Source organism: Amborella trichopoda, chromosome 8 (genome assembly GCF_054954075.1).
Source record: "Amborella trichopoda isolate Santa Cruz 75 chromosome 8, AtrichopodaSantaCruz75HAP2 v2.0, whole genome shotgun sequence".
Lineage (NCBI taxonomy): Eukaryota > Viridiplantae > Streptophyta > Magnoliopsida > Amborellales > Amborellaceae > Amborella > Amborella trichopoda.
The window spans coordinates 40294761-40366849 of NC_142343.1; the positions used below are offsets into that span (position 1 = coordinate 40294761).

The window sequence follows — 72089 nt, forward strand, 5'->3', positions numbered from 1 at the left end:
ATTGACATTCTAAAAAACACTCCTATATTGGGTTTAGCCCGAAGGAGTGAATTTACGAAGTTCTCCTAGGGGAGCATAGAATTTTCTCACACACGCATGCACATGTGCGAGCGAGCACGCTCACACACCTATGAATCATGACCAATAAAAAAAATTCTCCATTGCCTCTTGAAACCAAAATCACAACCATAGAAGAGCAAAGTGAACAATATTTGAATATAAACACACTATAACCAACAAGTTGTGGATCCTAAAACTATGATTCATATGCCAAAGAAACCCTGTTACACTAGTAACCTGAAGTCCCAAAATTATGATCACTACATGAAGCAAATTTTTTATATAACCAACATTAAAAGGAATTCATTTGGAAAGGACAGAAAGGATAGGAATTAAGACTGCAGTCTCAAGGGTAGATTGCAGTCACAAACTTTTGTATAATTTTTTATGTAACCATACACCAGAGGTGTACAATTACTTCCCCCTTACAACTACCATTAGTAGCCAAAATACATTTACCAGTTACCAAAAAATGATTCTTAGATAAATGAAAAAGGCAAGCATGTTCATTGAGCAAAACCCAAAAATTATTTAAGAAGTTTTTGGTGATCCTTAGTATCATGTGTATGCCTTAATTTTCAATTTTATAACCCATAACACATCTCAAGTCACTGCAAACCCATTTTCGCCTCAGATCAATGAATTTGGAGCTCCAAAAACAGTATAGATCTGATGATCTTTGAAGAATTGGAATGAACAGCCCAGGAAAAAACACAATGTACCATCTAACACAATGTACCATCTTAAAGCTCACAGTTATTTTTCATATTCATGATCGTGGTAATCAAAATGATAAACGAGCAGAGTTTTGGATCTAAAACCCATCTCTAAGTTCAATTTTAGAACGGGCACATCCACTTAAACCCCTACCATAATTTTAAATCACAATTATGTTGTATGAATTTTTTTATTATGATTGTGTTGTGTAATTTATTATTGATTATTGATTTTTATTTTTATATGACATTGATGTTTTCATATGAGAGGACGAGTTTAAAAAGAGAGATCACATTATGTTGTGTAAATTTTTTTATTATGACAGCTAATGCCTTCAGATGACAGCTAATGCCTTCAGGTAAGGGATGAGCTTAAAAAAAGAGGGATCACCTAGTTATTGCGAAGAGAGGACTTAGAAGATTTTTTTAATCATGATAGAGTAGACAAAAACGGATGCAAAAGATTTTCCAAAATTACCCGTAACTCTCCTAATAGATTTTTCACATAGCACTGTGACGTAATAGTTTTTAGAGAAATCTCTCGTAATCTCTTTCTATTTTTTTACCAGAAAAAATGTCATTTTTCCTTATAATCAATTATCATGTAATAGATTTCTAAATACCCAACCCCTAAATGTATTTCCAGGTACCCAAACAGCCCCTAAATAAAAATAAAATTTAGGTTGAATAGATAATTTTGTAAAAAACAAAGATAAATCACTCTTCTTTTTATTTAAGAAGATATGGTCGTCTTGTAAAACTTAGACATTATGAAGAATTATTAGTACGATGTGAAGGGTTTCTTCTATAAGCTTGGATCTATGGTATAAATACGTTTTCCGTTTTTGTTGGGTGGTGTTAGTTTGCTAATGGGTGGCTTGCATATGCACAACGCGATCGAACAAGTACCATGGGGATAAAAGAAGGTAAGGATGTTGTAAAGGAAAATTGATTCATGCGGGCAGTACCACATTTCTACAATATGCATCCAAAGATATAAAGAATCCATTTTAATACTTATCCAAAAAAAGAAGAAAAAAGTTTATACAAGGATGGTACTAGAATTATGGATGCTCTTCAAAAATCCATCGAAAAAGGTAGTTTTAATATTTAAAAACCCTTTGATTGATCATCTCGACATCGAGATGTATGACTGTGAAAAATAAAAAGATTTTAAGCCTCATAAATAGTGCATTTGACAACATATTATCTACACCGTTCATTTTCAAGATTTACATATGTTTATAGATCTACTTTATTTTAACTATTTTTTAAATTTAAAATTTTATAATTAGATATAAAAATAGATTTTGAGATAATCCTAAGAACATTTTACATCAATTATATACCATGATAAACTTTGAAGGTGCACCTTATCTCTACACCTAGAGATGCATCCATATGCCAACTTCACCCAAAAAAGAATCCATTTTAAAGATGGATGCAAATAGGTGGTTCATCTTAAAACAATTGTAACTAACGGTCTAAATGTTTTTAAAATATAAATATTATTTCTAGTTTTCAATTATTATTATTATTTCATATTCGTGATCTTCATGTTAAAGATTATATATTTTCTAGAAATTAAAATCAAATTATATTGCAAAAGTATATTTATTGCCAAGCCCGCATTTCTACAATATGCGGGTTGGCCGCATAGAAACCGTGTCCTATTGTTTAAAGATTAGAGTTCTTTCTCAATTTTTATTTCTCTCTCTAAAACGAGGTTATTTTTATCGATGTTGTCTGCCTGTAATTTTATACTGCGTTAGTTATCAGCTCAATATTTAACTTATTCAATACTTTTCTTGTTATCATTTAACAAAAACAATATTTTGAGTTGAACAAATTATTTGCCTGAGGGGTAGAATAGATGCTTTTAGAAGAGAGTAATAGTACTTGTAATCAATGTCAGCTGGTTCAACTGGGAACCAATTGGTTAGATTGGATTCGGGCAATGGCCAGGTTTTGGTGATCCGACGGGGTATTTCAAAAAATTTATATAAAATTTTAAAAAATAAAGGATTTGTTTGTAATGTATTTTTTATTATTATTATTTTATCATTTTGGCAAAGATTGGAAAGTATTTAGCCATGAATAATTATTTTTTATATTTTTTCCATATGTTTCAAAAAAATTCAAAAATACCCCTGGGCAAATATTGAATAGTTTTTTTTTATGACAATAAAAAAAGACAATCTTTTTTTTTTTTTTTAGTGTAGAGAGAGAGGGAGAAAGAGGCCCCCTAGAAGATTTTTTTTATTTTCCTCTTATGCTTGTGGGTACATAGCGGAATACTTATATCAACGTGTTTGTTCTTTATTCTTGTGAGTTCATTCTCAATTTTTATTTCTCTCACTAAAACGTGGTTATTTGTATTAGTTACCTGTTCAATATTTAACCTCTCCAATTTTTTTTGTTGTTGTCATTTAACAAAAAAATATTTTGAGCTCAACAAATTATTTGCATAAGGGGTAAAATAGATGCCTTTAGAATAGAGTAATAGTACTCTAGTTGCAATCAATGTTGGCAATATCAGTTGGTTCAACTTGGAACTAGCCTGTTAGATTGGAACCGAGCAATGGCGAGTTTTCGTTTTGATGATCCGACAAGGTATTTTTAAAATTTTAAAATAAAATTATATAAAATCTAAAAAATAAGGGACTTTTTGTAATGCGTTTTTTAATGTTTTTTCTCATTTTGGCAAAGATTTGAAAGTATTCGGCCATGAATACTTATTTTTATATTTTTCTCATATTTTTAAAAAAAAATTTAAAAAGCCCCTGACACAAATTGATGTTTTAAAATTAATTTTTTTCACTAATTTCAATTGCATTTGGATGCGCTTTGTTTAATCATGTTGTAAATACTTTTCATATTTTTGTATTTTTAATGTTTTTAACATTTTTTTGATGCACCTGGACTTGCTCGGTTAGGCCAGTTAACCTGGCCGGATTACCGGTTACTCAGAATCGGCCCTCGCCGGTTAACCAGAATGGTCTATAAGAAGAGCTAAATTGAAGTGTAGAAGTTTAAAATGCAATAGAAGAATTTGATCAAATTCTTCAACCATTGGATTTAGAAAGGTCAATTGAAAAATCATTCAATCTTTGACTAGAGACCTGTTTTACTTGTTTAATAATTTTGCTTTTCAAGTACCATATTGGTGCAAAGGTGTACGGTGGTTCATTGTTTCATGCACTTGGAATGAAGTGATGGACATTTGACTTATTCCCTTTATCACAACTCTTTGTGACCCCATTCGTATGCATTTTGCATGTAAGGGAGTGATTTAAAAAGCTGGTAAAATTATAAAAATTTCTTTAAAATCAACTTTCTACATATTTTACTTTTAATATTTTTTGTATTATATCATAAACTTTAACATTATTTTTCTTTATATTTATCTCCAATCAAAAAATAAATAAATTTTAGGACAAATTATCCTACTGATAAAGATAAAAATTATAAAGTCTAAAACCTGATATCTTCCTATGAACCTGACAAGGTACAGTGCACCATTAGAAACCAACAAAAACCAAGGAACCTCTATTGCTAGAATAGTACATATAGAACATCATACAAGTTTAATAGAATAGTAAATATAGAACATCATATAAGTTTACTAGAATGGTACATATAGAACATCATACAAGTTTACTAGAATAGTAAATATAGAACATCATATAAGTTTACTAGAATAGTACATATAGAACATCATACAAGTTGGTGTATTTGGATGGTAAAGAGGGAAAAAGACATTAAAGTTGACTTCTTTTCCAACATAGAATTTTTTTATTTTTTTTCATTTAATGATTATGGATTCCTAGATGCAGTTGTGAATAAATATGAAGTGCTTAAGTGAAATTTTTTGTTTTTTTTCATTTAATGGTTATGGATTCCTAGATCCAATTGTGAATAAATATGATGTGCTTATGTGAGGTAGTACCTAAAATGTGATGGTAACATCTCATTAGCTGAATTCAATGATTCAAAAAGCTGACCACCCAATGCCTAGGCTGATGGCAGTCCAGAAGGCCTGGGCGGCCGCCTAGATGATATGGAACCCGCCTAATGACGAGGTGGGAAAGATAAGCCAAAAACAAGAGCTCTGAGTCAAAAGAACGACCATGGGCAAGAGACGAAGTCAGGGATATTGGTGAATATGAGCGGCTACCGGGGAAATTAATTAACATAAGGAAGATGGGGATGCAAGCTATAACGCTTGGAAGCAAGGGGATTCCGGTATGCCAGTACCACTATGTGCGACTGAATCAATGTTGAATTAATGTGATGAGGAGGAATAGAAGTCTAATTAGAGGGTTAGAATGAGGTGGGCACCTGCCCAAGTCGTGCGCGTCACCTAGGTGGGTAGAGAAGCCCTGGAATAAAAAATTTGTATTGATTTTTTTTTAAATAAAAGGTTGTAAGTTCATTTGAAACCTACCTTATTGGAGGCCATTTTTTTGTATTGATTTTTTAAAAAAAATATAAAGGATGTTAAGTTCATTTGAAACCCAACTTATTGGAGCCCATTCTAGAGAGAGAAAACCCCCCAAAAAAAACTAGCTTTTGTTGATTTCTATAGGATTCAAAGGGTTTCTCAAAGTTAAAAAATGATCAAAACATCACCTATTTATATTAGATTTAATTTTTGATGTTTTATAAATCTATTGGGTTTTTTTAGAAGATTTAGAGTGCATGTTTGATGTGAAAGTTTGAAGATTGAACAATCAAACTCAAACTCCCTAAGTACCTAATTTTTATTTTTATATTTTATATATCGTTTTCTTATTCAAATGGCATTTTTTTTTATTCAACTGGGCCGCACACGTTTTGGGCGCCTTGGTAAAGAGGGCTGGGAGGGCTGGAGCCCAAGCCGCCTAGAATCTGGACCCCACGTTCTGGGTGCCCTAGGCGCCCGCTAGACCCCAAGCCAGCTAGAATCCTCTCGGCTCTTGCTTAAAGAGGGCTAGGCGGGCTGGACCACGTTCTGGGTGCCCTGGGCACCCGCTAAACCCGAAGCCACCTAGAATCCTTGACCCCAAGCCACCTAGTATATGCCTAGCGCTTCTTGAAACACTGATTTTCGATGAGTTATGAAATGAGGGTTTACTTATTTTGATAGGGCTAACTATTGTTCATGTATATTAAGATAGTAAAATTTGGGAGGTTAACTCTTCAATCCATATAGAATAACTTTAAATTAAAAAAATCTTAATTACAATCTCTATTCACTTGAAAATAATAACATCTTGTTGAGACAAAACTCAAATTTCAAATTTTTTTCATTTAAGAATAATAATTATCTGGTGATTCTTAGGTTGTTCTCAAAATTTTAGATTAAAAAAAATCCTCTAAAATATGTATTTTGCTAGAGGTGGTAGAAGTAAACCACACTACATAATATATTTATATTTTATGAAGAAGTTATAAAACACGCATATAGCATGTGCCTACAAGTATAGCTTCTGTAGGTTTTAATACATAAGTTTGTAAACAATGGGTTGGGTCTTTATTTCGAAGTCTTTGACTCCATTCTCACCAAAGGTTATGTACAAAATTATAAAGTCTTTGACTCCATTCTCACCAAAGGTTATGTATGAAACTCCAACGCATTATGCCTAGCATGCTCTCATGGGATTATGCCTAGTTAAGCGTCGTCCATGTGCCTAGTTAAGCATGCTCTCATGGACCACGTTATATATTTACTCCATCAAGTTAAGAGATGTTGTTTAAGCATGTTCTCATGGGACTATGCCTTTTCAGTTAAGCATGCTCTCATGGGACCACGTTATATATTTACTCCATAAGAGATGTTGGAATATGATGACATGATCCTGACTTTTTTTTCCATGGTTATATGTATTTTTTATGTTATGTGGCTCCAAAATCTTTTACAAGTGAATAAGTTAAACATGCTTTTATAGGACTGTGTTATATACTTTTTCAATATAATTTATAACCTCAATGAGTGCATGACTCTTAATAGAGCGGAATGACAAATTAGGATTCGTGTAATTGACCCAATTAGTTGGAAAGAGGTTCAAACGATAATTTCATCTTGACAATCCATATGTGAGAAAAAAAAGACAATCCTAGTATGGAATAATATATTTAGACTTCAAACTTAAACAAATCAAATATGTTATTTGGTTTTAAGTAACATGTTTCGTTTTGGAGTCTATTATTTTGAAATATTTGATATGTCAAGTTTACCAATTCCTCGATGATGCGTTGCACTTCAAAACTCCTCTTTCAATCTAGAATTATTTTGGACATGGTGTTAAATAGGTTTTGGAATCTTGCCATATAGAGGTAGAAGGAATGTAAATGCAAGTATCAAATATACATTATTTTTGCAATAAACTTTGCAGTAAATATACCTTTTATCGAAGTTACAAAGGTCTTATGTTGTGTTCCCAATAGCAATTTTGTTTCTTTAAGGAAAATTACTACATTCAATTGCACAATTTCACCAAGTGAGAATATCTATATAAATTAATAATATATGGGTCTTAATTATATACAACCCCCATTTTTTTTTTTTCTTTTTGGGATAATTAAGTGGGGAAGACAAACTCCTACCCATTTTTTTAAAATAGTTTAGGAGTCAGTTTTTTAAAAATATTATGTCTTTTAAAAATATTAGTGAGGCGGTGTCAATGGGAATAAAAACTATAGCAAGGTGGCTAGGGTGTGGAGGTGCTATCACCATGACCCCAGCCCCTACTTCGTTTGATTGAATTTGAAGATGTTCCAAACTCAAAACTTAAACCGAAGTAACTTTTCCTAGTTATCTGAGACCAATTTTGGTCTAATACCCTGGTGAGATTACCAAAGTACCACCAATACATGCAATAAACCGCGAAAATTATTATTTTTTCACTTGTCCAAAACTTATCTAATTAGGCTAATTTTCCTACTAAATTATAGTAGACGTGACATGCTTTCAAATGAGCTAAAAATGTTATATAATCCACGTGGTTATGATAATATTATTGATATGTTAATTATAATGTCCAAAGAAGGAGTGGGCTGTGATGGCAGAAATTGGACGTACGTGGTTACAGCCAAATCCAGGAAAATTTGGGAAGAAATCTTTTGTGATTTATTTTCAATCTTAATAACTAAAATATCGATAGAGAATAGTAGGATTCATCAAATTGCCGCATATGAGAAGATAGATATACAAAAGCAAATATGTTCCTCGAAATCGCACAAAAACCACAAAAGAAACTGGGAGAAAATATAAGACAATAATGTAAGAAAATAAACCAGGAATTATCTAAAAGAAAGAAAGATAACTTACCTGGACTAGGTTGGTTGGCTCAAGACACCCGAAGAATAGAGTTGGGATGCTATTCAGACAATGAGTTGATTTACTCATTTGCTCTCTCTTTCTTGAAGAATTTGTGCCTAGGGTATGTTCTTCCTAAGACTTTGATGCTTTGCATGTTCATCATAAGAGGCTTTTGATTTTGAAATTAGGTATTGACGTTGGTCTTTAGCTTGAAGAGAACTAGGGTTGAATTTTCTAAAGGTTTATAGGTTTCCTAGCTCTAGTGTTTCTCTATGATTCAGGGCTTTTAATTTAAGGGGTATTTTTTTTTTTTAATTTTTAAGGAATTTCTCTAGTTTTTTTATGAAATTATTGAGCCTTCAAAAACCTTAGAAAAATAAGGAAAAAACACTATCAAAATTTTATTAGCTTTTTCCCTCCCACCTTTTGAACTTTTAGATCTAGGTAAAAATACTTTAGATTTGTTGATTCCAGTAAACATAGGCGTCTAAAAGGAAATGGTGGTGCACATCAGAAGAACGGTATGATTCAAGTGCGAATATTCAAGTTCCAAGTTCTCAAAAGTAGTTTCATTTCCTTTTTCAATTTTAATTAATTTTCCTATCTAATTTTTTTTTTTTCTGTATTTGCTGTTATTTTTTTGTTTATAAAGTTTTTAAAGAGTTTTTAATACAAAATACACAGATATGAAAGCTAGTACTGTAAGTAGATTTGTATCATTATTGGGCTTATAAATTGAATGATTATCTCTATCTTTCACAAATTTAACTCAAGTTTTATTAATATTTGAGCATATCTCATCAAGAAATTGGCGGATAAGAGCATAAACACAACCTTACACTTAGATCACATTTGGTGGTAGTCTCATTCAAATACGAGGTAACCTAAGTACATTAACTGTCATTTTCAGATATTTCTATGTTGTACTTCATAAACTTGGGCAGATATTTCTATGTTGTACTTCATAAACTTGGGCAGAACTCTTGATTCGGTGTTTTTTTTTTTTTTTTTTGTATGTTTAGGGGTTTTCTTAGGGATTATGAGTTCACTAGGCAAGTATGATTACATGTTTTGACGAATTCCCACATCCCGGAAGTGTTTATAGTACAAAGTAGTCAACCTTCATGCGTGATCTACACTGTCCATCACCGTCCAACCCATTAATGGGATGGTGATGATCTCATGTAAATGAGCAATGATTATATTGTACGCCCCCCTTGGCAATCGTACTCGAATCTGGACCGTGGAAAGGATTTCCCGCGCCATTAAACTCGATAGTCCACACCACAAGCTCATCTCCTTGGCCAATTAAGAAGGCATGCTTAGTAGTTCAGACATTCCTTTCCCCATTGCAGTGGAGCTCCATGCCTCGCCTGAAAACCCTAAATGTCGCATTGGAACTCCCATTAAAAACCCTAATTTCTTGCACCTCAAGCTCGAGTTTGCTCTGTAATGGTCAGGTGAAGGTTTGAAAGATTTTCGTGGAGTCAAATGCGTGAGTTTTGATCCTAAAGGGACGAATTGACATGGATCACTGAGTAGAATGCAGAAATGTTGTCCTCCACAAGGTTTGGCGCTGTGTTCTTGCCAAGACGGGCCACTGTTCTTTCGAGTGTTCAGTTTAGTTTTGGGAACTCTGCTGAGGTTTGTGAGCTCGTGTTGTTTCATACTCTCTTATCTGTGGAGAAAATATGGAGCTTCATCTTAGTCTGGATCCATATTTTTCTTGTTTTTTATTTTTTCTAGACGTTTGTGTTGCGTGTGGTATTAAGCAATTTATAACTATACGAACACATTTCAGGCTCATCTTTGAGTCTAAGAGGATTTGCATCCATTCATTCTATATCTCCACTTGCCTGAATATATTTTCTTAATTCTTCAACGTGAAGTTAAGTCATATTTACATGTTTAAGTTCTATTGAGATCGTTATGCTTGTGAAATTGGAATAGGTTTTGCCTTGCTCAACAAATGAATGTGATGAATTCTTGCCATGGTTGGAGAGGAAGGCAGGCATTGAAGTTGCCTTGGTGCTTTCTATAGGAAGTTCAGCTCATGGAAGGTTTCAGCTTGTGATTGAATTCTATGTTTGTATAGTGAAATTCAGATAATTGTATGTTTGTATAGTGAAATTCAGATAATTTGATGGATCAGAATCTCGGGTTGTCGTTAAAGTTACAGTTTTTTAGTTGTCATTTGTGAGTGAGTTTTATCTACAATGTGCAAGTTTTCTCTGCACATTGTTTGTCTAATTGTTCTTTCATACATGTATGAAGATTGTATTAATTTCGAGGGCTTTAAACTGGTAGACACTAGATAGAGAGGCAACTGTTTCGTGGATGGTCTTAGAGGTGCTTGTGATTTCGCAATTTGCTTAGGTCATTGATATGCTCTTTGTAGTGTTTTTCGCTACTTAATTTGTGATGTTCATTGAAACATCTGCATGGTTGGGTAATATTCAATGGCCGAGCGATGCTATTTCTTGATATTTTTATGTTTTTCTTACAAAGGAATGACAATGCATTGCACTTTGGTGGTTTAAAACAATGATTGAAAACTCACCAGAGTCCGAGTTACTTGGACTTGGCTTAGCTTGGATTTGGCTCCTTGCTGAACCGACTACTTGTCCAACTCAAGTTATTTCATGAAATTTAAAATCATAAAAATATGGAATGAATGTATAAGAGTTATGTATGTTATTTGAAATTTTTTTACAAGGAGTTGAGAGTTTTTCTTGTCAAATTTCTGATTATTGTATTTTCCTATATTTTTGGATTTTTCTAACATATATCCCACGGTCCAACCATAGATCAATTTTTTCCAAATCCATGTTATATCTATATCTATATATATATATATATATATATATATTGAGAGAGAGAGAGAGAGAGGGTCCAACCTTTCCAAATCCATGTTATATATATATATAGAGGGAGATTTTAGAATTTTTATATTGACTTTAGTTTTGTTTTAGTTTTAGGGAGGGAGGGGGATTTTAGACTTTTTATATTGACTTTGGTTTTGTTTTAGTTTTACAATTTTTATATTATTTTTAAACAAATTTTTTGAATATTTTTAAAAATGTTTAGGGCCTTTTGGCCATGTACACGACTCGGTTGAGTCCATTTGGACTCGGCTGAGTTACTTGCTTTGGGCTAGGGCCAAGTCTGAGGCCCAAGGCAAGTAAAAAAACATTAGTTTAAAATAGCCTTACAGAAGCAAGGAGATGACACGTGGTGTTTCTAGAAAACATGGACATACAACAGAATCTCCTAGACGCATAGTTAACTCTTAACTAGCTTCGCAGCTTACCCATGCTTCTCTATAAAGCAATGATTTCAAGTGTTTGGAGAACATTTGTCTGTTGCTATAGTTGTCTAGATTCCAAAATTTGTTCTCTATATAGCCCGTCTATTTAGCAGCCCATTTCAGTTGAGTTATGTCTCTAAATGAGTTGTTTGATAATTCTGTGCAAGTGTCTCTCTCTCTCTCTCACACGCACACACAAACACACACACAAACACATGCACACATACACACATACACACACCCTGTCTAAATAAATATATGACTAAGCTGCATTCATTATGCATAATGTTGGAAGTGCATGTGATCTAGCGTGAAAGAAAATGGCCAATCATCCATTTGATTTCTATTATCATTGCAATAATCCCAAGTTCAGCTCATTATGGTCATCCATGTGTATTTTGATATATAGATGGATGTGCTGTGAGGCTTTTGATGCATGTGCATGAGGGTGTCTCAAGGCCATGGAGCAAGACTGTGACTTGACTGTCATTGCATGTACTATTGACTAGACGTTAATACAAGTAAAGTGAACCAACAACTATCATATATGATTTGATGATAGGTTGGCATTGGAAGCTGGGTATCCTAGTTGACTTATGCACCCACGACTATGAGATGGTTAATTTATAAATGTATGATAAATGTGACGTGGTTTTCCACATCAACAAGCACTGGCTGCTAGTTGTTGGCAAATGGATGCTTGTTAATGCTACAACAGTTTGGGATTTGGTGATGAACCCTGTGTGCTATTGGCACATGTAGTCTATGATGGCTAGAGAACAAAAGACTAATAATAAGAATTGAATGATTTCCAGCATTATTGTTTTTTAAGATACCTAAGTCCCCACAAGATGTCAGTAATGAGTTGGATCTAAGAAATTATCTCGATTCATTACCTATCAAGAGAGAAAAGTCATCTCCAGGCATAGTAGAAAGTTTAATTTTGATGTCAATGGGTATTAACTCTTTGGTGATAATGAATGAGTGGTCTTGTGGCTTTGTGTAGCTTTGAACCAATTCCGAGCCCCTTTTTACTGACCGATTACATATCCTCTATGACATTTCATTGTTTCAAGTCCCAAAAATATCTTACATGTTTCAAATTCTTCTTCTGAAATGATGACTGGAGAAAAGTTTTCAATGCGATATAATTCATGTCTATCGTCATTGTAGAAGTAATTCATCAACATAACCAAGTAACACTGCACTGCTTCTATGTGTGTGGTAAACGAACATGGACATATCAGGTTCATGGAGCCTATTTAAACCATCTAAAACTTTTTATATTCTAAGAATCTAAATAATGGAGTGGGATTGCCTGAACTATATCTAGAAGATGATTCCATATACATGTGAAGAAAGGCATTCTTCACTTTGATCTGATACGACTCTTAATTCCAAGCTTTTGGAGGGTGATTCTCATTTGGATTATACTCACTCCTATGACAGACGTTGCTCGTCTCTAGAGTGCTTTGACTTAGGTTGCTTTGCCAGCGTGTTATAGATTGACAAAGGCGGAGGGGTTGACTTTGTTTGTCAACAATACAAGGAGTTGACAAGTTATTTCACAATAGGAGCATATGTTTCTTGTTATGAATGACATATTCTTGCTTCTAGCCTTCTGTAGTGACACTTGCAATATTCATTTCCAAAGAAGTACCAAATCAAAGTTCAGCTGTACATATATCCACTTGCTTCCAGGAGTCCTCTTCCCAAGGGATAGTTGAACTAGGTCCCTAGTATTCCTTTTTATTGCTGTAAATATCCTGGTGCACCACATCTTGCCAATATTTTCTAGGTGCAACTTGTGGATGATCCAACTCATAATCATACATAATAGAAGGAATAATCCTTTCACCACATATGCTAAATTAGCCAGTCAATGAAAAATGTTATTGACACCCGAGTCTCCAAGACAACCACCATGTCGACAGACCTTAAAAGGATATACTAAATATTGTCTTATTATATACATCATATCTTCTTCAGTTGCATTCACCACAATCGTTTGTCCTAATCCAATAAAACCGTCAAAGGCCTATTCATGACAAAACTTGGAAACTAACAGAGAATTTCATCAAGAAAAGGCATCCCTACAAAGAAATGTCTCATTTAGGTCTGCATGTGTTCGATTTGAACAAGTATGGGCTAAGAAGATCCTCTAGCAAAACAGCTTCTCCTGAAAGAACGTTACATATTCTGGCTAATTCCTGACCAAACCTCATGCACACGTTAGATGTAACGTGAGTGTATGCATGTCTGCGTGCTTGGGTCTGTTTTGATCTCTGTCTGTCCGAATTCAGGGGCGCATGTGAGGACATCCATGTGTTTGTCTTTAACATTTTTAAAACTTGTTTAGTAGCATTTCATCTATCAAATTCTTATGCAGGTCACTATTTGCTTCAAGGCTTATACGTTCTGGAGATTACATCTTGAAGATTCCTTACAGCTCTGTATGTTCAGCTCTATAATTGTGCCTCTTATAGTTATCAATTTGTCATCATCAAAATATTGCTCTAAATCCTTTGTTTTCGTGATTGTGGTTCATATCGGCATTGGAGTATTGCTCCTAAATTATTTGTTCTCATGATTCTGGATTGCAGCAATTAAGATCAGATAAGATCCTGCCAGAAATTCAGCGTTTCTTGGGTTATGATACAAGCAGCCATACTCGACTTGCTTTGCGTATTTTGTTTGAAGAAAATCTGGGCCAGGTATTGTCCAAATTGATTGCTTACTTCACGAGTAATCAAGTGGATAAGATCATTGGCAATTTATTTATAGAAAGTTGTACCATTTGGACGTTTTGATTATTGGAGTTTGAAACAGTATAAAAATGTTTGGGGAAATCTATACAGTAGAGCAAATTTTCATCAATTTTCATTTGTGCAGGCATCTGAATGGGAGCCATATATAAGTTGTCTCCCTCAAATGGGTATGCTTCATAGCACGGTATGCTTGTTGATATGATCAAGTGAGATGGTTACGTATACTATGATTACAATGATAGTTTGGAAATATTAGAACTAAAATGGCCTCCTATTACGGTGATTAAAATAGAAGGTCAGCAAAACTTGGTCCTTATGGAGGTGAATTATGGATGCAAAGTAGACAAGTGGGGCTTTATGGTCTTGGAAATTAAAAATTATACAGAGTGCAGGAGTTGGAAAAATATGCTTTGCATATGATATTGTTTAATCAGTAAAATGATTCGTATTTTTTATATTCTATCATTAAATATACAAGAATCAAGCATGTAGAGCCATCTAATACTGCGTTAGTTTCCCCATTCTTTAATAATAATCACAAGCATAATTAATTCAATGTTGAGATGACCAATAGAGGATTATCCCAAAACTCCAAGGCCCCAGAAAGGAGAATATCCTTTGCTGGCCACAATTTCCTACGAGAAGAGTGAAACGAAGTTTATATGGTTTCTCATGCAATTCCTGTTTCACCTGTTTCTCAGTTGATTCTAAAATGAAGAGGTGATGCAGACAGAAGCAAGTTCCTTGTGCGAGTCTTTAAAGTGTTCCAGTTTCTTCTTGTTGTGCAGACTGCCCACGCAACTCTAAAGGAAGAATTAGTGTCTTCCTAAGCATGTTTATATATGTATATTATCTTTGCACTATTTTTTAGCATGCCAAATTTGCTAGATCAAATGATAGTAGATCGAGAACTCTAACTATGGGGGATTTTGTTATTTTCTTTTCTCATTTTCGTACTTTTCATTTCTACCCATGGAAAATGGATTTTTGTCCCCTTTGCCTCATTCTTGATTATTTAAACACTAGATCCTTTTCCTTATGTTCACTAGATTGCTTTCTGTTTCACCGCAATTATTCTGCAAATTTTAGTTTTGCACTGGATTGTCAAAATGAAATGTTGTTCTGAACCCGTCCACTAGCCCTCTAAAATTAGAATGGTTTGTAATACTTGTTAGAATGCAGCACTCATCTGAACCATCTATCTATCCTTGTACATTAGTTACAGTCTACTAGGATCTCACAAGAACCTTTCAGGTATTCTGGAGTAAAGATGAACTTGATATGGTTCGGTGTAGTCCAGAGTATCAAGAGACTATCCATCACAAGGCTTGCATAGAGAAGGATTTCATAGCTGTCCAACAGGTTGATATCATCTTCTGGGTGGTATTGCACCTCTATTTCCTTTTCAAATAGCTTGTCTTTATCTTGTTCTTTCATTAATGCGTTTAATGTTTCATCTCCAATATTACGTGAAAGAATCTTCCTTAAAATAGCAAGGATTTCATATGCTGCTTTGCATATATATTTTTCTTTTTGTTTATTGTCTGTAGAAGGGGTGGAAAGGTTGTCACTGACTTAACCATCTTGTTAGTCATTCTAGAATCTGGATTTAGTTGTTCTTAATTTTGCATGCATATTTATTAAATTAGCTAGTGGGCCTTCTATATCTTAATTATCTTCTTGTTGGGTTCTAAAAGCTCTAATTGAGTAACTAGTGACTGACATCCATGTCTCACTGGAATAAGTTCCTAAAGTTTATCTAAACCTTGGCTGCTTCTCAAATCTTCAGTATATCATGAATTTTTGTTTTAAAGTGGGTACACTTGTCATTTGTGGTCTTTTGGGCTCCAATTGACAACCTTATCTCATTTATGCTCTTAAATTGGTAAGATATGCTTATAGGGTGTTTTGAAGGCTCAGGGGTTTGTGCTGTTCAAAATTTTTCACTTTGAGACTCTATGTGTATGTGTGTTTGTTTGTCTGAGTGTGTGTTCTTGTGTCAGTGTGCGTGGGTGGGTGGCTGTGTGTGGGCGCGTGTGTGTAGAAAAACATATGGTCTCCTCCTAAAGTGTTCACCATATATCATTTGCAAACGAGATTGTGAAAATTTTGAAAAAAAAAAACAACTAGGAAATACTTTTTCTTTAATAGAAAATACAGTGATTTCCAACGGCGGTCCGGGGTCCTGGGCGCCTAGCCGTGGCCTAGGCGGTAAAAATAGGTGGCCTGCCCCTAGGTGGCCGCCTAGGCGACTGGACACCAGTTGGGTGCCCAACGCCTAGCCTTGGGCAGCTGCCTAGGGCCTGCGCCTCGCATAGGGACGAAAATGCCCGTTGTTGAGGGGCATTTTTGGGTTATTTGATAAAATTAAGATTGTAAAAAGTGGGGTTTAGGTTCATTTCAAACCTAAACCCCATTAGAGCCCATTTTAGAGAGATAGAAACCTCAAAAAACTAGATTTTTGTGATTTCTATAGGGTCGAAGGGTTTTTCAAAGTTATGAGAAATCAATCTAAACATCACCGATTGATATTAGATTTAGTTTTGGAGATTTTATAGGTCTATTAGAGGGTTTTTTGTGTATGGACTATGGAGTTTGGATTATGGTATGGACTATGAAGTGCATGGAGTTTGGATTATGGTATAAACTATGGATATGGTCTAATACTCTAATGGCTAATGGTTTGAAGTTTAAACTTGACAATTTGATTTTTGAATTTGAAATGCATGGTATTATGGACTAAAATATGTCTCAATATGTATTTCTTAATTTTTTACACAAAATATGACCTTAAAGCGACTTTTTTTCTACTGGGCCGCCTAGGTTCTAGGCGCCCAGGGCGGCCTGGACCCCCTTGGCCACCTAGGTGCCACCCGGCATTTTTTGGAACACTGCTAGTGATAATTTTGAGCTAGGGAAAACATTGTAACAATCTAATGGACCAAATCCTTTTCCTTATACGTGTGTGCATGCATGTGTGTGTGTGTGTGTCTGACCTAATATCTTTCACCCAATTTGATTTTGGTTCTGTGCTATCATCGGTTCCAAAGAAATTGAATTAGTTTATGAATGCACCTGTTTAATTCATGCCATTTCCCCCAAGTAGAGTGAATATCTTAGTCGTCTTTTGCTGCACTTTCTCATCTTTCTTTAATCTACTGCATGTTTGTCCAAGTTTCCTTCTTGACTTACCAAAAAGCTCCAACATAAAGTAAGGTTCACCACATTGAATTATATTAAAAATAGTAATGAACACCAAACAATAAAAAGGGACATGAAAAACCGTAATTCACAGAGAACAGTCCATCATAAAGTAAGATAAGGAACTCAATGTACTAACAGTGTTATTAGAAACAAAATAATAGAGAAAGCATACTTGATAAACTCATTTATCTTGTTTTTGGATTTTATGTTTGTGTTATCATCTTTCTCTTTCTCCATTTTCTTCATAAATCTGCTACTTTCCTCTTCCATTTGCCTGTTCTTCACTTCCATGTTTTTATTATTTTTCTTTTTCATCAGGAAGGAGCTTGTCCAAATATTCTTTTTCTTTTTCATTAGGAAGGAGCTTGTCCCAAGATTGAATCCCACTGCCAATCAATTCACACAAGGACCTTGCTGCCTCCCCTCTTATTTTCCCTTTTTCTTTGTGATAAAAGAGGAAGGAGATTTGTTAAAATAATTACAATTGTCATTGAATGGGACGACAGTCCTTTATTACAAAAATTAAAACTGATGCAAATAATGGAAGTATAATTTTTCAATGGGTCAGGGCTGTATGTTATAATTGCCCTCCTACATTTATTGTGTGGTAAGCGAGGGATGACAAACCTAGTAAGATGGTCTGATGCCCCATTGAATCAGGCTATGTGCTATTTATAAAAAGGGGGTCACTTGTCACAGGCAAACAGAGATGCATACATCAATATGGAAATAGAGTTACACGAAAAGGGAAACTCTAAATCAGAGAATTGGTTGCTACAAAACGAGCTGCCTCGAAAGAGTCAACCAACTTTCACTCTTCTTAGCTATACATTCAGCTCCCTCTTAGCTTATCCAAGGAAATGGTTGGAAGACGTTTTGTCAACCTGTTATTGATCCCGCTGCTTTAGAGAACACCTTATTTGGGTCGACTCTAATGGCGAACCAGCGATGATCATGATATGTCATGAGCTTGCCTGATTCCAGCCATCTATATGCTACTTTCCCAATAGCCTAGACCAATTCAAAGTAGACTCCATGTTATGAAAATTGTTCATCGAAATCATTAGTAGGTTTTGTTGTAGCATATTCTTCTTTACTCAACATATGCATGTCATGCATGCTAAGGTTAATTGACATTCTCAGGTTTTGTGTTGATTTTTTCAATGATTGTTGTATATAAACTCTTTGGATATCATTATCTTTTGAATTTCTTACCTTAGCATTTTATTTTTAATATAAGCAATTACTTCCAGCCTATGCTCTCTATCACACAAAAGGTATTAGTCCACGTTTTGTTACTAAATATGAGTTGGGGTAGGCAAGTGTGGTACTTTATTCCCATAATTCTTCTTTCCCTGGAATAATTTGTCCAAATTTCCTTGCTCATCTATAATTTAAGTTTCGCAATCAATTCATTTAAATGTTACAATTAGTGGGTTTGGTGTTTGCAAATGCTAAGTCATCCGTTTCTGCTTACCTAATATTAAAATCCTGGAGTTTTCTAATTCATGTTTTTAGGTTTGATATCCACCTAAAAGTAAAAACATGATAACTCAATTTGTAGGAGTTCCGATGTTAGACTAATAATAATTTTATATGAACAACATATATGATTCTCACACATGCCTAAACGTCAAAACCGATCTTTACTTCTACTTTTTTTTTTAAAAAAAAGTAAATTGGGGTATATCAGTGCCAACTATTGACGAAAGAATGGGAGATCACTTTACATTTAGAAACTTTCATAATAAGCAATAATAATTGATTTAGGTACAAATGGTTGTTGGTAATTTTGTTTGGATAAAAATAATTGAGTTAATCATATGATAATCGATTTGTTGTAACTCTCTCCCCCCTCCTATCTTATATTAGAATTTTTATTCCTAAAGGATAGTCAATGAGGTTAAGTTTTTACAGACATTTTAACTATTTTTTATGTTTTCTGTTCCTCTTCTTTGATACTTTTCCTCTCTCCTCTTTTCATTGTCTTTAACACATACCGCACAACTATTTAAAGTTATGTCTTATGTTTCTTAATTCTATGTGCATAACCTGGAACCCTGTCTTTCCATGCTCTAATTCATGGAAATGGTGCATACATATTGTTCCTTCTCCAAATCTCATGTGCATTCATTTGATCTAGGCCTGTTATTTTTGTTAAGGAATATAAATTTATCATGATTTCAGGCTCTTGGGCACCTCCCCCATTACTTCAGAGATGTGACCTTAGAGAAATTTATGCATGCATATGCTTTAGGTAGGAAGCTTTATGTTAAGTTTTACTGACTCTGTAATTCTTCTCCTTTACATCTCAATCTCATGATTGATTATCAGTATGTTTTTTTTGAGAAAAGTATTGATTATCAGTATGTTAATGCAGCATCTATTCACTAGTGTATCTTATTGTAAATTCAAGTGCTAGCTAGGCTAGAGGTTCAGATGATTGGTAGCAAAACACAGGATTCTGTATTTCTATTCTTCTTTTGTGAGCTTGATCTTGTTTTCTTTGAGATACAAAATTGTGATACAGTATCAAAATTAAGTTCAAAGAGCTAATAGTGCTCTATGTCCATTCAACTCATCTGTGATTGATTTGTTGGGGTCACCACTAGCATCCATCTCCCACTGTCCAGCTTTTTGTGGTGACAATTTGAGTGTAATTACAGAAGCTTCTTATTATACATTTTGTGACCAGCTTCATCACTTTGACGTCAACAATCATTTCATTTGATAGTTATCCATTGAAAACAATATTTTCTTAGAGCATATAATTCTATTGACAAATTATTTAACTCTTTGATTTGACACATGCATTATTTTTATTCCTTAGCATTTCCTATGTCATGCTTTTCGGTTTGAGGAATAGCTGGGTTATCTAATGCATGAAAACCTAACAGGCCTATTAATATAGATCTGCCTATGAATCCGGTCCTAGTTACATATTTGAGCATCATACATGCTTTTTCTTCTGTAAGCAATCATGGGTCTGGAAACTATTCTCTTCTTCATTTTAATTTATTGTTGAACTTATTGTCTCGTGCATTATTTCTTTCTGATAATCAGTCGAATCACGCGCTTGGGGAACATCATCCAAAGAACTTTCTCTGGTATTGACACACTCTAAAGTATTTAGATAATTATTGGGGTTGTTTGTGCTATAAAACATAAGTTTTGAGCTCTGCAAGTGATGTACCAATGTAGCTTCTTCATTAATTTTGTAACTTATGTAGATACCATTTGCAGACTTTCTAAATCATGATGGATGGTCTGAGGGAACCTTACTCAGCAATGAGGATAAAGAAATATCAGAGGTTTGTTATCATTAACTTTTCCAAGTCCTCGGCTTAGTGGAGCTCATTTGGTAGGTTTGTTGATTCATAAACCAATATATCTAATTATTAAGACTTTAAGACATATCCTTGGTAAGTCCCTGAAGAGTTATTCTGTATTACATGGTTTATTCATCATTCTAGCTTAATCGTTTTTCTCATTGGATGTGCACTTGTCAAACTTGATCTTATCTGACTGCGGTCTTAGAAGCTGTTGTTATGGTCTTCAGCTAATATTTTCAAAACAACATAATCTTTTTATTGTTATTTTCAAAATATTGTAATTCTCAACAATGGATAGAAAAATTCTATCGTTGTTGCTTTGTCTTATTAACAAGTCTGCTTCTTCTAATGGACATATACAAACCATCATTCATAAATTTCCTTGTTGATTTGCGGTCTGAGCAGCATTTGCCCCTTATCTGAAAATACTCTGTATAGGCTACTACATTTTATTGGACCAAGGAATATGATTAAACAAGATTACTCATTGTCAATATAACCAGGATGACTCAAGCTTGGGAATTCTATTTATATGAGGTTCCATCTTCCTTAAATTAAATCTATATTGACTAGATATTGATGATTATATTGGAGAATAATGATGCATCTTATGAGTTATGATTTGGTGTTTTCCTCGTGGTTTAGAAAATGGCGGAAATAATGGCTTTTGTTGCACCAATACCCCCAACCGTGACATTTTATACAAAAGTAACAGGTCGGTGTGCAAAATAGTGTCCACAGAGTAAATATCAGCTGCTATGTCTATTTCTGTTTTTGCCTCATTTTTTGCTTTCTTGGCAAAACACTCTATTGTTCTTTATAATCGGCATTATCGATGTAAAATGGAGGCTGACCAGCCCTGTTCCATTCTGTTATGGACATTTTTTAAAACTTGGGTTCGTTTTCAACTTGTACTCTTCCTTTCCTTTAATGATTAAACAAATTAATTTTTTGAAAATAAATAAAGTGATAAAACAGAAGACATTTCCATTAGCATTTTGCGATTTTCACTGGAAAAAGTAATGCACCGTTCTTGTTTATTTTTAAAGAGTAATCTTTAATATCCTTTAGTATTCTTACTATGGATTCTGTTAAGTAGTAATGTTGAATGTTACAAGGAAATCTGCAGATGAATTGTACCAATTTGTCTTATTAATGTGGAATGATGGTGAATTGTTCTGATCAATTTTCCTCTGGCACATAACTGCAGAAGTTCAAACTGTAGGAAAAGCCATCACGCTCTTATACCTTTTCAATGAGTACTGTTATCTTTCTTTCTTTTTTTGTCTTTTTTTCTTTTTTTTGTGTTGGTGGTGAAAACAATGAATTCTAATTATTACCACAAAAAGTTGAAATAAAAGAGAATCTGCTTCTTCTGGCGAATTTAAATGTTGGGAAAATTTGATGTAGTGCATAAATAACTGGACTGGTTCATGCTATTAGTAATCTAAGAGTCTATTCTAACAAGTGCACCACATTGAAGAAATTCTATAACAAAGCCTTAGTTGCATGTCACAGGGCTTATGAGAACTACTCCCTCAAAAAAAAAAGGTAAAAAAAAAGGGATTTTGTGAGAACTCCCTTAAAGGAGTAGTCAAAGCCTTCATTTCATTTGAAGAATCAATTTTGGCTCAAGTGATTTTTCTCAACGTTGTTGTGTATTACTGGTTGAATATATGCCATTCCTCATTAGTATGAAGAATCAAATGCATCACATCATGATCGTTTTAGTTCCTATGAGTGGTTTACTAGCTTACAGAATTTAGTTTCATCTACACACATTGAGACTGTATTAATGGACTTATTGCTGAGTGTCAATTGATGAATGATTACAATCTGTTTGTATGCTAGTTTTTTCTATATGGTTATTCATGGACTTTTACCTTCATCATCTATGTCCCTTTGGTTGTTCTTGCAAGAATGTATGCGACATTAGAAGCAGGATTCTTCTCCAGTTGTTATGTTTCCGCTCCCTTATTGATTTGCGAAGTGTTCAAAGTTTACTTTTCTATCTCCTTTGGGCACTTTCATTCCTCCTGCTACTAAGAAGCAAGGTTCTAAGGGACAGGCCATTCTAGTTATGATGACCAAGGCTCTCGGCTGCACTCTCCTTTTGCATGGAGTAGCACCTGCTTCAATTCCTCCATCTTATCTTTCTGATCTAGCCTGGAAAATTTAAGTCTACAGAAACTGTTAGTTGACAGAATGATGTGCATTCCTGTAAGGCCTGGTTTAGTGTATCCCAGAGTTGAGAAAGAAAGTTCACTATCTAGTAATCGTCATATGTACAAAGCTTATCTTTTTAGTTGAAGTTACCATGGCAAGTAGAAAGTGTAGTAGTTTCTCTTTCATGTCTTTGTAATCATTATTGCTATTCTCTGTAGGTTATTGCCGATCAGGACTATGCTGTTGGTGAAGAGGTCAATGACAAGTAGGGAACCCCTAGTTGCTTTCTTTCATCAATAGTTTTAATTACTGTTGATTTCGTTGGATCGCTCTGCTTGAGATATCTTTTCTGAAGATATCTGCGGTTGATTCTGAAGTAAGGTGGGTGTTCATTTTCCAAAATGAAAGCCTGTACCTTATGAAGATGGATTGAAAGATATTAGGCTAAGTGAAGGTCAATAGAAGGATTATGCTATTTAGGTACAATTTTTCTATTTTCTTTTCGTGAAAGAGAGACTAGTAGGGAGACTAGTATGGTGCCTATAATTACATATTGGGAAGTTGGAACCAGAGAAACAGAAGGTCATAACAAGAAAAAACATATCTTCTTTTCTGTCTAATTTTTATGTCATCAATGACTGGTTTCTTTGGTTCTTTAATTTGTCTGTATGCAATAGGGGCAGTCTGTAAATGTTAAACATCCCGTGATTTCATGTAAATAAAAATCCTATTATATTATATGGTAGTGAAAGAACAGCCTGCTTATAATAGTGTTCCTCCTAAAACTTTTCCTTGCATTTCTTCACTTTCATATTATTCCAGTATTAACTTTGATCACCATGCGTGACTTCATATAAAATCATGTACCTTCATAAAATCCCATGCTGATTCTGCTAAACTTCTCAGCGAATTCAACTCTAGCAATATTTGTAAAAGAATCACAGCAACTACGTATAACTATCATTTGAAAAATGATGTTATGCTCGGCTTCTCATGGGCATTTGATATAGAATCAACTAATAGTTATTTCTGCCATTGTGTTGGCATTAAGACTGTAAATGAAGGTGGTGCTTTCAGATGTAAATCAAGGCGGAATATTGCTTATAGTGGTTGCAGCCTTGTAGTAACCCTTCATGAAATTGTGGTAGATAATATCTTAGATAGATAGGGATCGATCCCAAACCTCCTTTTTAATTTTACCTAGATAAGTTTTTCTTCCTATAATCAGAATAAAGATAAATGGATCTTTTCATGACCCTTTATCCATGCGAAGCTTCTAATAGATTATAGTGAACCAGATTTGACATATAAATAGAGAGTAACTCATATGTAAACTCCTCAAAGTTTTGTGGACTTTGCAATGTGATATTTCAAGGTGCTGGTACACTTGAAATAATGATAATACAATGGTGCAGCACATGTTAGATTCTTGACAGTTGACCCACCAGTATGCAAGGCTGCCTACAACATATTTGTTTCCTTGGCAGGTTTAGATGGATATGAAAACAAGCAGTCAGTGTAGGAGGCCGCTGACGAAAGGTTTTTATTTCAGGTTTTAATAAGTTATGGCAAATTTTCAAATGCCTGGCTCTTACTCGACTATGGTTTTACACTTCCATATAACACTCATGACCAGGTGAGATTCAGATGTTTCAGCTGTTAGACATTTGCATATTATTGTCGCTTTGGCAAGAGGAATTAAAAAAGATTAGAAGTTATCTAATGCCTGAGTTACTCATTACTTCCACTAAAACAAATTATTTTCGTCATCTACTGCGAAGTAGCAAGAGAACACTGCAAATCATAAACTCATTTGCATCTGAGTGTGTGTGTCAGCACGCACGCTCGTATGTGTAAAATTCATTTTATGCATGCTGAATGAATTCTTTGTTCATTATCATGCTTTTGTTAGCTGTCAAAGTGCATATATACTGATGGGAAAAAAAAAATCTCATATTCCGTGCATCAGGCTGTGGGATTGTTGTCATTGTTTCGAAATCTCTAGCGGTAGAGAGGTAGACTCAAGTCTGGGAGAATTGATCATCACCATTGAGAATAACATAGTTACACAAAGAAACACAAGGTCAAAAGACCAGTATATCTTTAAAGATGAAAATGATGAAAACATTCCTAATTACATGTATAAAATCTATTTTCTAAATAACGTATATATATATATATATATATATATATATATATATATATATATATATATATATATATATATATATATATATATATCGGCCCACTAGCTCACAGGAAAAAATGAGCTCAACTGCCAAGATTGAATCTGGGCGGATCTGATGATCACAGATGTCTGGTAATGTTTGAATTTTAATTTTTTTTTTACAAATCCAAATCACTTAAAATTTGGAGCGTGTGTACATCAAAAATAGGTGAATCTTCGAAAAATATCAAAAAAATATTTTACATGAAATAAATTGACCAAAATACCCCGAAAAGTTTTGGAGGTATTTTGGTAGATTTTTTTCGCGAATTATATTTTTATTAGGTGCGGCTTGATGAGAAGAACACACGCCTAAAATTTCAAGTGATTTGAATTTGTAGAAAAATAATTAAAATTCAAACACTACTGGACATCCATGATCGTTAGATCGGCCCAGATTGTTGGGCACTTTTTTTCCTGTGAGCTAGTGGGCTCACCCAAGCTTTTTCCTATATATATATATATATATATATATATATATATATTTTCAGGCAGTATTCTCCTTCAAAATGGAAAACAGAACTGATTTATTCAGTGATCATATCTGTTTGTGCCCAGTGACATATTGGAAAACATGATCTTTATATTCTCATTACCATGAAAAAGGAAAGATGAATCGTTTACAAAAATCATATAAAGACATTGCATCCCTTAACCATGCAAATCTACATAAGAGACATACAATCCAAAATTGCAAATACTAGACTTTGATACCAACGTAAACTTGACTTGCACACTGACCTGAACACTCAGTGCCTTCCTTAACTTGGAGCATCAACTAATAAAAGTGAAAACTTTCCCACTAAAGCAGTCAATTGGTGTTTGGTAATTGACTTTGTAATCAAAATATACAACCTTGTATTCTAAAGGAACATATGAGAGAGAAATGACATCATTAACCTGCCTTTCTCGAATGGAATGGAATATCAACATGTTTTATCTTGTCATTAAAGATTGGATCTTTTCAATCTTGAGAGCACCAGTAAAGTCTTTAAGGAGGGTTGGATGAAGTAACCTGAGCATTTTGCATGAAGTTATTGCCAAAACTCGGCTTTGTCCGTAAATTTTGACACTAATTACCTCTTGAGATATCAAGAAATAAGAGTTTCCCAAGGCCATCCAATAACATGTACTCAATCTCCATGCTCAATATGCACTATTTTTGAAGCTTTAAATTTTATAGTTAGAGATGAAAATAAATTTTCAGGCCATTACGAATATTTCTAGTACTAAAACAAATGTTTTTACATTATTTGAAGGTGCACCTTACTTTGATTGTTTAGGGCCTCAGCCTTATACAAACCACACCCTATATATGTATATTTGTGTGTGTGAGTGTGACAAAGATGCCTCCGGGTCGCAAATAGCTACAGCATAATACCTTCCAAGCATGAAAATACCCCTGGTTGGTGGACTGCATTTATATCCATACTGAAGCTTTCTGGGTGTTCCCATATTTGAGGAATGCATGTTCTTTTATGCCTGATGCTCCAAAATTACAGTTGCCTGTGAATCTTATGAAGCATTAATAACCTACTTGATGTGTCCTTTTTAGTTTCAGATTTTCTAGAGAATCCAAATAACAAAAATTGCTACCAGGTTCAGATTTGGTTTGGGATGTCCCAGTCTGAGCCCTTTTACGAAATGAAATTGGAGCTTTTGGATAAACACCAAATAGCAGCTACAGATGATGCAAATGGAACTGAGACAGTTGGGAATCATTTTACAATTCGGTGAGTATCGATTTAGAATTTTGGTTGCTCATCTGATTTGTATTTGACCAATTGTACATCTAAAGTGGATATTATATGTGGTTTAGACCAATTCACTCATCTTATAAAAGCATTTAGGACTGGAAGTGGTTTCTTGCTTTTGTTACTATACGAGCAGCGAGGCGATGCTATTCTCTTTTTATTGTATAATATATTGTGGATTTATTGACTTATGTATCCATCATTTATCCCTGAACTTTGCCTTTCTATTAGTCATTAAGCCCTTGTGGAACTCAAATTCACTGAGCATAAAATCAGAATTTTATGTTTATTTTTTTCCCCTCCTCATGGTCCTTTACATTTGATAAAAACAGAATTCTATTGAGGATTGAGATGTAGGAGTTGATGTCCAAGTATATCTATACATGAAGCAAGCACTAACAAGAAAATAGTTAACAGAGTCTAACATACGAAGGGTGTCTAGGCACTCCAGGTATTTCACAAACATCCAGGCAGCAGATGCTGTATATAACTGGTGCCTATGAACTGTGAGGTTTGCATGGAAATCTAGGGAAGCTCTTGTATACCTTCATCAAATTTACAAAGTTTGTGACTGGTCTGGTTTGGTCAGTCTCGGCCTTTGATTTAGGATCTGTGCAATAAATGAACTCGACAGGGCCTTTGTCTAGGTTGCTTTCCCTTTCTGTAAACATGAGAAAATGAATGAAGTGTCGATAACTTCCTGTGAAAACTTGAAAGGGTTTATATACAGCTGTAAATTGAAGTCAATGACAAGGTTGTCTCTATTACAAAGTACATAAGACGATATGTTCTTAACCAAAAAGGAAAAGGCACATAAACTCTTACATTATGGTGTAGAATATAAACCTGTATCTAACACCACTGGGCCCTTATTATGGCTGTATTGGGCAAGGCTAGGCCAGACCTGGCCCCACCTATCAAGTTTTGGGTGTAAGCATATGCATGAGTGGTTGTCTGTGAGAGTAACATTAATACGAGTGTCATGACACATCACTTTTTAGGGACCCTTCCCATTTCTCTTTCATTTGTACTGAAGTCTTGTAGTTTATTAACCAAATACGATCCTCTTTTTTTGTTTTTTTCTACCAAGTATCAATAACTCATCCTTCCCTTTCTCTTTGTTAGTTATTTATTTTCAAATAAATCTAAATATTTTCAAATTCATTTATTTTAGGGTAAGAAATTATTAGATGTATCAAAACCTTGTTTATCGAAAATAAACCTTAATTTTTATAATTAGATGTATCAAAACCATGTTTATAGAAAATAAACCTTAAATCATAATGCAAACCTTGTATGGACTATTCTATTGTAATGTAATATAAACCCGTATTCTACACTGCCTGGTTCATATTGTGGTTATATTGGGCCAGGCCGGACCTGGCTTGACCTGGCCTAACCTCTTAAGTTTAGGGGAGTGTGTATGCCCACCCAAACCTGGATGATTAATCCATGACCAGGATGAAGTTCAGGCAAAACTAAATGGTGGTCTAAAGTCTGAACTGACAGGTAAATGGATTTCGAAACTGCCTGATGTTGAAGAATCAGTGCATTAGGGATGAAATGTCACTCGAACTCAGAGCTAGGTGGTTCTTCTTGAAATGTGTTGAGGTGCAGCAATTGACTGGGCATCCAGGGGTAAGCACTTGTTCAGTCCAGGCGAAGAGATTTCATTTTTCTGTGGTACTCATTTCTTGTAGTTTATTATTGAATTATGTACCTTCTTTTCTTTTTACCACTGAGTACCCATCTACTCATCCTTCTCTTTCTTTTATATTACTTATTTGTTTCAAATAAATCTCATTGTTTAAAATATAATGGATGTGAACATCTCAATCTTTATGTTAAGAAATTAAAAAAGAAAAAAAAAAGTTGAAAAGTATGAAACTTTGAAATAAATGTATCGAAAACAAGTTTGAAACTTGGATTGTGAACCGGGCCACTATTGGGTAGTAACTAAGCTCATATGCAGCTCACAATGACTCGGGGTCTAGGCCAGGTTGGGATTGGTTTTAAGATTTTTGATCTGTAGCTAACAGCTAGGCTTGGACCCCAGTGATATTGAACCATGATAAGCTCAGATGATTCTTGGTCGAGGCTTTTATCTTATAGATTGGACCTAGCCGCTTTTGGACTTTGGTATTGAGAAGTCAGGTGCACGCATTGTTGGAGTAGTGTGTGAGCTAACATTAGGAAGCATCATGTACTCAAAAAAATAAAAATGCCTAGTATTCTAACATTTTTTGTAATAAGAATTAAAAAGAACGACAGCCTTGTTGATGGGTAGAGGTACCACAAACATGCCTTTAATAGACTTTGGTGAGAGCCAATCTCTTCCAGAATTGTAGGAACACTTAAATGTGTGTTGTTGGACGGTTATTGGTTACGCTTCCATGCAAGAAAGATCTCGCAAGATCTGTAGGAAGTAGAATGACAATTATAGACAACATAAGAGAGTGCTTCTGTTCAAAAATGATATTTGGTCAGGTGTGAGGGCAGGAAAACAGATGAAGAATATCATTTGCTCTAATATAGGCTTGGAAGTTATTGGAAACATATCCCTCCTCAGTCTGATCTAAAAATTTTGTTTTATGCTTTTCTCAAATGGTTCCATCATGGTTTGATACTTTTTGAAGATGTAAGCACATCATACTCGTGTTTGAGAAAATAGACCCATAGATTCTTTGAAATTTTATTAATGAATGTGATATAGTAGTAGTAGACTGTTTGACACAATAGAAACAAGGCCCTAGACACCAAAGTGCAGTAAAGAGAAAGGCTTGATGCTTTTCTTATTGTGGTAAAAGGAGAACCGGTGTGTTTTGCCAACTTGCACCTCTCACAATTATCCTCTTTATAAACAAATTTTTTGATAACACTGCATGCAAAAGTACATAGTTTAGAAGAGAGGGTGTCATCTGCGAGTGAAGTTTTCTTGCCCACAATGTCAACTGCAACGAAGGTTGTTGGATTGGTTACGTTCATGAGAATGGAGTATGGGAACATTCTATCAGCCTTAGGGTGTTGTCAACATCCATCGATCAGCATTTTGAGTATTCTTGCAATAGTTCCAAAGGGCCCAGTTTGCAACAAACAGTGGTGTTTTCTTTCCGCTTGCATGAGCTTAGGACTAGTAGGAATAGCCAAACCACATCACTGACATCCTGTGGGATAGCTTTGTCGACACACAAGTTTTTCCACCAAGGAGATCAGAGGGCATCATCAAGAGATAGAGTAGGAGTCTAATGACGAATAGATGCTCATGCATAGCCCCACAAAAAGAAGAAATAACTGAGACTGGCATTGTGCTTTAGCGGAAACCTCACTTGCCTCAACAGGGAACACAATCTATATTGATTCTGCATATCCATCTCACTTTGTATGCCTGCAAAACTGTTCAAGTTGTCTTAAATGGATAGCCGAGGCTTTCATCTTATAGGCTGGGCCTAGCAGACTTCAACCAAGCCACTTTTGGGCTCAGTTTTAATAATAACGATTAAACAAACAACAATCTTGTTGATGGTTAGAGGTATAACAAACATGCATTCAATGAACGTAGGTGTGAGCTAATTTCTTTCAGAATTGTAGGAATGCTTAAATGTGAGTTGTCAGGTGGTTATTAGCTATGCTTCCATGCAAGCTAGATATTGCAACATCTGTAGAAGTAGAATGAAAATTATAGACAAATTAAGAGAGTGCTTCAGTCCGAAATGCTCTGGAGAGTGGGAGTTCACAAGAGAATGAGTGATTTCAGGTGTATTTCAATGTTTTCTTTCACCAAGCCCATTTGGTCAGGTATGAGGGTAGGAAAACAGGTGACGTATATCGTTTGCGATCCAAGGCTTCACACCTGGATCCTCAGAAAATCCTTGAATTTCTTTCAATCCATATTACCCAGATGGTTGCTGCCATGGAGGTTTTCCAAAGGAGCCTGCCTGCCCAATGAGAATCCAAGGAGAGACTCAGGAGTGCCAGAAGAGAAGCAGGTGTAACCTAGGAGAGGCCGAAGAGGTGAAGGAGTCGGCTCCACAGATTGAAAGCAAGGCTGCAATGAATAAAGAGGTGAGGGTTGCTCTATTCTTCACAAAGGCACATGACGCAGCGGTTAGGAATGGAAATACCCCTCTCTTGTTGTTACTGTTGTATTGTGAAGTATTTTTAATCAAAACTATATTTGTAAGACCCAGACATACATTGAGGAGCCCATGCCAGCAATATGCCATATTATCGTATTTTTTAACTGCCAAGAGGATGGATCTCCTTGGGATTTTAGCTTTATAGTTGTTTCGCATGAGATCTTGCTTGAGAAATGTTTTGTTTCCTTTCCTGAAAGATATTATCTAAAACAGTGAAGTAAGATCTGCTAGAGGATGGGGAAGGGGCATCCCACTCTCTCTGCGTGCTTTTGCTCGTGTTATGACTGCTACTTGATGCCAGGGTAAACCCTTTTCTTTGATCTTCTATTTCACTAGGTTTTATTTTTTCATAAATATGTGAAATATGACACTTATGGTGCGTGTTTGCTATGTAATGAATCTTGTCCATAGAGTTGGAAGATTTGGTGAGAGAAGCTGCTCAAAATGATGGATGGCTTGCTCGGCGCCCGTTGATGAATAAGATCAAGGAGATTGAAGCCCATCAAATGTTACTTGAAGAATCGAGACTCTGATGCAGGGATATTCTCCCTGCATTTTGGTAATCTCTTTACTTTTATTGTGTTTATTTTTTCTAGTGGTGGGAGACAATATTGATTGCTCCTAAATTTTAATCATGTTTTCAGTGATTGAATTACCCTTTTCTTCCCCATTTTCCCCGCATGTTCCAATTTCTGCAAATTGTGGATTCTCAGTGTTTAGAAGGTTCCAAAGTTCAAACTTCAAACTAATTTTGAGATTCAGATTTAAGAAAAGAAGAGAGAAAAACAAGGAAACCCATTTTCATTGGTCTAAGTTCGGGTTGTGTTGACCTAACATTTCTAATTATCAAATGAATATTCACTAAAGAATTGTCAAATCGAGGAAACATATATTAGAGATTTGTTGATGTTCTAAAAGTGGAATAATTAAGCTCAATTATTTCTGATTTGTCAGAAGACAAAATGATAATAATGATCATCATCATTAGAGCCTTATTTCAACTATTTGGGTTCGGCTACATGAATTCTATTATGCTATTCTGCTTAAGGGTCATGCCCTTAGTAAGTACATAAGTCTCCATATCTTTTCTCACTACTTTCATCCATGTCCTTTTGGGCTTTTCCCTTACCCTTTTAGAACCTTCTACTTGAATCAAATCGCACCTCCAAACCGGTGTTGTATTGGGTTTACACTACCTATGATCAGCCCACCTAAGTCTACTTTCCTTCCCTCATCTTGTCACCTATTGGAGCCATCCTTAAATTCCCTTGAATATATTCATTCCAAATTCTATTCGTTCTTGTCTTACTACTCATCCATCTCAACATTCTCGTCTCTGCAACACTCGTCCTATGGGTATATCAAAATTCAAAATTCAAGATTCAGAAGACAAAATAATAGATGTCAAAGTTCTCTGAGCATGTTAGAACTCCTCCAGTTTAGCTCTCCCATTTCTCTTTCGCTAATTAGTGCTTATAAAATTGTTGATCCCTCCATAAAGCAAGTTGTCATCTCCTAAAGCTTGGCAATCAAAATTTTCTTTGGTATGGTTTGTGTGGTTGGGGCAGCATTTGGAAGAAATGTCCATTTGTGTTGAATGGTTCATGCTGTAGTTCTATGTTTTGATTTGTGTGCTTTGGAGTCCCTGCAGTTGAAGAATACGTGTACTGAGAACAGCCAACTTGAAACGCGGAGAAAGATGGCAATCGATTTTCTTTCAGGAGAGCTGCGAGGTCTTCGATCAGCATCCATGTGGTTGAAGAATTATCGCACCAGCTTATCTGGGGGTTAGCCACTATGGAAGCTTGATTGAGTTTTGCTCTTCACCTAAAAAGGGTTTCATTCTTTCCCTGCAAAAATGCCTATCTATTCTCCTCAATGTGATTACATATTATATTGAAAAAAGAAAAAATGAACGCCATTTTGTCATCTATGTGGTTTTACTTATGCTCCTTCGGTCCTCCATGTTCTCAAAGAGGGGATGAACATTGCTGTTGCAATGCAATTTTGTGCTCTCTCTCTCTCTCATACACATAACTTGGAACGGGTGCTCTTGACATCATGTTGTAGCTCCTCTACCCTGACCATGGTGCCAATAGCCCAATTTTCTCTGTGTCTCTCCTTCTCGTGCATGTACATGTTTGATTTTAGAAAACCACATTTGTGACAGTGAGAAACTAAGAGTAGCATGAAAATAGATGGATCGGATGACTTGTTTACAAATGCTCTTCATTTGTAATAAATCTATGCATTCGTCATCATCATCATTAAACATTTTTTTCAACTAATTGGTGTTGACTGCATGAATCTTGATCCATCATTTTGTTTTGTTAAAAGGTCATAGCCTCAGGAAAGTCATAAGTCCCCATATCTTTTTCACTATTTTTAACTATGTCCTTTTGAGCCTACTTCTTACCATTTTTTAGCCTTTTACTTGAACTGATTTATACCTTCGAACATGTGTTGTATTGGGTATGCGCTACACATGGTCAGCCTACCTAAGTTTATTTTATCACATCTTATCACTTATTGGTGTCAAACTTAAATTCTCCCGAATGCATTCATTTGAATTCTTTCCGTCATTGTCTTGTACTCATACATCTCAACATCTTTATCTTAGCTACACTCATTTTATGAGTGTGTTGTTTTTTGACTGCCCAATATTTCACTCCATAAAGTAAAGTTGGTTTTACGACTGCCCATAAAAATTGCCCTTCAACTTCATTAGTATGTGGCGAAGACATAAAACTCCGATTCCACATCTGCACTTCCTTCACCTAGCTCTAATTTCATGTGCGTCATTCTCCTCATTCTCTTTCTTTTTTTTATATTGTCGACCCAAGATATCGATAGTGCGCTCTTTTTGGTATTTTTTGGTCGTCAATCTCAACTAGTTCCTCGTTTTTACTCTTATTATTATTTCTAAACTTCCATTCCATGTACTTTAGAGTATTTTTCCAAAGTTCTAACTTTGTGTTGACGCCGTTTTGGGTCTCATTGATCAAAACTATCATCTACAAGCAACATGTATCATAGTACGTCACCATATAGGTCTCTAGTTAAATCGTCCACAACTAAGGTGAAAAGGTATGGGTTCAATACTAATCCTTGATGTAGACATATTGTTATTGAAAACTCATTTGCTTCTCCACTATTTGCTCGTACACTAGTTTGTGTTCCTTCGTACATATCTCAACCAGTCAATGTAGTTTTTGGAGACTTCATTCTTGTTCAATACCCACCAAATCAAATATTTAAGTAAATCATAAGCTTTTTAGATTAATAAAAACCATGTGGAGATCAATAAATTTATGCATTCCAATTTTATAATCAAATTTTTGTTTGACACGTAAAGTAAAGGACTAGGAGCATTCAAATGTGGAAAAAGAATGCCAAATAGAGCAAAAGACGAACTAAATACGTAAAAGGATTGTATACCTGGAGACCATTTATCTTTGTTATTAGGAGGTCATAAAAATATTTTTAGTTGTCACGAAGTTTGACAAAATTTGTTTTGAACTTCAAATCTAATAAATAATATGATCATAACTACTTGATATGTAATCCAATAGATAGGGTGATTGTGACTTTTTTGTATAAAAAATAAACGATATCTTGTATACTTTACTGTATGTAAATTTGGTCATATGGATTTGGAGAAAGGATTAAAAACAAATTGCAGGTTGGCTGTTTTAAGCATCTTCCTCGTGTTCTCTTTTGAGGTTGTTCATGTTTTTGGTGCACTGACTCTTAGAAAGGCTTGTCCTGCATGAGGTACAAACTAATAATGGACCAATCTTAAACATTTCAATGGTCATATTGAAATGTTAAAGAAGTCAAAATCCTCTGTTGTCAATTATCAATCCTACTTCATGCGGAAATATATTTCCACGTCATCCCAGAGTCAAGAGGATTTTTTCTAAAATTTTGAGATAATCACCAAATAATTAATTTTTGTATAAAATAGATTATAAGTTTAAAAATATTTAGAGCAAACCATCCAATAATTGGATATTTTTGTTCAATTTTTTTAATGTCATTTTATTAGGCACTCACAAAATCCAATGGATTTTTTAGATTGATCCTAAGGATAAGGAGGTTATCCCACTTGTACAAATCAATGCATGGATTTGGACTCTTGTTCGAAACCACCACTTGGAGCGAGTACTCAGCCCATGCCAATCCCAATAAGGGCCGAGTACTGTAGCAGCAAAAAAATATTAAAAGAATTAAAAAATCTCAAAAAAAAAAAGAAGAAATATATATTTAAAGTAAAATTAAGCAAAACACATCAGAATGAGATTTAAAAAGTAATAAAAATATTTAGATAATCGATTTGTTATCGTGGGTATATTTGAAATAATTCAAAAAATATGGAAAAATGAAAAAATAAGTATCCGAGGCTAAAACACTTTTTAGTCTTTGTCAAATTTGACAGAAAACATTTTTTTAAAAAAAAAAAAACACAAATGAATGCCTTATTTTTTGAGATTTTTTAAGAATTATTATTATTATTATTTAATATTCCCAAGGGGGACACCCAATTGGAGGAAGCACATTCGAAACTCAACCCGAGTACTTAAACATTATTTCAAGCAACCTTGAAAAAAGGAGTCACCTGGCAAAAATGGACTTTGCCAAAATCATGATCATCATCATAGCATTTTTTCAACGATTTGCGGTTGCCTACAAAAATCCTAGTCCACCATCCTGCTCTATGAAGGGTCATATTATCAATGAGGCCATATGTCCCCATATTTTTTTTCACTACTTCCAACTATATCGGGCTTACCCTATAGCTTTTTTTTAGCCTTCCATTAGAACCAACTCGTATTTTTTTTTTTGACCAACATACAAATTTTTTATTGATGACTTAAAATGAAATTACATCATCAGAAATAGCAAAAGAGCCAAGAGAGATTAGCTAATGAATCAGCAACACCATTAGTTTCACGGTAAACATAGGAAAAAGATACATATATAGATATAGATGCAAAAGCATCTATAACCTGTAACCATAACGATCGAAGTTCCCACGGTATTTTCTGCGCTTTCTTGTACCACCTGATAGCATTCAAAGAGTCTCTTTCAATTAAACAAATATTCTCCAACCTCCTATCAATGAAAATATGCACACCCCTTAGCAAGGCACTTAATTATGCAAAATTAGCTGTAGCAATACCAATTGGTCCCGCATAGGATAGAACAATATTTCCAAAGCAATCACGAAAAACACCACCAATCCCCGTTGGACCCGGGTTCCCAAAGGAGCTCCCATCAAAATTTAGCTTCAGAGACCCTATAGGCGGAGCGAACCACAATCCCTTAGGCTGACATCTACTCACATCAAAAATAGATTAGAAAGATTAATCATAACATCAACTTTGGAGATCCCCCTACCCTCTTTGGCCACCGAGAGACTTGATCATATAGAAAGTTTGATTAAATGAAGTAACTTGTCAAACAGCAAAGCAGAATCCTCAAAAGTTATCATATTTCTCTCTTTCCAAACTTCCCACAGAATGACACCTTTTGCAATTTTCCATATCGTACCACCAACTTTAGACAAAAAGGGGAACGTGAATTGTGTAACAAAATCAAGCAAACTAAGAGGCAACACTAGGGAGACTCCTACCAGGTCTAACAACCATTGCCAAATTCTTGAAGTAAAGGATCAATGGATCAAAAGATGAGCTACTGATTTGCCGTCTTGTTTACAAAGTAAACAATTGTTTGGCAAAATCTTGCCCTTTTTTTGAAGATTATCAATTGTCAAGATTTTGTTCTGCGCAGCCAGCCAAACAAATACTTGAATCTTATGGGGTTATTGGCCATTTCCAAATTTGGGCAATATTAGGTCATGACCATCTCCATCGATCATGAAGAAACAAATTATAGCAAGATTTTACTGAAAAATTACCGTCACTTTCAATATCTTATACTAACATATCATCTGCATCTTGTGAAATATACACTTTGTCCAAAAGTTCCATCAGCGAACACCACTGGGATAAAAGCACATGATTTAGACACCTATATCTGAGAGATATATTCCATGAATATTGATGACATCTCCTTTCCAATGCTTCACAAATCAAAATATTTGAGTTAGAAACCACACGGAACAAATCAGGGAAAGCAAATTTAAGAAGAAAATTCCAAAACCATTTGTGATGCTAAAACAAGACCTGTCGACCACTTCCAACATTCTATCTAAAATAACCTAAAATCATAGGCCTACAGTTGTAAATAGTTCACCACATTTAAGATGTCTCCTTACCTCTACCGCCACTTAGCTATAACTCATAACAATCCATCCCATATTGAGCAACTAAAACTTGGTAACAAAGATGATCTTTCAAGTGTATACTGTGCCACCACCATTTACACAAAAGAGCTTGGTTAAACATTTTAATATTCCGAATACACAATCCACCTTCATGCTTGGGGGTACAAACTCTATCACATCTTAACAAATGAAATTTTATATTCTCACCATACGAACCCCACAGAAAATCTCTCATCATTCTTTCAATTCTTTTCCTTACCAAAGCTGGAATTTGAATCACCAACATTTGGTACACATGAAGGTTGGCCAAACATGATCTTAAAAGTGTAACTTACCCCCCAAGGATAAATATTTATGCTTCTACAGATCAAGTTTTAATTGCACCATCTCAATAATCTTATCCCAATCTGCAATAGAAAATTTTGAGTTTGAAGTTGGCAAGACCAAATAAGTGATTGGGAAAGAACCAACTTTGCACCCTATAACAATATCCAGGTTATTCATCAAAGAATCTGTACAATTTATTCCCACCAGAGATGACTTATGACAATTAACTCTGATCCCCAAAGTCACTTCACAAAATTCAAGAAATCTTGCAATATTACCCAACTGTAAATAAAAATGGAGAAAGTGGATCACCTTGGTGGAGGCCTCTAGAAGCATTGAAAAAGCCAATGGGACATTCTTTGAAGAGTACAGAGAAATGAGTTGAATAGAGGCAACCATAAATCTAGCTCCTCCACCTAACTCCAAAACCCATCAACTTCATAATCTATAACAACACCGCTCACTCCACCCTGTCATATGCTTTTTCCATATCCAATTTTAGAAAAACACCGGTTCCTTGCTTAGTACCCGAAAATGGATACATTCTTGTGTCACTAGAACACTATCAATAATCTTATGGTCCTAAATAAAAGCAAACTGTGAGGTTGAGACAACTAACTGATGGGTCTGATATCTGCAAGCTCAGAAATTACAGATTTTTTCGGAATCAAGGCTAGAAAGGTTGAGTTAATCCCTTTAAAAATATGACCTCTAATGAAAAAATCTTTTACCAACAACAGTAAGTCTTCTTTAACAATACTCCAAAATTTATGGACCACCCAGTCGCCTTGTCTTCAGGCAATGCAAAAAACTGCATTTTTTATTTCTTCAATGGTGATCTCCTTCTCCAAAAAACCTCTATGCTCCACATCCAACGTCTTAAAAGAACATTTGCAAAGTTGGGAGTCACAATCACCTCCTTAGAAAAAATATTCTTAAAAATGTATAATTCTCAACCTATTGCAAAACTATCATCAGAATCAATCTCAGGAATGGACAAACCCGAGTTATCATTCTCTCTTCTCCTAACGCTATCAATTGCATGAAAATACTTAGTGTTAAGATCTCCTTCCTTCAACCACTTATTTCTCAATCTTTGTTTCCAATAAATTTCCTCCAATCTTCGTAACTCCTCTAACTCCTTGAGTTTCTCACTGCGCTCATTCACTGCTTGTTCCGTAAGCACACCATTCACTTGAGTATTACGATCCAGTACCTCAATCTTCGCTAGGATCCCCCTAATCTTAGCCTTAATATCAATATTATGCTCTTTCTTCCATGCAAGTAATTTATGTTTGACATCCAGCAGTTTTTTGTGAAGCTGGAAATCCAAGGAACCAACAACCTCAGTATTTAACCAAGTCCTATTGATAAGTTCAACCACCACTTTATCCTTCAACCAGCTCAATTCAAATTTAAAAGGTTTTGGCTTACCTTTGAGACTCCCCATATTAAGAAGAATAGGTAAGTGATCGGAGGATAATCACACCTGCGATTTGTCAGAAACAAGAGGAAATGAGTCCACCCATTATGACGCAATCAAAAACCTACCCAATTTCGACATTGCAAGATTACCTACACTATTATTGGACCAAGTAAACCTGGAACCAATAATAGGAGGATCCAAGAATGCATTCTTTTCAATGAACATGTTAAATCTTCTTGTAAAAATATTTATAGGATGACCTGCTAAACATTCATCAGGCCACCTAAAAAGATTAAAACCTTCCCCAATTACAATAAGGTAGGACACAAAATGGATGGCCTCATTCATATCATTAATAAAGCCCACTCTTAAAGAAGAGATAGAAGGCCCATAAACATTCATAAAACCTCAAGAAAACCCCAAATTGGAACCCATAAAACCCAAAAGCAGTAAATTGTCTTTAACAAAGACTCAAAATTAAAAATCACTAAAGGATCCCAAAAAATCCAAATCCCATCAAAATTACGAACAACATCAATCCCACAAAAACTGATCGCCCCTTAACCAACTCGTACTTTCTAACACGTGCTATATGTGTTTGCTTTGCGAATTACGAGTTTACTTTCTCTCATGCCTATTGCTAAAATCAAACCGCAAAATTTTGGAGTCTTAATAAAAAATTTACCTGGACAATATACTCGTGGAGCTATAAAATCGTTCAAACTATTATTTATCTTTAGCACAACACTGCCAAAGATAAATATGATACTCTCCTTCATTCCATGTAAAAGATGATGCACTCCTGACCGTCCGATTTGTAGTCTGATGGCTATGGTGATTGTAGAGGTAAAGGTCTCAGTATGGTCTCTCTAGTAAATTTTGTGTAGGTTGGTCAAAGTGGTAATTTATCGTTCCATTCACACCTCGTGGGACCAACCCAAGGCCGACTAGGGTTGGGTTAGACGTAACCATGGTTATGATCGAGGCCAGAATTAGTGTTAGAGAGAGAAAGAGATGAGAGGAGAGAGATGAAAAATCCTATAAACCTGACCTTGGCTTTCTCCTCCATGTCTTGAAAAACCCTTTCCAACAAGGGCGATCGGCAATTCTGGTTCTTCCGTGCGCCAAAGCTTTGTGAGTCTCTCTCTCTTATTTCTTTTATGTGTTTTTTTGGCTCTAGGGTTTTGATCTTGTCTATCTTCTGCGAAACCCTTTCTCTCTCTTGTTCCAGATTCTATGAAAGGTTGGTTTTTTTTCTTTTTCTTTTTTGTTATCTCTCCCTCTCTCCCTATGTCTCTCTCACACACTCTCTTTCTATTACTCTTTCCTTCTGTTATCCTATTATTGGCTTTTTCAGTTCTAGGGTTTTGATTCTGTGATATTTTGTGAAGTGTTATCTCTTTCTGGTGTTCTAGATCTTGTGAGATTTTGGCTTTAATAGATTTTGTTTCTTTTTCTCATATACGTGGCAAAGATCTGGGTTCATTTATTTTGGTAGTGTGGAATTGGATAAATGAATCAAATATTGGGGCTTCAGCATGTCTTGGGAGTTTTCATGGATATAATTGGTTGTTTCTAGGCTAAAGCTGTCTCCTTTACGAGGATTTCTTCATTGCTTGGAATTAGGGTATTACTGCATAAAGATTTCAATTGTAGTGGAGAAAGTCCTGTGTAGACTGGTTATTTGTTTAGTTGTTTGATCAAGTTGTGTTGTGTTCTTTTGAGTTTAGATATGTGCACGCATTCCATGCTTTTGCGGTTATAATAATTGAAAAGTCAGCCTTCTGTTTTTACTGGCCCACTTTCCATGCACCATAGCTCTGAATGGAGATTATATTTGCCTGATTATTTTACCTGTTGTAGATCTAGTTGCTTCTTGTACAGGCTAGGATGCGATGCTGCCCATTTGCTAGTCCGGGTTGCATATGCTGATACACAAAGTTTTCTTTTGATATAGAGATTAAATGTGCATTACATTGGTATCTGGTATATTGTTTTGGAGTGGTTCTCGTGGATTCATGCATTTTTTGTAACTTGATTGCCTTTTTCTTCTTGGGTTGGGGGTTCTAGCATCTTAAGAGAATTTTTAGTGCCTTTTGGAGAACTTGTTGAGACAAAAGTGAAGAAAAGAAGGCTATGCAATTATTTTTTTGTTTTTCAATGACAACAAGAATTGAAGATCTTTCTAGAAAAAAATTTGAAAATGTTAGACTACAACGGTGTAGGTTTGTGAAATGTAATGTTGAATTTGTTCCCCTTTCTCTCAAAAAGAAAAAAATGTGTCCTTCTTCTTTTTATTCCCAATAATTAACTGTATTTCGCAGATTTGTAAACTACTATAAATATTTTTGAGGAGGCAGGAAAGTATAAGATGGTACAAATTTTGGTGAATGATAGGTGGAACAAGTGGGGAGAACTTTATGTAAAATTTGAGGGTTGGATGAAATTCTTTACAAATTTTGAGGGCTTGACAAGTGGTTAACCATCATTGAGTCCTGGCTAGTTCCTTCTTTTGCTATTATGCTTATACCAAATGAGAAAAATATTGAAGATCTTTTGATCAATTCCCCTCGTCCATGGAGTATTATGCTAGTGATTTGAGTTCTCCTCCCTCCAAACCAAATCAGTTCATTGATCAAGATTTGACTTTATCTCCATGGACGAGGGGAATTGATCAAAGATCTTCAATATTTTTCTCATTTGGTATGAGCATCCACTTCTTCATCTTGTTGGAGGCCTTGAGCTGGTATGTGGCAATTATAAATGATAGAAATCATGATAGATGGTGAAACATGTGAATATAAAATTATATATATTTTTCGTCAAAGCATGTGAAATTAAAAGTTGACAGCCTATTTTTTTAGAAAAATTAGAATTTAGAACGACTCAAATTCCATAGTTCATTTCATATCGATTTTTTTACTACTTGTGTATTTTCATCCATGTAACACATGAAGAACTCATCATCTGATCTGATTCCTTCCATAATCAAAATTCAGTATGAATTAGTGGAGGTCTAATCATATTTTAAATTGGTTTCATCTAGTTTTCCCTTCAAACTCAACATGCTCACCTCTTCTTTTACTGTTTGTCTCTGATTACCTCCTAACCTAACCTTTGTGGAGAAAGCCAAACTAGCACTTCTAATAGCAGGTATTCTTAAACTTGGGGAATATAATTTTGGCTTCTTTGATCGTCCATGGAGGCCTATGAATCTGGAGCGCCTATGAATCTGGAGCTGTACTCTTTAAGTCATGGTTTTAAGTTGAGTCATCTTACTCTTAGGGCTAAAGGTTTTATAACTCTGAACAATTCATTGATTCTACACCAATCAGGAACAACATGCATTAATATCGCTCACGGAACTCCTTTTATTCCTTGTACTTTATGCTTTGGGCATTTTGGTCTAAGCCTAATTTAGAAGCATGCCTATGTCAGATTCTGATTATTTTCTCTTGTTGCCCTTTTTTGCCTGAGATGTTTTTATCTTATGTATCGTAACTCTTTTTTTAAAAAAGGTTCTAGGTCCTTGATCGATTAATATTGGTGAAATCACCCTAGCATATCTTATGGTCACCTGAACCTTTTTTCGATTCTGTATCATATCTTTTTGTTACCACTGAATAGAAGCTGCTGTTGCTAATGACTGTTGGTCTTGTACTCAAGAATACAGCGTTCCCCTAGAATTTCAACTGGGTTTGTGTTGTAGAGGTTCATATTTGGGTATTTTGTCCCAAAGAAGATATATATAAAAAAAAAAAAACAATGGGAGATTCATAGTTGGGTAGTAATTCCGTTTTAAGATAGATTTTGACTCATTTTTGGGTAATCACCTAAACATATTTGTGGGATGCCATGGGCACTTTTAATATATTTGAAGTTCACATTATTGCTTGTCTTTCTTCTTTTTTTTTCCCACCTGATTTCCTTCCCTTTTGTATTTTCCTTTGCTGTTACTTTGAGCTCATATGACATGATCTCTCAGGAGAAAATGTCAGATTTGCTTCTTTGTACAAGAGGGGTTTTCTTGATCTGGAATTTTTGGATCTGTTTTAGGGTCTGTCAAAAACTTGGTTGGCCTGTGTTAGGGTCCTAGGGCATGATTTTTCTTCAGGCACTTCTAGAGTGTGTATGATTTGTTATATTTATTCTGTTGTTGTTATTGTTGTTCTTGTTCTTGTTCTTATATTGTCATTTTGGGGTCTCATGTAACTATGCATAGAGACCAAAACATACTGGTCGGTTGTTGTCATTTGTTGTTCTTGTTCCTGTTCTCGTTATTGTATTGTTGTTTTGGGGGCTCATGTAACTATGCATAGAGATAAAAAAAGTACAGGTAAGTGTCCTGTCATGTTAGTCACTAGACATGGGTGCAAGTGGTGAGGATATGGTGGCTATATTTGTTTTCCTCTGTTACGAATCAAATCTGTATTTTCTGGAAGCAGAGGCATTATTTTAGATCTTGTGCTGCCTACTTTGTGTGGCCCTTTCCTCGTCTACAATCATCAAGGTATATTTGTATTTCTTAACCTAACCTGTTCAGAATAACGGATATGTTAAATTCATTTACATGCGTGCTACTTGGATGATGCATTGGCATAATCAAAATTAGGTGTTGCAGCTACTTGATTGGGGTGTTATCCATTTTTAAAACTTTGTTATGGAGCTAGTTTATTCCATATATGCTTCTTATCCATTTCATCTCAATAAAAATATTGGCTATTTTATTCTATATGTGCTTCTTACCTTTTTAATTGCTATAATAATATTGGCTATAGATTTAAAAATCTTAATGAAAATATCTTATTGTGCCCTTGCTGATCAAGGATGTGCCTGCAGTTAACTTAGATTTCCCTGGTTGAAAAGGTGCAGTAATGATACTGTCTTTGATATTCGATTAAATTTTGGTGAAATTTTAACCGTTAAGAGTGAAAATCTTGATGGAAGATTGTATTGTGCCTTGCCTTTTACTTGTCTAAAAGGAAATTTTCCTTTTGGGCCTTAAATGATTGGAGTTGGAACATCTGGTTAAAATGGTTCATTTATTGTAGTTCATCTGATGTCTCAACCAGTGCCCGCTGATCTGGTACATCTTTATTTTTGGAATATTTATGAGTTACAATGTAATTGTTGAGTTATTAGATTTTACCATCCAGCCACTTTTTTTTTTTGGTTTTATTAATTGACTTATTACTTTGGTCTTTCATTATCTTCATTGTTCAGTTTATCTTGTCTTACCGTGTAAGAACTTAGAAAGGAGTTGCTATCTGCCCCCATGTTTTTGCTATTCCCACCCAAATTTCGATGGAAGCGGAATTGTGCATGCCTGATAGCTGTTCTCCCATTTTGGGTGGAAATGGCAAGAATATGGATGAGCATTTTCTGTTCAAAATTTATCTGTGAATTTTCAATGGCTTCTCAACATGTCCAAAATAACCTGAAATGGGCTGTCTTGCTACATCTTCAGTCCTATTAATTCTATTAAATGTTACGTGATTTGCTTGTTTAAGTGTCGAAGACACAGTTAACATGATTCTCCCTCGAAGAATCTTGAAATTGAATTATTCCAATATTGTAATACCTTAACGCACCTTTGTGTTCTTTATGAGGCGTTGGATTCTACCTTTGTTCTTTCTAGCAAAGAATCATGAAACAATATTATTCTGAAACTCTGATACCTCTATTTGAAACTCCTGCATTTTTTTACGAGGTTTAGATTTTAACAGAATCAAACATATAATATTTTATTTCTTTCTTATTGAATTTGATTTGCATTACGAAGATGGTAGGATCAAAATCCCAAGTTCGTACTTGTACATGCAAATATTACATAAAGCCTTACCCAGATGGCCTCTGTTGGTCTCCATCTTGTTGTTTGTGTTTCAATGGTTACCATTTGTATGATAGCCAATTTACTGATTCCTGTTTTTAATGCTTAGATAATCGGATACTCCTTTCCAATGCATCTGTGCAGCATAAGTTGCAAAATGTAGTCCTTTTTTCACATTTTTTTGGTTTGATTCTTCTTTGCTTCGACTTATATGCGTATTTTATGGTAAATGGTGCTGAACAGACTTATATTTCAATATCAGGGTAATCATGCCTCGTTATGATGATCGTTATGGTAGTAGTACCCGCCTTTATGTAGGTCGACTGTCTTCTCGAACACGCTCACGTGATCTTGAAGACCTTTTCAGCAGATATGGAAGGTAATTTTGTGTTTTATCTTTTGAATATTGTATCTGATTTTGCTCATTATCCTAAATAGAAATTCTCAAAAGCCATGTCTCCTAGTTAGTTTATTTTCATTTGATAATAATTATTTTTTTAGAAACAATTAGAAACATATGCAGAAGTCTTATAAGCTGTATTCCTTTCTGGTGTATTTCTGCAATTTTTCATGCATTTATAGTCCTTTCATTCCATGATGCATGAGTCATAGGGGTGTCATGATCACCATGCTCAGTTGCAGTTGTTTACCCTGATTGGATCTCGTATTACCTCTACTAGTGGGAGCTTAGGTTATCTTCTATTTGATTGGTGCACCTATTATTGATTTTGGTCCAGCTTCCCTATTTTGACATTTATTCCCTTGCAACCATTCTTTGAATCCATATTTCATTGGTTAACATTTGAAACCACCAATCCTCCCTTGACATATTCTTCTCTTCTACTCATAGTTCGACTTGGTGGACCTCCAATTTTTTGCCCGTTGTCCAATTGCCCAGTTATGCTTATCACCTACTCTAGACACTGTACAGACTAGCAACCTCTCATTGTTTGCTGGTGGTGTGGTTGGTGGACGCATCAAGTCTGGAGATATTAAGGCCTCTGCCAAGCCAGACTCTGTGCTTTGGTTTTGGTTTTCTCTGTTAACGTTATCTCTGTGAGAAGGTTGCACCCCAGGTAGTTGTGTGTTTTAACTTGAATGATCTTGTTGAAGGTTTCTGGGCTTTTGCCTAACCTGGAGGTCTATGGTGAGAGGGTGCCCTTGGTGGAATTGGTGGCTATCTTTGCAGAGTTAATAGGAGACTTTGGCGCATTCTTTCTGTAATGTTATTGCGTATGTTTGTGGGAATGGCAACGATTACAAAGTGGTGTTTAATTCATCTTCTGAGGGGCGAAGTTTCATACCCTCCGGTACTTAAGTCATGATGGCCTTACTGTTTCTGGCAAACGTTTCCGCAGAGTACGAGATGTGGACTTGAAGCACGACTTCGCCTTCATTGTATGTTGCTCTCATCATCACCACTTTTGATTCTCGTGCCTTCTTTTCTCTTTATGTGATTATGGATCTTATTGTACTGGATGTTCTGTATGAGTTTTATGTCATTCTTCACAATACTTCGCAATAATGCCATGCAAATATGAGCTTTCTCTATGTTCTTCTCTTGTTTGTGTTCTTGGCTTTCAGGAATTCAGTGATCCCCGAGATGCAGATGATGCAAGATACAGCTTAAATGGAAGAGAGTTCGATGGAAGCAGAATCATTGTGGAATTTGCGAAAGGGGTAACTTTCTATCTTTTTATTGTGTTCTTTTCTTTTGTGAAGAAATGCATCTACATTCCACATGCATACTTGGTTCTTGCAATGATTTCAATTTGGTTTGGGAAGAAAATCACAATAGATTAAGATGACAACCCTTTTAACCAACCAACCTGAATTCATTTTTTATATTATGAACTGGAACAAAATGAAACTTAAGAATGTCAGATCCATGAACTTTAATTCGCAAAACATGATCCATCGATTTTAAAAGCTTCAATTTTTAGGAATCTGTGGTTTTAATTCATCAATTAAAATCCTTAGCCAAGGGTATATACACTCTTTATAATCAAAAGATGGAACTAAATGATCTCCTCTGTAGTCCAAAATACTGAATCAATGACAGATTTAAATTTGTGGTGTTTTGTGGTGTTTTCTGTACTTTGTTTGGTCTAATGAAGGAAAGGTTGCCAAAAATTTCTCAACTAAAAATTAATTCACAGGAGTGTTGTATCCCTTTGCAGCTATAAGCTTGGATAATTTCTCATATTTGATTATCCAATATGAGCAAGTTCGATCCCTTATCCTTTTCCTCTGTTGTACCCAGTTTCTATTTTGGAAAAATGTTGTCTTATTTGTGCTTGTGTTTTTTTTCATTTTGTACTCTGTCTTTTCCTTGATGATTTTTTATGTCTTCCTAGGTGTTCTGTCATGAGTTTTTGTTTGTTTTTTTAAATTATTCCTCAGTTATCTGTTGGATTCCTTCAATTTCATTTTGTCTACTGCTGTGAACATTTATTTAATGATGGAGGCTGTATATACCCTTGTGAGTTTTGGTCTTACAGAGGACACTCATTTAAAAGTTTAATCAAAGACAATGAGGTCTTCTTTTTCCCCACTTCAATCCATACAGTATACTGTGTTCTTCTAACAAGTTGTTTTTGATGTGTTCTAATAGGCTGTTTTTTATGCGATATGGAATACCAGTGCATCTGGGTAGGCATGTACCTACCATTGGGCTGAGTTGATTTTGATTCAACATAGGATCAGAATTTATGAAATACTAGCTGCCAACATAACATAGACCATCCCCCTTTCTCCGGGCTTGGGGCCAGCCATGACAGAGTTTCATGTTTGATTCAGTGATTCCCCAAAAAAAAAAAAAAAAATTTTGGATTTGGCGGTCTGACACTTTGTCTCAGATACTAGGGGTGCTTGTAATTAGAGTTTAAAAAGTCAGACCCTATTTGAGTTGCCCTGCTCAATTTTTGTTGGTGCGGCTCTGACTGAATTAGTTAGTCAATGCTTATGAATTCTGCCTAGGTTGAGTCATGTTCTAGTCAATAACAGCGTTCTTGTGGTAGTAAAATTGTGAGGGGATCCCGAGGTGGTGAACTTCCATCTCTATTGTTTTAATCCTTTTAGTGGTCATTTATTACGCTAACGTGAGATCTTGGGTAAAGTTGACAATCAGCCCTGACTAAGCTGTGTAATTTAATTGACACCGTATATGTTGAGAAAAGACCTAGCAGAAGTTGGTGGTCTTTACCTCTTTATGTCATAGTAATGTGTCCCTTTTCTGAACCATGACATAGGACCTACCCACATTCTATATGGCCTAGATTATAATCTTTTCTCTCTGTTTTGGATAAGATCAAGGAAAGATGCATCTCCCAAACTGAGTCTGTGTCACTTTCTTGCTGAGTGTTTTTTTGCCTTTCCCAAACTGAGTACTTGTTTCATCAATAACATTATAATATTGTGTTTAGGGACCACGTGGAGCTGGAGGATCTCGAGAATACTTGGGCAGGGGTCCACCTCCAGGTTCAGGCCGTTGCTTCAATTGTGGGATCGATGGCCATTGGGCTCGAGACTGCAAAGCTGGGGACTGGAAAAACAAGTGCTATCGCTGTGGAGAAAGAGGCCATATTGAAAGAAACTGCCAAAACAGCCCCAAGAGCCTGAAGTACCCAAAAAAAACACTCTTCTTTGTGTTCCCTATTGACATCTTCACCTTTTTTTTGAAGTGTGAGATATCTTTCAGATTCCTGTGTTTATTCGATATTTTTTACTAATAAATAATTGCTAAATGTGCAGGCGTGGGCGGAGTTATTCCCGTTCTCCATCGAGATCCCGTTCTCATGGCCGTGGAAGGAGCCGTAGCCGAAGTTACAGCAGAAGCCGCAGTTACAGGTAACATTTGTGGCCAATCCATTGATTTAATGTTAAAGTGGATTTTCTCAAAAAAGAAATTGAATGTTAAGTGGAAAAATTTATGGCTGCTGTTTCTATGATTAATTTGTAACAAATTTCTCTGTGATTTTTGTGTTAATTTCCTTGATATTGAGAAATTTCCCTGCATAGAATATGTTTGTTTCCGTACAATTCTTTTGGAATTATCTGATGCTGAATTTAAATCTATATATCCAAACTAATGCCGACCCCAATTAATTGGGAGAAGGCTATGATGATGATGATGATGATATCCAAACTAAGCCATAAATTTATAAAAATCATTGAGGAAAAAGAGTCCAAAAAGCATTTTAGCTTTTGGATACGTAATTTTAAAGAAAATGGGAAACCTATTTCCCTTGGGACTTTTCCCTAAAGCAAAACACCTGGCCTTGTGTCATCACTGTCCATTGAGATTGTCTCAATGTATAGTGATGGAGGTAGCATGGGGCTCATCATTGTCCCTTCAACACCATCCTTTTTTAAGGAAGACTGTTTACCCTAAGGACTACTGTAAAATGGTCCTCTCATTGTCCTTGCATCACATTGTACTTCCCTTTTCCCTTTTCTCTCCTTTCGAATGCCTTTCATTTGTCTGCTCTTGATATTACGCTTGAAATGTTTCTGAAAGAACTACAGAAACTTCTGAAATTTAGAGGGAGAGAGAGAGCAATGTGGAGTGGCCCCTGATACTTGTGTCTTCATTTATCAGTCGCTCACGGTCACCTCCAAAGAGGGGGTCTGGACGCAGCCTAGAGAGAGAGGACCGATCTCGGAGCCCGAAGTACAGCCGCAGCCCTCGCACCAAAGGCAGTCCCGTAAAGAGCAGGAAGCAGCAGAGCCCTACTCCTGATAGACAAAGGAGCCCCAGCCCAACAGGTAGCAGTCCTCGAGAGAGGGGCAGCCCTATCCCAAGAGAGAGAAAGCAAGAAGCCTCTGACTATAGTGGGAGCCCTAGAAACAGCAGGAGCCCCATTAGCCCAGAGAGAGAGAGCCCTAGGAGGTACAGAAGCCCTGAGACAAATGGCAGGAATGGAAGGAGCTCGAGCCCTATGAGAGATGATGATGTAAGCCCAGTTGATCGAGATGCCTCTCCCCCACCACGGGGTGGCAGCGAGAGCCCCTCGAGCCCGTAAGTATGCCAACCTTAGACGCACAAGAGGTTATGCATAAACATTGCTATGTTTCCTTGAGTTCTCTTATAATGTGTTAGTTCAAGAGTTAGTAGATGCCTACATTGAATGGAACTTAAAACACTTTTTGGCATGTGTTGGAAACTTGACTGTTTAGATTTTAGAAAGACAGGTATTGAGGTTTGTATGTTTGATTGAGTTGTCCATCCTTGCGGTACAATGTTGAAATTTTTGGTTGTGACATGCTATTATATTACCTTTATATTTGTTTTTTAAGTTCAGAGCTTAGTTTGACCCACTGGTTCGGTTCTCGAGGTCATAATCATCCAATGAATGATATACCACTGTTTCTTATACAGGAATGCACTTGGTAAGTGCATGGCATCATGCGAAGGTTGGTGGAAACCTCAAGCCAAAAGATATTAGTATATTATGCTTCCACGGGAGTTTACTGTCCATTTACTCACTCGGCTGAAACCCCATCTGAAACCCCACCGAGGATTAGTTTTACGACCTTAAATTTCAGTCCTCTGACTGAGAGTATATGTACACTATTCTCCTGCAGGTGCACAGTATATGTGCCCAAATCTGAACATGGAAAATTCATGGTCATATCATAGTCCTTGGGTGTTGGTGTCATATTTGAATAGACAAATAAATTGGGACCCTCGAGGATATGATCCCAATGATAGGTTTGATACCCTCATATCACCAACAAATCTCCCAATGGGGAATTGGCTGAGAGAATTGGCCTAATGGACTGCTTTTTCCAATGTAATGTGGAGAAGTAAGGTCAAAAAGTTCTAACGTGTATAAGTAAGGTAAAAAAGAGAATCCGCCTAAGAATCAATAAAGTAATAATTTATAGTGAGAATCTAACGTAGTTTTTGGTAATCTTAAAATTCTAGGTTTAATGTGGTAATAATAAGTTGAAAGTGTGACTGTTTGATTAAGACTATATAAATCTAATCACCTGTTTTAAAGAAATCTATATAGTGGTGGAGAGGTAAGTAGGTTGAGTTAAGCTCTTAATGATGTCTTTGATTTGTATAAGTTGGAGTGTTCTAAATATGAGTGCACTCTATAAACAGACACCTATAGTAGTATGAAAGCAAGGCCGTTTCATATGAAATCGGAATTGTCTCTAGACCATTTATGAAATTGGGACAAACATGAGGCTCAAAATGTTCTGATAGCATTGGAGATTTATATATTATTTGTGTGTGATACTAACAATTTATTGAATAAGGAACACATTTCAAAGCTATACGATACCATTAAACTTGATGGATTTTGTAGTTTATACTCTTCAAGTAAAGGTTTAAATTGAAAGAGACTTTATGGGATGTTATTTTCAATGGAGGAAATTTTAGTATTTTTAAGTTTTGAAAATATGTATTGCAAAATAATGTAGTCTCAAATATTATTTTGATAAGCTTTTTAATTAAAAGAGAGTGGTGGGTTTTAGTCAAATAGAGTAAAAAAAGAGTGATTTATATAGGAACACTTTCATGCCTTGTATCCATCGAATAAGGAGAGAATGGATGTATATGCACCATTGGGTTATGAAAGTCACATTTCACTCTATAAAATGGGTTCACCTTCATGAACATTGAATTTATCCTATTTCCTTGTTTACTTACTTTCATGGTATTGAATTTTATCAATAGGGGGGCAAATTACCGTCCTAAAAGTGCTTTCGTAGTCCTTAAATCCTCTACAACTGAACCCATCCATTTCCAATAACTTTTCCTTGTTTTTTGCTCGATCAAAATATGGGAAATAGTTTAAAGTGAAGCACTAGGGTTGAGAAGCTTTCAACTTTCGAGGTGACCAAGCATAAAGAGAGGAGAAGAACAAGTGAGTGCTCAAGAAAAAGAGCACAGCAGAAAGAGGAGGCAAAGCAAATAAAAAAAAAAAAAAAAATTGCATGACTAAAATACTTTTATGATTTGCGGTTTTATAGAGGAAATGAGTCGAGAAAGAATTTCAGACAAACACGTATGACATGTGGTAGCTATGATTATCACCATTCTCCATCACTGGATTGGACAGTGATAGATTCACTAATGGGATCGTAAGTCACTAATTTATATCCATCACCATCCAATAAATTGATCACTAGTCAATCAATTGATTGGATGACCACATGGTCATCGTACCATGACCATATGGGAGCATTCATTTTTCTTTGGCCATGCGCTGGATCCAAAGCTACTTAATTCTACTCGGCCGAATATCAGTAAAGGCCCTAGTTTGATTTCCATTTCTAATGCATATTATTTGGAATTGATCTTTTCTAGTTTCACCAAAAAAAATAAATGGTTTGTATGCCATAAGACCGATCACTTTTGGTACGTGGATATCGCAATTAGTTTTTAACTATTGGATGTCAAATTTGACAAATTGAAATATGTCACAATATTCAAAAAAAATATTTTGAACTTTATGCCTAATCAATGATAAATCTTCAACCACCTGATTTATCTAACAATCAATAATAATTGTGATCTTTTTAAAAAAATATAAAATAAATAATCTCTATACATTTTTATAAAAAATAAATAAATAAATAAATGCATGACATTGTGTACATGCATAGTGTTGGTAAGGGCCATTTCCGACGCTGCTACAAATCTCCATCGCATGCCATGTATCACCACTTTATGGGTTCATTTGTCCAGTAGAAAGCGCTTTTCATCATCTTGGGAAAGTTTTCTTACCAAAAGATGAGAAAGCGCCTCTCTTAGATGCTACATGAACGTCTAATTTCCCGTAAATTAAACATCTTCTGAGAAAGGGCATTCTCATAAAATGTTTCTCGAAAAGAAATATGCCTTGTGATAAAAGGAAAATAATTTGATAGGGCCCAAAAGAAATATGCCTTGTGATAAAAGGAAAATAGTTTGATAGGGCTGCAGCCCTATCAAAATTAGCAAAGCCTCACCTCATAACTCGTCAAAAACCGTAATTCAAGTGTTGAAAAATATTTAAATAGTATGGTCGTTAAAAAAAAAGGATTTGAAATTCTAAAAATAATATATACTGTAACCAATCATCTAGACTGTCCATTTCACCCTAAAAATAAGTATTCACATATCCACAAGATCTATACAATTTTTTTAATTTCAAATATCATTGTCAGTGTTGAAAATTGATTTTAGAGGCATCATGGAAAATTTCAATACCAAAAGCACTTTTCGAACGAGGATTTGAGGTGAGGTTTTATTTTGCTTTCATAAAGCCTAGGCTCTATAGAAACTTCATCTGTGATAAAAATAGGAAATGACATAATTCACCACAACGAGATGAATACAATAAGATCATTTACTTTTGACATGAACATATCATAATCACTATTAACCATTAAATATGAATCGGATGGTTGGGGATGTGTCACTAATTGAGCACAAAGTCCAAAATTAAAATTGTTTAGAAGTTGTGACTCACTTCAAAATATACCAAAGATAAATGATCATGCCTATGACCATCTTGTACCAAAGATAAATGATGAATAATACACGATCGCATTAGACATTGCTTTTTTACATAAATAAAAATAACAGCTCCCTCGAGTAGCTTCATCAGCCAAACAAGCTGTACTATTCCAAAAAGAGTTTGTGTTTGGGGAAAGTGTGGTCATCGCCCATGATATCACTCGCGAATGATTTAAATTTTATTAATTTAGAGAATGTTTTTTAATCCAAAGCAAAGTTTATTGCTCTGTTTCATATAAGATCATTTATTATTTTTAGAGAATGCCTCTCTTTTTTTTATTCAAAGCAAGGGTCTGTTTGATAAGAAAATTTGAAAAACAATTTGATCGACTTTTGATCAATTGATACGTTGTGTGTGGTGTTTCACTGGTTCTCAATTCCGATAGAATATGCTCCGATGGGAGTTTAATGTTCATCTGCTGGTCGGAAAACCTACTTGCGAGGGTTTTTTCAATTTGTAACTAAAAGAAGCACCAACAATCACTAGATGATTATTTTAAAAAGATAAGATTTGAATTTAGAGTTTTTAACACTTAGATCTCACTATTTAAAAGTTGGATGATCCCTAATCATTAGAGGGTGCACTTAAGAAATTCTTTTTTATCGTGGTTAATCCGTGGGTTGAAGCTGTTTCATCTCCGTGGGTTGAAGCTGTTTCATCTCCAACTTTAAGGTCCTAAAATTGATCCTAGACTGGGTTTCACTTAAGGAGTAAATTGTTAGTATAACAACTATTTAAAAGTTGGATGATCCCTAATCATTAGAGGGTGCACTTAAGAAATTCTTTCTTATCGAGGTTAATCCGTGGCTTGAAGCTGTTTCATCTCCAACTTTAGGGTCCTAAAATTGATCCTAGACTAGGTTTCACTTAAGGAGTAAATTGTTAGTATAACAAGGTTTTGTTAGGGTACTCTTACACATAGAGTATATCCTTATATACTCCATATGTTTTCACTCATTACCCTTACTCAGTAAGTACTAACTTTTCTATCTAGGGGTATTTTAGATAATTATTTAAAGGGAAAAGTTTATATAAGGTCGCAACCTTAAAATGTAGAATCATTTATGCACCTCAAAAATCTACCGGAAAGGTTGTTTTAATGTTGAAAAACGCTCTAATTGATCATCTCGATATCAAGATGTATGAATATTTAAAAAAAAAAAATTTGAGGCCCCAAAATAGTGCATCTTGCAACACACCATCTAAACCGTCCATTTTTATGATTTTCATATGTTTATAGATCTACTTGATTTTAACCATTTTTGGAGTTTAAAATTTTCTAATTAGATATGAAAATAGGTTTTAAGATAATCCTATAAATGTTTTACAACAAAATTATATGTTATGATAAAATTTAGAGATGCGCCTTAATTGGATTGCTTAAGGTTGCAACCTTATATAAACCGCACCCTTATTTAAAAGTAAAGTACTCATTTTTTATAGAAATAGAAATATTAGAAAAATATCTCTATACCCTCTATTTTTAGGTTTCATAACTCAATCGAGACAAAATTTCAAAAGATAACAACTTTTGGTGCAAGGTTTATCAATCATACTTGACTGGATAAGCTAAGCTACTTTGGATCAATTTAGTTTGATTGAGGATAAAGAAGAAGAAGTAGTAGGAGAGGTGAAAGGGGAGAAGATGGAAAGGGTGTAGAAAGATAAACTCTCAAGATACCTTATAAAGTATACAGGTTTGGGGTTTTTGGACATTTGACGAGGGTTCTCAAATTGGCGATGATAAGAGGAATAGGATTCTTGGATATTTGAGATGGCTTGACGAGGGGATATGTTTGACTTCATAGGGTTCAAAATCTGGTGGCTTCAGAAAACCGTATCTGCCAAGTTGGTTCAGCAAAATTGCAGAAATCAGGTGGATTCATTGCTGAAAAAATGAGATTCAACAAGATTTTGGTGATTGGCTTGGGGTATCGATCAGAAGAGCTGCAATCTTAAATTTTCTTTTCAAAACATTGGGAGAAGGAAGAAGAATCTAGGTTTTTCCAGTGAATGAGGATGCAAGGATAGATTATTTTTGTAAGGAAGTGAAAAATGGCGAGGGTTACTGAGAGGTTAAGCATGGAAGTGGAGGATGTTGGTGATGATGTAGATGATGGGTACAGGAAGGTGGTGGATCACCCTCATGGCATCTTTGAGAAAGATGAAGTTCTCGACTCTGTAAGAAGAACTTCAAAGATGGTGGTGGGGTCTTTCTCACCACCATCTAATGACTATTTTAGCCTTGGTGACTGGGCTAGGAGGGCCTGGAGTTTGTCGTACGAATCTGTAGTCAGGAAAATGGAGGACAACCGTTGTGTCTTTATCTTAGCATCTTTTGACCATATTTGGAAAGCTATGCAGGTTCCAATACGACGAGTTCGAGGTAAGCTCTTAACAATTAGAGTCTAGAGTTCTTTGGTTCATTCTTCCTTAATTCATAAAAAATTTTATTGGATTAAACTATTTGGTATCATGTTGCATGCTTGGAATTTTTATATTTTTCAAAAGCTTGGGAATTTATGTGGGGAGTTTGTCAGTATGGACTGGACAGGTTTGAACAATGGGGATATGTCTTATGTTCGGATGAGAATTAAGAGGAATTCGTTTTTTCCTAATATCAAAGCCATTAGATTATTTGTTCAAGGATATGAATTTTTAATTCGAGTTCAGATTGAAGGTCTTAGAAATGGTATTAAAGAGGCTGACAAAGTGAAACAGAGAGTGGTTGAAAATGACTCTAGGGATGATATGGAATCATAATAGCAAACTGTAAACAAGGGAGGTCGGAAAGAGGGAGAACGTAAAGCCTTTGGGAAATAGGGTTTTGGAGAAGTGTTGCAAAGAACAATGTTAACCAAGCCTCAAAGGTGGAATAGTCGTACACGTGGTGGATGGAATAACGGTAATTTGAAAAGGAAGGTGGCATATGATGCGGTGCCCAAGTGTAAACAGATTTGGATTCTGAAAAACAAGCAGGTCAAAGTGGGTGACAGTTATGTAAATTCAAAAAAGGATGACCAAGTAGCCCTTCAAAGACGTGAGGTGAGATCCACTAGCCAAAAAAAAGGTGGTGGAAGTACTGACCAAGACGATAAAGACATTTAAGAGACAATTAAGGGGGATATGGGGAAAGTCAATTATATTCATAAGGGTGGGAGGGAGATCACCTTTGGGGACATAGTTGTCCCTATCAACCAAGTATCATGTGGGGTTAACATTTCTCCATTGCTTGACTTAGGGGGCTTGGTTAGCATTGGCAATTTAACCTCTAATATAAGGGATGTCTCTCAATGTATTAAAGAAAAGGAACCTGCTATTGGGAAACATACCTTAGGAGGTAGGAAGAGAGAGAGGACCTTCTCTCTAAAGGAAGTGGTAGTTGTTTTGTTTTATCTATTCAAACTCCACAAGATTATTGCTACAGTGCTTACGGCTGCTAGGTGGACGAGCATAGAAAGGTTCTTGCCTTTTGGTAGGGCTGCAAGAAGGAGGCCGATACGGGGTCCGAGGGTTTCAGCCGAAGACCAAGGCCTGCTAATTATGGTCATCGAATAAGGGATGGAGGATGACATTGTACCAATTCAAATGCGTTCGACCGCTAAGTCCTTTAACTTCTCTTTAGGGGTGGAGGACAGTGACTTAGAAGATGAAGTTAAGCTTCCACTGCCTCCAATGCCTTTGATGTTGAGGAGGGTAATTGTATAGAAAGATCAAGAAGATGAAGATATGTTTTCTATTGTGGATGGCGATGAGGCAGGTGGTGAAGTTGTTGGTGAGGGAGCTATTGGTGATGATTTGGTAGAGGTGCAGCCACTGTTAATAGATGGAGTAGATGAAGATAAGGAAGATGGGGAGATTGTAGAGGGTAGAAACTTAGAGGGTGATGTTGATGTTGAAGTAGGGGTTAATGGGTACCTGATGATAATTTGGAGGAAATATCTGCAATGTGGGATGATATTGGACTGGGGTCCAATGTCCCCATTGCTCAGGTTTTAGAAGTAATTAAAGAGAGGGTTAAGAAGGTTAAAGAGAGTTGCAAACAAAAAGCTGAGATGGGTGTGGGCAAGAAAGCTACTGATGTGGAGGAAGTCTTATCTAGTGGTGGACAAACTGTTACAACTCCGACTAGGTTCTCGCTTCGGTTGGTGGCCAAACGTGAACTTCAACCTAATAAACCTGTTATTGCTGATAATGAGAGAGGTAAAGATACCATTGAGGAGATCGAGTCCAGCTCTTCCTCCACTAGCTTTGATGGTGGTCCTAGTCTGGACAGGATCGGGTTCTCATCATGTTTTAATGAAGATTTGTAGTTGGAATGTTAGAGTTGGTAGTGTGAGGAGAAACATGAAATCCTGCTTTTGATCAGGTTCTTGAAGCTTGAAGTTTTATTGTTGCAGGAAACTAAATTGCCAAGACCGACAGTTAATACAGTTAGGGAAATATGGGGTTTAGGGCCTATGGCCTTTGTAGGGTTTGGGTCTACAGGTGCGACTGGGGGTTTGTGGTCCCCCCACTTGCTTTAAACTTGTTGCTTCCCTCTTGACTGAAAGGTTTGTTATGGCGATTTTGGAAGGGGTTGTAGATGGGTTTGTCTGGATGTGTTGCAATATTTATGGACAAATGCGAATTAATTAAAAGAAGATTATTTATATATCTTATCCACTCTGATTGCTAATGTGAATTTGCCATTTTGTATTGGTGGTGATTTTAACATGATTAGATAGCCAGCTGAAATATCATCTTCTACTTCTATTAATCTATCTATGAGGCTATTTAATGAGTTCATTTTGCGACATCAGCTTATTAATTTACCTATTAATGGGACATATTATATTTGGTCGAATAATAGCATCAACAATCTTATTCAAAGTAAGATTGATCGGTTTTTGGTCTCTAATGAATGGGAGCAACATTTTCCATTGGCTCGTGTTGTGGCTTTTACCAAGCTCTCTTCGGATCATATCCTATTATGTCTACATATTGAGAACTGTCATTGTACTCCTAAACCATTTCGATTAGACCAGGTTTGGTTAGATGAAAAGGTGGTTGTTGAAATTATTAAGCACACGTGGCAAAATTCTATTACTTTAGGGTGGTATGGTTTTCGTGTGCATAAAATGTTGGGTAATATCAAGCATAAGTTACTTCAATGGAAGAAAGAGACGAAGTTCCAAATTAAAAAAATGATTCAGAATATCATGTTAGATTTGGAGGGATTAGAATCTCATATTCAACATGGGTGTAATTTAACAATTGGTCTTCGAGAGGAGAGGGTGGGTCTCCTTAGTTCTGAGATGCTAAGATCAGAAGAAATATATTGACAGCAAAGATCTAGGGTAAAATGGTTGAGAGAAGGTGATTTGAACACAAAATATTTTCATGCAATTGCAAACTCTATGAGAAGACAAAATGATATTTCGGGAGTTCGATTTAAAGGAGTTGTAGATGGGGATAGAGACGCATAGGAGATGAAATTTGTCAACCATTTTCAGTATTTATTTACTAAGGATATGGTTTTTACTCCTACATTGTATGGGTTGAATTTTTCAAAGGTTGTCCTTGAAGGATGCTAGACCATTGGAAGGATGGGCATCTGAGGAGGAGGTGAAGCGAGTTGTTTTCACTTTTCCAAGAGATAGGGCTTCAGTACCTAATGGATTCCCTCTTAGGTTTTTTCAAATATTATGGGATGTTATGAAAATGGACTTGATGATGATGGTTAATGAGTTTTTTGAAAGGGGTTATCAATAAAACAATAAATTCAACATGTATAGCGCTTATTCCAAAAAGTGGCTCTATCTCAGGGATATCTGATAGTCGCCCTATTAGCCTATTAACAAGTATGTATAAAATTATTGCTAAGATACTGGCTGAAAGATTGAAGAAGGTCTTTCATAGAGTTGTGGTGGCTCCACAATCAGCGTTCATTCAAGGGAGAATTATTACTTATGAGGTTCTCATTGCTCAATAATGTATTCATTCAAGGAATTTATTGGTGGAACCTGGTATTTTGTTAAAGTTGGATTTGGAGAAGGCATATGATAGGCTAGACTGGGATGTGCTTTTAAAAGTATTGAGATGCATGGGTTTTGGGAAAAAGTGGTGCGGTTGGATAAGGGGTTATTTAGTGAGTACCCATTTTTTCATTCTAGTGCAAGGAAGCCTGAAAGGATTTTTTAAAGCCTCGAGGGGGCTGAGACAAGGTGATCTCTTGTCCCCCTTTCTTTTCACCATAATGAGGGAGGCTTTTAGCTGTAGCATTGGTAATGTCGTAAACAGGGGCCAGTTTAAGGGGTTCAAGGTCTCAGCTAATAGTCAACATATTTCGCACCTTCAGTATGCTGATGATATACTTCCCTTTTGTGATGCATCTGTAGAATAAATATGAACATTAGAAGAATGTTTTTGTGCTGTGAAATGGGGTTAGGTCTCAAGGTGAATTTTGAGAAGACTTTTATTATTCGTGTGGCATGTGAGAATGGGATCGTGAATCAATTAGCTAATATTTTGGAGTGTAAAGTAGAAGCATTTCCCATTAGGTACTTGGGATTGCCAATCTCAGACTGTCGGTTACCAAAGTCGGTTTGGGATCCCGTGATTGAAAGGATGCATGCCAAAATGGATTTGTGGAACTCAAAAAATCTATCTCTTAGTGGCATGACGACTCTTATTAAGGCTTAACTTTCTAATTTGCCTGTGTTCCAGATGTCTGTGTTAATAATTTGCCTGTCTCAAAGGTTATTGAAAGACTAATGAGAAACTTCCTTTGGGGATCAGGTGAATTTGGAAAGAAGTACCACTTGGTGAATTGGGATAGAGTGTGTACACCGGTCTTTGAAGGAGGCCTTGGAGTTAAGAGAGTAAAATATGCTAATTATGCTTTGTAAGCAAAGTGGTGGTGGGGATCTATGGATGGTGAGGAGGCACTATGGAAAGTGGTTATTAAGGATAAGTATGGAGAGGATAGAGATAGCTTGTGGTTGGGGAATAATAGGAGTTCGAGGTTGCTGTCAAGGGTTTAGAAAGGTGTTATGCAGAATAGAAAGTTCAAGTTGAGTTGTTCGAGATGAGAGGTAGGGGATGGTCTTATGACTCCACTCTAGCATGGGAAATGGATTGGTGAGATTCCGTTAAGGTATTATTTTCCTCTAATCTATAATGCATCATCTAACCCTAAGACCAAGTAGGTGAGGTATACTGCAGGGAGAGGGGAATCTGGGATATAAAGTGTGCATATAATAAGATTAGTGATGAATTTATCTTGCAGATAGAAGAGTTACTTAGACTGCTGGAAAATGTGAAGTTACATCAAGACTTTCCTGATGACTTGGAGTGGGAGGATGAAAGTGATGGGGTCTTTTCTGTGAAATCAGCATATAATCTTTTATTCCATGATAGGATAAAGTAGAATAGGGACTCGTTGCGTAAAATATGGTCCTGGAAGATTCCACAAAAAGTGAAGGTGTTTCTTTGGGTGCTATTTCAAGGGAAGTGCTTGACAGTTGATAAGCTTATGAAGAGAGAGAGGATAATGACAAATATTTGTATGTTATATAAGGAGTGTGATGAAAGTGGTGACCACTTATGCTTACAGTGTCCTTTCACTTATCATATATGGTGTTGGTTTCTTCACATGATGGGACTTGCAGGACCATTGCCCTAAAGCCACATTAATATTATTGAATATATGTCTTTTGACGGGCTACCAAAGGTTGGAAACTTGATCTTCATGATTGGAAGCGCAGCAGTCATTCAAGAGATCTGGTTGGAAAGGAATAGAAGGTCGTTTGAATGGCTGGTAATGGAGGGATTTGCTGAAGAAGAGAATTCAACATACAATTTGGAGTTGGTTCTCTATTATAAAGGAAGGTTTTGGGGTCTCAAAGATCGACATGGAAGTGAACATGAGGAATTTAATGATGCAAAACGTGATGAAGGTGAGGCACAAGGGAAGATGGATTGCTCCGGGATTAGGAAGTATAAAACTGAATTATGATGGGAGCTCCTTTGGGAATCCGGGGTCAGTAGGCTTTAGAGGTGTGGTAAAGAATCACCTTGGACAGTGTATTTTCTGCTTTGTAGAACCATGTGGTATAAAAACAGCCAATGAAGCGGAACTGATTGCAGTGCTAAAGGGGCTCCAAACTTTAAAAGATAGAGGCTGACATGAAGGATGTGTGATAGAATGTGATTCTCTAATTGTGGTTAATTGGTGTAATTGTGTCTCTAGACCTCCTTGGAAGTTAAGATCGGAATGGATGGAAGTAATGGAGTTGAGTTGGGATATGGCTGTGACCTTCCAACATGTTTATAGAGATGGGAATGAAATCACGGATGCTTTAGCTAAGAGAGGAGGTGCGATGCAAGATTTGGTTGTTTCAAATGTTTTGATTACTTGATTGCATTGTAATCTCTTTTGATTAATAAAATGATGGAATATTGTTAAAAAAAAAAAGAAGATATCTTGTGGCACATAAATCTTACCTTTTATATATGGAAAAAGTTTATATAAGGTTGCAACCTTAAAATGTAGAATTACAGATGCGCTTCAATAATCCATAAAAAAAATGTTGTTTTAATGTGAAAAACCCTCTAATTGATCATCTCGACATCGAGATTAATGAATATGAAAAAAAAAAAAAAAAAGATTTTAAGTTGCAGAAATAGTGCATCTTTCAACACATTATTTAGACCATTCATTTTTAAGCTTTTTATATTTTTATAGATGTACTTGATTTTAACTTTTTTTGAAGTTTAAAATTTTATAATTATATATGAAAATAGATTTTCGGATAATCCTAAAAATATTTTACTCCAAAATTATATGCTATGATAAAATTTGGAGGTGTGCCTTAATTGGATTGTTTAAGGTTGCAACCTTGAAGAATATATATTCCAGCCCCTTATACTAATTTTACTCATTTTATTGCTTTTTTAACCCAAACAATTTGTTTCAAGAGAGCCATTTGTAACCCCATCCTTTCGATCTTCACATGATATTCTTATTTCTCTCTCTTTTTCTTTCCACCGTGACTCTCCCCAACCCCTTCTCTCTCTCACCGTATTAACCTTTTTCTCTCTCTCTCTCTCCCCCTCTGTGTATCTCACTCTCTCTCTCAAGTCTTAATTTCTTTCTCTTTTTCTCTCTTCACCGTGACTTTCTCTAATTCATCTCTCTTTCTCATTATGACTCTACTCCACTGTTACTTTCCATAATTTCACTCTTTTTCTCTCTCCACCGTAACTCCCAAATTTTTCTCTTTATTTCCATGACTCTCCCCAACTCCACTGTGACTATCCCTAATTTCTCTCTTTCTCTCTCTCTACCCTCTTTCTCGCCATGACTCTCCATAATTCCACCGTAACTCTCTTTAATTTATCTCTTTCTCTCTCTCCACTATGACTCTCCTTAATTTATCGCATCCTCTCTCCATTATGACTCTTCCCAAACCCTTACTCTTTCACTCTCATCGTCTTACTCCACTCTCTCTCTCCCCCTCCATGTTTGTCATTCTCTCTCATGCTTTCCTGAAACACCTAACTTGAAAACCTTGAACTCTAGAAAATAGTAGTCCTGGAAACTTCAAACCTCTATAATGACGCTTTGAACCTCTACAAATGATAAGATCGAGAGAGATTGTGTCGTTTGGGGCACGAACCTCTACAAATGAAGCTCTCGGTGGTTTGGATCATTTGCAAATAAAGCTCTATGTAGTTTGAGTCCACTGCAAATGGAGGTGCATGTGGTTTAGGGTGCGAATATCTGCTTCCAAATGGAGCACTAAGAGGTTTGGGGAGAGAGAGGTTGGGAAAACACAAGGAGAGAGAGGTTGGAAAACGTAGAGAGAGAGTTTGGGGAGAGAGAAGTTGGGAAACACACAGAAAGGGGTTGAGAAAACACGGCACACGGGGATAGAAAGTAAGGGTAAGAGAGAGTAAGAGACATGGAGAGAGAGAAAGAGAGAGAGAGAGAGAGAAGCAATTTGGGGAGAGTCATAGGGAGAGAGAATTAGAGATTTGGGGAAGAGAGAGAAAAAGGTTATGAAATGATGTCTTTTTAAGAATTATTTGGGTTAAAATAAATAATTAAAGTGAGTAAAATTAGTTTAAGGGGTTAGAGGTTATAAAACCTAAGTTTTCTATGATTAAATGAAATATTAGGTATATTGAGATATAAAACCTAAAAATAAGGAGCATGAAGATATTTTCCTAAATATATTTATCAATTACAGTTGAGAATTACATCATCTACATGAGGTATGACATTGTAGTATTAATTATTTTTTAACCACTAATAGAGTTCACTTGTTTATTATAAAAAAATTTATTCTACCTCCCTAATGACAAAAGATACTCTTGTTAAAAAAAAATTGTATTACAAAGCAAAGGGGTTGTGTCCATTATAATAAGAATGTATACAATGAGACTATGTACTTTGATATAAAGAGGTTCTAATCACTATTGACTAATAGATCTAAATTCAGGTGGTTAAGGATGTGTCATTATTAAGGCACAAAGTCCAAAATAAAAATTCTTGAATGTTGTGGCCCACTTTCATGATTTCATCCATTAGATTGTACATCCAATGGCTAAAAATCATTGTGACCTCTTGTACCAAAAAAAAATGGTATATAAATACAGAGAAATGATCCTATAGGACGTACCCGCACCATATGTATAGGACCCCAATAGATCACTATTAATTTGACACGGATTTATAGAAAACTCAAGTCTCACACCCATGTGATAACTTTTTTAGAGATCTGTACCAACTTTAATAGTAATCCTTTGGGATCCTACACACATGAGTGGGGGAAGGTCCTATAGGATCATTACTCATAAACATAACGTGCTATTTCAAATTTTAAAAAAGTTTACATAGAGCCAAGGCTCTAAACAATCAAATTAGAGCCCACCTTACAAATTTCACTAGAAGTGATTGTTTTGAAACCCAAATACCCTCAAATTGATCATTTTGACATCAAGATACATGAGAAAAAAAAAAGTTTTAAGTTTAAAAATAGTGCATCTTGCCATGTGTTTTTTGACCGTCAATTTTTAAATTTTTATAGATATATTTGATCTATATTAATTTTTAATCTTTAAATTTTATAATTAAAAATAAAAATATATTTTAAAACTATCACAAAGATTTTCAACAATAAACCACATTTTTCCGTGTACAAAACAAGCCCTTAAAATTTGGTGAGCTGTTTGTTTGTCATTTTCCATTTTTAGAAGGTCGTCGTTTTGCATGGCGTGTGTGGTACTGTCGGGAAAAAAAAAAAAGGCGTTTTGACAATGTGTACATCGGATTTGGATGGTGTTTGAATTCCAAATGAATGTATGTGTTGGCGTATCGTAATTTGTAGGTGATTTGAGGTCTACATGAAAAGATAAGATTGGAACCTCCTAGAATTGTACCTCGAAACATGCCCACTCAAATGTTAAAAATATCTCTTTAAATTTCTAAGAAAGGAAAACATCGAAGGTATTGTATACAATGAGATCATTTGGTCACTATGAACACAATTACTGATAAGGAATTTGGTAGTTTAAATGTGTCATAAAGTTCGAAAAAGGTTTTTTTGAAGATTATGTTTGGTCAACAAAATAATTGCATACACCTAATTTTATATCCAATAGTTAAGATTAATATGACCACTTTTACCAAAGATAAATGGTTTCATCATGTACTTTTTCCAAACATAGATACTAAATAAATAAGTTTTTTTTATCTTTTGATAAAAAAAAAAAGTTGATTCAAGGTTGTAACCTCAAATTTTAAAATTAAGGTGCATCTAAAAAATCTATCATAAACAGTTGTTTTAATGTTGAAAAATCCTCTAATTGATCATCTCAACATCAACATGTATGAATCACCATCATTATCATTGTCCTCATAGATTTTTTCCAATTATTTGGGACCGGTTACATGAATTTTAGTTCGCCGTTCTGTTCTATTAGAGGCTATAAGTCCTCATATCTTTTTAGACTACTTTCAACCATGTCCTATTGGGCTTAACCCTTGTCCTTTTCGGTCATTTCACTTGAACTAACAAGTATTGTACTTGGTCGACGTCACATACGGCCTATCCACCTAAGTCTACTCTTTCTCATCTTATCGTCAGTTGGTGCCACACCAAAATTATCCAAATGAATTCATTTCAAATTCTATCCCTTATTGTCTTACAACTTATCTATCTCAACATCCTCGTCTCCTCTACACTCATTTTATAGGTATATTGTTTTTTGTCATTTAGATGTATGAATATGAAAGAAAAAAGATTTCAAGTCCCCAAAAAAATGTACTTTACAACATGAAAGACCGAAATGGGCATGGGGAAGAGAGAGAGGGGGGGCAACGTGCCCTCTCCCATTGTTATTCCCGGACCACCCACTCCTTCCATTATCTGTACCATCTACTTTTAAGATTTTCATATGTTTATAGATCTACTTATATGAACCATTCGTAGAGTTTAATATTTTATAATTAAATATCAACATAGATTTTCATGCCATCCTAAGATTTTTTTATGCCAAAATTATATTTATGATAGAATTTGAAGTCACGCCTTAATTTGATTGTTTAAAGTTGCAACTTTATACAAACCACACCTTTTGATAAAGGATAAAAATGAAGATTATATTGGAAATATAAAGAGGCTATTTACTTTTGATACAAGGAAGTCACAATCATTCTCATCCGTTGGATTTCAAATCCAGTATATTAAACTCAAACTTAAAATTAAAATAAACATAAAAAAATTTAAACTTTGTGACTCACCTTAAACCATCAAATTTGACATTTAATATTTGCTAGGAATTACAATTTATTTGTACCAAAAATAAACAGTTTCACAGTATACAATCCCAATTATTTTGAAAAAAAATCATATAACACATATATTTAGATATTATATCCCACAATCCATTAAGTCTTTTGAGTTGAAAATTTGCATATAAGTTCTTCACTCAACCCCAATGTAATTTGTCGTGGGGTTCAAGACTAAAATAAAGGCATCGAATTAGGGGTCGGAGAGAGAGCAGTCCCCCAGGAAATGGGGGCCACTGAATTTTATAAAAAACGGCAAATAATTCAATCATAACTCTTTAGTTATTTGAGTTTTGGATCTAAATTCTATTATATTATCTCTCTCCCAGTATTGATAAAGAGATATTGGGGATTTATACTGTCAGACTATCTATTTTTAGTATAAAAAAATCACAACTTTTTTTAGCTATTAGATGATAAATTTCACTTATTAAAATGTATCATAATTTTCGAATAAATTTATTTTGGACTTTGTTCTAGTGGCACATCACCATTAACAATGACTGTAACCCTCCTTGTATGGAGGTGCTCGGAGATTAGTATATTTTTATCTGAGTGTCAAGGATATTGACCGTCCCTTTGAAAAATGGGCGGTTGTTACAGATAGTACTTCCCGAAGTAGATGGACGGTCGAGATATTCTATTCGGCATCACCCAAGACCCACTTGTTGACTCCAGGAACTCTGCTCTCTCTCGCGGTGATCACTGCGAAACGTCTCTTCTCTCTGCAACAAAACAAGGGTATAATCCAGTTTAATGGCGGATGCGAACCAGAGTCAGGCCAAGCCGATCAAGATCATAGCAGGAGCCGATGACTTCGGCTGCTCCCTCAAAGATTCAGTTCTCTCCTACCTCTCCAGCCATGGAATCCCCTTTGAAGACCTCGGAACCAACAAATACTACTCTGTAGCTCAAGAAATTGGGCGTAGGGTCAGTGACTCACGCGGTAGTGACGAGCCCTTCGAGACCAGAGGCCTTCTCGCCTGCGGAACTGGTGGTGGGGTAGCCATGTTCGCTAACAAATTCCCTGGTGTTTATGCAACGAACTGCACCTCAGTGGACGATGCCTTAAATACGCGCTCCATCAACGACTGCAACGTTCTTGCCCTAGGTGGAATGAAGACCAGTCCTGAAGAGGCCTACCAGATCCTCGAAGCTTGGCTCAAGACCCCATTCAAATCTCCATGCCCCGCTAGCGAGAATTCTCCATGGCCTCCAGAAATCGAATCTTTCCTCGACAAGGCAGTTAATGAGATGGCAATGATCCCCGAAAGGAAAGAGGAATCTAGCTCGTGTGCAATATGTTGCTTGAGCAAGAACATGGAGTTCGTCCCTGTCGGTATAATGCCAGGAGGGAGCATGAAGATTTTGCGGCAGAGCCCAACCTCTGCAATTGTAAGGTTTAAGGCTGGGAGCGTAGAGCCTGCTCATCACCACACATTTGGGCACGATCTCGTGGTCTTGAAAGGAAGCAAGACGGTTTGGAATTTGACCAATAATGAGAGCTATGATTTGGGTCCTGGGGATTATTTATATACTCCGGCGCCAGATGTGCATAGGGTGAAGTATTTTGAGGATACAGAGTTTTTTATAAGGTGGGATGGAGGTTGGGATATCTTTTTGGATGAGGATTTAGGAGCTGCTAAGGCTGAGATCGCGAAAGGATGCTCAGTAAGCATTGAAAAAGTAACAAATTGATCGAAAAAGCTTCTGAAGGATCAAAGGAAGTAGAAGATTCCATGAGTCGAGTTTCTCACGAGGTTTTGAGACATAGATTCTGTGTCTTTTGTTTGATATAATTATTTAAGAATAAGCTGCTACTTCTCTGGTTTCCTTTTTGCTTCTGTGTATGTACAATTGCAATGTGTGATGTGTGTAGCGTTTGTGGAAAATGCTTTTATGCAGTTGTGCTTTGTGTCTTAGTCTGTGAAAATGCGTGTATTGCAACATATGTTGCTTGTAGTGTTACGTAAGATCCCATATTTGTGAAAATGCTTGTATGCTAATGTGATGCTTAATTTTTATTTCGTTTATGAAAATGCTTGCATGCAGTTGTGCTCTGTGTTTTGCCTGTGAAAATGCTTGAATGGATTGGAACATGGGGTGCTTGTAATGTATGTAAGCTCCCTATCTTTGAAAACAATCAATTTGGTTATTTATGGGGAGGAAATGTGTAGATTTGGTTGTACTCCTTGTGAGTTGGGAACCATGGCATAGCTTCTTAATTCACAATTAGGAGATTGATGTGGTTTCTGTTGGGGTTTTAAATGAATTATATTTTCATAAAATCGGAAAAGAATTAAATGATAGTTTCATCAATTTCCTATAATTAAATGATGATGCAAAGGAACTCCAATATGATGAATGATTTTGCAGGTCAAGGAATTTTTGTAACTAGTTTTCAAACTTAGAAGATGCAATTGGCAAGCTCTTTGTTGCTCTATGATAATCATGTGGTGGTAGCTTAAGCATTTATGCTTAAAAAATTATGTGAAGATGATAAGCTTCAAAAATGAAAATACATTTTACATTTATTTTGTTTTGTGATAATCACATGGTCATAGTTTAGTCATATGTGCTAAAAAAATAATATAAAGATGATAATAAACACAAAAATAAAATATATATATATGAACATGATGACCAACTCAAAAAATAAAATTGATTTATTGCTTTCAAGTGAAATACTAGTAGTTCCTCTTTAAAAAAACAATTGTCCTTAATAATCCTAGTAGTTCCTCTTTAAAAAAAACAATTGTCCTTAATAATCCTAGTAGTTCCTCTTTAAAAAAACAATCGTCCTTAATAATCCTAGTAGTTCCTCTTTAAAAAAACAATCGTTCTTAATCATTGTAGTTATTAAGTGTTGCTTACAAAAAGAAAAAGATCCTGACTAGTATATATCAAGCTTGGGCTATAAGGGATTAATTGGTCGACAGTTAATATGATTATTTGGTAAGCCATGGCCTATAAGATTGTTGGCTCTTATCTTATTTCATTCTTATTGTATGAGAATTTCCCACTGCTAGCTACCTTATTTTAAAAAAAAATTGTATTTATTTACTCAAGAAATCATTATTGGCATTACTGTGATAACTACCTGGTGTTGAAGCATGCATTACTGTTCCGTAATTGTCAAGCTGTTCACTACTAGCTCCACAAGCTGGGGAAACTGCTCATTAGATGATTCCTCTATAATAGTTCATGTATAATTCTTCTTGTTATAACTGTCAGGGCCTAGTCTTTCACTTCATCAATTGTGTGGCACCAAGTCTAAGTCGAATTCGAATTATGCAAGGGCAACCTGCTACAAATTTACATGAGAGGAACGGTAAACAAGCCACAATTTATAGAAAAGGGATTCAGCCCACGCTTATTAGCTCTATGCACTTGGTTATGTACAGCTATGGTGCCCACTACCTGGTATGACAGGTACAAGTCCACACCCCACTGTCAATGGCTGCCCACTATGTTTCATTAGAGGAGGAGGAGGAGAGGAGGAGGAAGATTAATAGTCTGGTCTACCGATTTTACATGTGATTACTGCCAATGCAGGATCATTGCATGGCTATTGATGCCCACACATACTGCATTCACCCCTATGACCGTAACACAAGCCCACGTCTTTGGGTGGTTACACATTTTTAATTCAAATTCCACACTTGACTGGTAGATGGTCAACATACCACCTGCCCAATCTGGGTGTCGGGTTAGCCATGCCTCTTGCACATGTGTCCTACCCATGTCCTGTCAGGTTATGGTGCCCATGGGTTGATAATTGAAGCCTCAACCTGTTGGTTTGGTGGTCCACTTGGTCCCACAAACTCTCCTTCAGCACCATCTTGCCCAATGCCTCACTTTGAAGGTCCTTGCCACTTGCCCACACGTGTGCCTTGTCCGTGCCCCGTACCCCACCAGCCTTGCTTCCTGCCAAAGGATGATAAAGGTTGATGGGTATTCCCTCATATAAGTTTGTTGGTTTAAAGAATTCATCCATAATAGAGATAATCTGCAAAAGTAGCACGAGCATACAAGACTTGTGGGTCCTCTGTAAGTTGTTTCTCTGCTAAAGGAGGTTTTGTGCCCCTTATTTAGCTCACACACATGATGTGAAGAAGGGGGTTTGACAGTAGCCAACTCATTGTTTTATTTGCTGTATATGTTCACGGAGTTTGAAAGTTGTGCTTTGTCAATCATCTTCTGTCCAAAATATAGTGTAACCAATTGTCCTTTCAGTGGTAGAGATCAGTGAACATATATAACATCACATGCATCAAAAGTGACTGCAGCTTTGGAATTGTACATTGATAATTATCATGGTCTCTCTAATTTGACTTATTTATCTTTATTTTTCGTGTTCTTATTGATATCCCCATTGGTTAGGGTTCTTCAAGTTGAATGTATTGAAATAAATTTCAATAAGTTATTTTTTCCATTGGAAACCTGATCCTTTTATCTCCAAAATTTAAAATCATAGAAAAATAAGTTTTTTTATGTAGTTTTACCATCTTGAGATTGTAATCACAATAATGGAAATGTGCATTACAGGTGCAATGCTAGTACGCTTTCATGTATTTTCGAAATGACCATGATCAATGAGACATCCCACTAGTCCTCCATCCCCTAGAGTCAATGCGTTACAGGTTGAAAAGAAGATACGAGGGAAAAATTGTTGGATATACGACCTTGGAGAGAGTATGGTTGATGCTTACATAGGCTGTCCTCTGGGCAAGTCGTAAATAAATGGATCAGGCCAAACAGCTCCTCTCATATAGGGAGATGTTGGCCATGTCCAGGAATGGTAAACCAACCCTGAGGGTTGACCTAACAAAGGTAGCGGTGGTTGCCAAGTTGCTATAGAACTGCCTGGTCATTGGTTCTTTCAGAAGTGGCTGAATGTAGCCTATATTGAATGGAGCAACAATAGCATGGAAGGTCACAACCCATCCAATCATAACTCTTCTCAACACTAGTAGGCTGTTAATGGGACTGGGCTGGCCTCAAGGCTTTCAGGCCTGGCCCAGTTTGGGGCTGCAAGTTAAGGCCCCATAGGCCAGGCTCCTGGCAATCTCGTAATTTTTGGGCCCTGAATTCGGCTTGTTAACAGCCCCAAGACACTGCCCTGGTATCATCAAATGCTTTAAAAAGGAGGATATTTTTTTCTATATAGCTCAAGGGCTCTTGGTATTTTAGCTGGATAGGCTTTGTTCCTATAATTTGCATTACCGCAGAGGGTTCATGGTTACCCTGTCGGGGTTGGTATTAGTCCTAGGGTGGATGCTGAGCCTAGAGCAAACCAAGACACTGATGAGTGAAGTGGTACAAGAGGAAAGTAAGACATCTTGTAGTTTGACCAGGCGGAAACCACGACACTCCAATGTATTAGGATGTGGCCTGTGAGCACTGACATACATCCTACACAGTGTGGGCTGCTAGTTACCTTTCTTTGGTATTGTGATGGATTGGTAGCATGCATAGCTTGAGAGAGGACTCCCAACGGATGTTTCGTAGACACCGATACACATCATTATTTATAAGTGTCCAAAGTATCTAGTACGAAAGGTAAAAGGTTCAGTATTTTTAGACATGTCCATACAATGTACTACTCTTTTGGTTATATATCTATATATATATAGAGTAATGATCCTACAGGATCTTCCTCCACGCATGTGTGTAGGATCCCAAAGGATTACCATTAAAGTTGGTATGGATATCTATAAAAGTTATCACATGGGTGTGGGATTTGACTTTTCTATAGATCCGTGCCAAATTTAGAAGTGATCTGTTGAGGTCCTATACACATGGGTAGGGAAGGGTCTTATAAGATCAGTTCTCATATATATATATATATATATGAAATATACTAAAAAACGTTTATAGGTGAAAA

At 35.8% G+C, this 72089-nt stretch overlaps 2 protein-coding genes and 1 pseudogene across 4 annotated transcripts; all 3 read left to right on the forward strand.

Moving 5' to 3' along the window:
- The first annotated feature begins 9137 nt into the window (after window positions 1-9137).
- Window positions 9138-33048, forward strand: LOC105420601 (ribulose-1,5 bisphosphate carboxylase/oxygenase large subunit N-methyltransferase, chloroplastic-like; annotated as a pseudogene). Its single transcript, XR_016061457.1, has 16 exons — window positions 9138-9723; window positions 10030-10139; window positions 13776-13839; window positions 13990-14100; window positions 14279-14338; window positions 15409-15537; window positions 19546-19615; window positions 20422-20465; window positions 20589-20669; window positions 23075-23110; window positions 24409-24492; window positions 26683-26816; window positions 30633-30782; window positions 31187-31275; window positions 31385-31532; window positions 32625-33048. The product of XR_016061457.1 is annotated as a ribulose-1,5 bisphosphate carboxylase/oxygenase large subunit N-methyltransferase, chloroplastic-like (transcript).
- Window positions 33049-40084: 7036 nt separating this feature from the next.
- LOC18433524 (uncharacterized) lies at window positions 40085-50505 on the forward strand. 2 transcript variants are annotated; one of them, XM_020666635.2, is made up of 8 exons: window positions 40085-40149; window positions 45089-45224; window positions 46204-46243; window positions 46430-46525; window positions 48271-48467; window positions 48599-48694; window positions 49446-49865; window positions 50226-50505. In XM_020666635.2, the coding sequence occupies exons 2-8, from the start codon at window positions 45115-45117 to the stop codon at window positions 50290-50292; spliced, it is 1026 nt and encodes a 341-aa protein (XP_020522294.1). In that variant the 5' UTR covers window positions 40085-40149; window positions 45089-45114; the 3' UTR covers window positions 50293-50505. The 2 variants fall into 2 exon arrangements, with proteins under 2 accessions (XP_020522294.1, XP_006843673.2); XM_006843610.4 differs by having other exon boundaries at window positions 45108-45224.
- A 16401-nt stretch (window positions 50506-66906) lies between these two features.
- DRT102 (DNA-damage-repair/toleration protein DRT102) lies at window positions 66907-68262 on the forward strand. Its single transcript, XM_006843611.4, has one exon. The coding sequence runs from the start codon at window positions 66959-66961 to the stop codon at window positions 67898-67900; it is 942 nt and encodes a 313-aa protein (XP_006843674.1). The 5' UTR covers window positions 66907-66958; the 3' UTR covers window positions 67901-68262.
- Window positions 68263-72089: the final 3827 nt, after the last annotated feature.

What these genes read in the sequence shown, in the direction of transcription:
- LOC18433524 (XM_020666635.2), top strand. Translation starts at nt 45,115, where the DNA reads ATGCCTCGTTATGATGATCGTTATGGTAGTAGTACCCGCCTTTATGTA. An exon ending in AGCACGACTTCGCCTTCATT is followed by an intron (nt 46,244 to 46,429) that starts GTATGTTGCTCT and finishes CTTGGCTTTCAG; the next exon opens with GAATTCAGTGATCCCCGAGA. An exon ending in AACAGCCCCAAGAGCCTGAA is followed by an intron (nt 48,468 to 48,598) that starts GTACCCAAAAAA and finishes CTAAATGTGCAG; the next exon opens with GCGTGGGCGGAGTTATTCCC.
- DRT102 (XM_006843611.4), top strand. Translation starts at nt 66,959, where the DNA reads ATGGCGGATGCGAACCAGAGTCAGGCCAAGCCGATCAAGATCATAGCA.